The 72089-nt window shown below is 37.7% G+C and overlaps 1 protein-coding gene across 1 annotated transcript; it reads right to left on the reverse strand.

The window, feature by feature from the left end:
* Positions 1-3903: 3903 nt before the first annotated feature.
* Positions 3904-56232, reverse strand: COL3A1 (collagen type III alpha 1 chain). Its single transcript, XM_074829638.1, has 51 exons — positions 55943-56232; positions 38068-38273; positions 36225-36263; positions 35517-35633; positions 33325-33396; positions 29770-29835; positions 29101-29154; positions 28489-28542; positions 27690-27743; positions 27480-27533; positions 26980-27033; positions 26438-26482; positions 26180-26233; positions 25147-25191; positions 24361-24414; positions 23767-23865; positions 23600-23644; positions 23379-23477; positions 22552-22605; positions 22304-22411; positions 21120-21173; positions 20900-20998; positions 19693-19746; positions 19240-19338; positions 19031-19084; positions 18845-18898; positions 18305-18358; positions 17867-17920; positions 17624-17668; positions 17434-17532; positions 17231-17338; positions 16639-16692; positions 15586-15639; positions 15428-15481; positions 14754-14807; positions 14310-14417; positions 14074-14127; positions 13525-13578; positions 11968-12129; positions 11734-11841; positions 10835-10942; positions 10375-10428; positions 10094-10201; positions 9404-9457; positions 9186-9293; positions 7890-7943; positions 7547-7654; positions 6603-6879; positions 5911-6098; positions 5482-5724; positions 3904-4458 (listed from the first exon to the last, which is right to left on the reverse strand). Exons 1-51 carry the CDS (start codon positions 56019-56021, stop codon positions 4312-4314), a joined length of 4377 nt encoding a protein of 1458 aa, XP_074685739.1. The 5' UTR covers positions 56022-56232; the 3' UTR covers positions 3904-4311.
* Positions 56233-72089: the final 15857 nt, after the last annotated feature.

The following is a 72089-nucleotide window of genomic DNA, read 5'->3' on the forward strand; positions in this document are numbered from 1 at the left end:
CTAGAAATTAGATTTCTCTACTAAAGCTATCAAGACAGCCATAGCATGGCAAAGTGTGTCTTGGGAAGATCTTTCCCCTTTATGAATTCAAAATTTTTGTAGACAGCTCTTCTTCCTCTAAGTTACTGCCTGCAAATAGAGGCTTAAGACTGTTTAGCTGGTGTCACAGCAAAGTGAGGGTTACAAATCACACTGCTGATTATTTAAATGTCTGGCTTCTTTTTTTAGCAAGGAAAGTTGTTGCTAATTAGCTAGTTTCCAGTTTAAAAAAAAAAAAAAATCCTAGTAGCTATTCAAATTCAGAAACCATTAGAACCCCATTATAAGTGATTGTTTCTCCTGGCCTGGTTCTAGCTGCAAACTTACCACTGAGGTGAAAAGCTTCAAACTCACTGAATGGCTCTTCTATTGCTAGTAGCTGGCCTTAGGTGGTTACCACCAGCAGGGAAGAATGCTGAAGCCAAACTGCTTCTGCAACAATTTCTCATGCTGCCCCCTCCCATCAAAGATTGTGAAAGGAGACTTGTGGGGTTTTTAAAAGCAGTGCCTAGAGCCATGCAGCTGCTAGATATGATGGTCATGGAGAATTACCTATCACCCAAAGGGAGGTAAGGCTGTGTGAGTGATTCACAGGTGTTGTTTATAAGTTGTTTAAGGCCTAATGAGATAGTAAGGTTTTTCTGTTAGAGAAGGGTTTTCTGTTTTGGGTTTTTAAAACATAGTTTCTATAAAGAATGTAGCAAGGCGGTGTTGCAATATGCCCTATGTCACAGTCAATAGTTAAGGAGTCCATGTCCACCAGAAGAAAAACTCAGGTGTCCTGCAGAAGAGCTACATCTTTAGGTGATAACCTGCAATTGATTGGAAAGGTAAAGTTCTAAGGAAATATTAAAATTTAAATTAGTGATATCTTAAAGCAGTTGGTACAATCTGGGAAATTCTTTGAGGCAAGTTTTTTTGTGTTTGGGGTTTATTTTTTTGTTTCTTTACCTGTTTTCCGTAAAGAGCTGTAGTAATGTGGTGCTATGAAGTGTATGATTATGAACTGATGTAACATATGACTGAATATGAAGTTGTGGATCAGAATGAGAAATTTCTTATATCAGTCTTATTACAGTGTGGGCAACATCTTGCCTTGTTTTTTTAATGCCTCTCATTCAACTTTATGCCTCTCAACTATGCAGACTACAGTATTATTATTTTTCTTTTCGCCAATACAACTTAAATTTATATGCTAAAGGAAGATGGACTTGAATATGTGCTTTAAAATCAACATGTTTTAGCGCTTGAAAGCAGGTGCTGTTGTTTCCATACAGCCTCGAAAGTCTTCTATTAGTTACCTGCGTGAAAGTGGGTTATTCCCAGAAGTGCTGTAATCTAGGCACTTGATATGCTACTCTGTAACAGTGAGTAATGGTGCTGCTAGCCTGAAAGTGTCAGGTGAATTTTTTTTTTTTTTAATTACATTTCCTGTGTAAAAGAAAAGCTAGAGCCTTTTGCAGGCTAACCCAGTAAATCAGAGTGAAAAAAAAAAAAAAAAGGATTAGATCTAAATATTCCAGAGGCTAGCCTTTTTTTCCTAAGCTAATTCTTGTTTATTAACCTGATCTATTTAATATTTCTATTATCTCAAAGACCTTTTTATAAAAGTGCAGGACTATCAGAATCATGGAGGCTTAATAAAAGTGACCCTCTGAAAAAAATTAAGGTATTTGGATCAAGTAAATTATTTTATGGTGGTCTCAGCTATGTCTTTGTGTTTTCTACAAATGTTCCAGTAATCACCTTTCATTAGTAGAAATTATTAATCAAAGACTTGCTAACTATAAGTTTTCTTTAGGAAAAAACCCCCAGACGTTGAGTTTTAAGGTTGAGTTATTGTTACCAGCCATTCACTCAGCCACAGTAGTACTGGAGATTAGAGAGGCTATTTTTTTCAGCTGTTACAGGGGATTAAGAGCAGGTTTTTCCAATGCATTTTTTTCCCACCAGCCAGCATTTTTACCAGCTGCTTTCATAAAATTTCAACTCCAATCAAAAGATTTCCTGCTATGTAATTTATGTCAGATTAATATTATTACATACATGGAATTATAATCTTCCATAAATGGTAGATGTTTTCACAAAATATGTTTCATAAAGTAAGGTTTCCTGCAAGACCCAATATTTTTTATTAGTTGTTGGCACTATTCATTTATGTGGCATTAAGTAGAGTTGTGCCTGTGTTGATACTGCATTTGTGCTGCTAAGGTCTCCCCCTGCTCCTTGCTATTTTGGTTCTGCACAGGCATGTTGAAATTCCATGATGCCAGAGCAGTGCGGTGTCTTAGCACAAACCCAAATCTGGTGAGGTTTCTTAAAAACCAACTTTTCTCTGTCCATTTTTCCTGCTTGGTCCAATCCAGAAAGTATTCTAGAGGATGCATGATCCATAAGCATCAATAAGAACCTTTAAGAATCTGATTGGGGTTTTTTTCTGCCCAATTTTTGTTGTCTGACCTTGTTCTAGAGGCTCCTTACTGAACCTGAGCTGTGGAGCAATGCGTGGTACTGTGGTAATGATGTGACAGCAGGCTCTGTATCTTCCTTCACAGGAAAGATTGAGTAGCATCTATCAGCCTCTACATCTGGGAGAGGTTTCACTTCCCAGGTTCTGGTGTATGGCTAATGCCATCTTCTGGCTCAGGCACCACTGAACTACTGTGGTAATTGCATCTCCTTGAATTTTTGCTAAAATCTGGGGATGACTTAGTTGTACAGCTCCAATGTCCATAAAAAATATAGTTGTACAGCTCCAGCATCCATAAAAAATATCAAGATGCTTAGATTGTCAGCTTCATCAAACTGCTAGTGCCTCTAGCCTGCACTGTAGGAGACCCTTAGGCCATTTACTCAAGCTGCCATCTGAAAGGATAGTAGCCTATCACTGCCTATTTAGACTCAGGCAGTTTTTTGGGGGTAAAAGGGAGGATTAAGCTCTTCTGTTTTCTCCAAACTGATCTGCCTAGGTGCATGGGTGCTGGTTCGGAGCTTGCTGTCAGAGCTGACTCCATGCTGATAGTCAGAGAACTCACCAAGCTCGCAAAAATGAGCCACTGGATGGAGAGGAGTGGAAAAAGTAAGAAAGAAAATTTCATAGTATGATGCCATAAACTGCATCCCTTAGGATTACCAAGTTTTCCTTCAAATTGTCTTAGAAAAATCAGTTAAAGTGGTACTAGAGTTGTATCCTGCCTTATGAATTTGTTTGAAGAGATACAAATAGTAAAATAAAAAAAAGGGTCAGTTTTATGAAACAACAAGGAGTTTTATTAAGATATTTTATTATGTGTCTCTGTAAGGAATAGACCAACAACCATATAAAAGCTTACAAAGATGGTTAACCTTCAACACTATAAATGTGTTAACATGACAGAAGTTCACAATTTTGCATCTTTATTGACTTTTACAGAGTGAAGGGAGAAAGTTCTTGTCTATGACATGCCAATGACAATCTTTGACAGGAGACATTTACAATTGCTTTAAATCCTTTACTTTTTTTTTTTTTTTAAGCAAGTCAATAACCCTGACTTGCAGAGTTAGGAGTGAAAAATACATTAGCACCATCATATTAGTCTTTTACACTTCCCTAATTTTAGTGGTCTTGACCAGCAATGACAGGAAAGTAGAGAAGCACCTTTGATAACAGAATACAATCCAACAATAAAATTATGGTGACTACTGACATTAAGGTATTCAACTCTTAAAATACACTGTACTTTTTCACAGCTAATCAGTACAGAAATAGACAATTTTGTACCAAATGTTTCCACTGAATTGACCAATAGGTCCAATGTGTTTTGATTGATTTGTTTGATTTTTGGTTTGACTCATCAGACACATCCCAGTTTCTGTCCATGTTGAGGTAGTTGAAACAGGGAGGTCTTTCTAGCTTTATGGACTGCGTCTTAGAAAGAAGGGTAAACTTTGGTACTGGGAGCAATCAGTGCTTTGTAAATTGGCTAACATTCAACTAATAGAACACAGTGTTGTTTTAGTAAGTGTTGAAGTTGTATTATAGCACCACGGAGACATGTTTTGAAGATGGAATTTGGTAAAAAAAATAGAGCAAAAAAGCATTTTTACTGTACTTTGTGTAATAGCAAAAAACATAACCCTTAATATCAAATTGATTTTTTCCCCCAGAAATTTTGTTAATAAATAACTGGGATACAGATGGTCACCTGTACTAGTTGACAAGGCTAAAACAAAGGAGCACAGTTGGAGTGTGAATCTGTTTGCTGGGGTTTCAGAAAGAGCAGGATTTTTGATTTATAAGAAGCAAACCGGGCCAATGTCCACGCCAAATTCCTGATCAGGACCACCAATATCTATGGGTGCAATATCAACCACAGGCAATCTCATTGTCTTCCGCGTTCTGTATTCAAAGACTGTTTTAGCCCATTCACCAGTGTGTTTCTGTGAAGTTAAAAAGAAAAGAAAAAAACCAACAATCAGGTTAAAGAAATCAGTGTTGGGCTATGTGAAAATTACGCCCCCCCCCAGTTTACTGGATTTCATACTTTCCGTATTAATGTGTCCCTCTCAACACCATGAAAACTGGTTGTAGTCTGTGTAGAAATGAACAATTACATAGACATTCTTCATTTTTGGACCTTTGGTAAGAGGTCTTGTGGGGTTGTAGACCTTGCATCTCAGAAGGGATGGAATCCCTGATAGACAGAGTACTCTGGAGCAGTGCCAGTGCCCTGACTTAGGACTGAAATGCGCTCTGCATGCTGGGAGATGGTACAAATGGCTACTCTGTTTGTAAAAGTGGTTTTGGCCTTAGGGAAAAGTGACAGCAGTAATGAGGTAGCTCTTCGTGTTCATGTTAAAGAAATGGCCACGGAGTGGCTGCAGCATAGATGTGTTCATGCATCCTTAAACAGCAGGTTTGCCACATGTGTCAGTGTTTGTTGTGCTTTTGGGACCTTAACCAGCAGGAGGGAGAAACTGTGGATGGTGTTATGCTGTTTGTACTTGTTACTGGAAAGGCTGCAGGAGCTCATAGACCAGCACTCTCCAGTACTTTCTGGGGCAGTGAGCAAGGCGCAGTGTTGCACCTGCAAAATGACTAGGTTTGCCCCTTCCCATAATCATGGCCCATGGCTTGAATCAGCTAGCCTTGATTTTTTTTTTTTCTATGACTAAGATGTTTCCTACTATTCTTAGAGTTGACATGGGATGGATCAAAACTTGTTCACTGTGACTTCCTTGACTTTGACTCTAAAGCAAGAAGGTACCTGTTAAGCACAGATTTAAATGGGAGTGCACCTCACTTTCTATGGTTGCTGCAGGAGTGACACTTCTGGCATACAATATCTAAATTTCCTCAGTTAGGTGCAGCAGTGTCCTTTCCTTACTCAGGTCATGCAAAGTTCTCTCTTCCCTAGAGGGAATTATTTATTAAACTACCATGCTAAATTCTTGTTGACTTACAGTGCAGCCGTCTTCCAGAACAGCATATGTGAATTTGCTGTTTCCTTCAGCCTTGATCTCACTTTCCACAGAGCTCATCAGTTTCAGAGCTTTTTTAACATTTCCACTGGCTTGATCCATGTAGGCAATGCTGTTCTTGCAGTGGTAGGTGATGTTCTGGGAGGCACGGCTGGAGAGGATGCGAAGGAAGGCCAGCTGAACTTCTGAGACATCCTCTGGAAGCTCAGGATCTCCATAGCTGAACTGCAGAGTACAAGACATGAGCAATGTTTTTTGTTTAAACATGTCTAGGGACAGTCCATACAGTTATTATTTCACCCACCAAATGTTCAGCTGAGTTTAATTTCAGGATTATTTTTTAGTATGTTGTGATGTATGCGAGTACAACGTGTACTACCTTTTGGGCTGTTAACTGTGGTAATTTCTTACCTGGAAGCCTCCATTCATAGATTCTCCAAACCAAACATGTTTCCTTCCACTGCTTTCGCTGGTCCACCAGTTTTTCCTTGGCACAGTGCTAGGGTTAGCATTGAGGCATGTCTCACCAGTTTCCATATTACAGTATACTTTAATAGCATCCATCTTGCAGCCTTGGTTAGGATCAATCCAGTATTCTCCTAGAGGTAAAAAACCAAAAAAGTGTTAAGGGGCTTATTATATTTGGAGAAGAATTTGACTGCATGATGGTGAAGTTTATTTCTATGTCAGATTCCTGAGCCAAATTAGGAAACATATTAATTTTGACAGATGAGATGCCACAGAAAATACGATGATATAAAATATGCTGAGTTCATGTGAATACTCTAATATGACTGACATTTGAAATAAATGTAGAACTTTGACTTGTCGTGGTTTTTTTCCATAGAATTATTTAAACAAATGTTCACTTATAAGCATGTAAGGAGTGGATTTGAAGTCAGTGTGTATACTGTGTAAATGCATAGTAAATTACAGTTTAAAATTATTATTACACTGAACATCTTTATCATTACATTTGTTTTAAAAAATCAATTTTTATAGCAGATCTCTGCACTTAAACACTCAAAGACAATAGCATTCATGAAAAAAAAAAAAAAAAATCAAGACCTGCTACCATTGGTGAAAAGAAAAACCTAACATACCACTCTTGAGCTCAGGATGGCAGAATTTCAGATCTCTGCAGTTACGAGCTGGATTCTTACGGGACCCATCAGGACTAATGATGTTTTCAATCTGATTGTTAATTGATTTCATTGAAGCTACGATGTCATCCAGATTGATATCATTTGCTTTTGGCTCATCTCGATATTCATACCCATAGACCAGTGGACCTTTTTCACCACCACCACCACCACCACCACCACAACATGGACCAGGAAGACCAGCAGGACCAGGAAGACCAGGCTGGCCTGGCGGACCCTAAAAAAAAAAAAAAAAGAAAATAGCAAACATAGCACTGAGTAGAGATCACAGGTTAAAACTACAAGTCTGTGTGAGCCTTAATCTTAAAAAAAATGAGAATTTTTGCATAAATATTTAATTTACTTATTAAATAATAATGGCACTTGCTACTTATAAACATCTGTTATACTTTCCAGGCCTTTATTTTCCTGAAATTGGAGTTTTCTTTTCCTAATTTTGTCAAGCTGTGGCTGTCCTTCTTCTGTCTGACCTTTGAGAAGGAACCAAAATTCAGAGAATAACAATTTCTTAGCTTTAGAAGTGACTAAGCTAGTGACCTTTGCAGCACTGGCCTTTCTAGAGGAGTCTAGGAAACCCATTTCATAGCTTCCAAGACACAAAGGGAGTCTGTATTCTAAAGAGGAGATCCTGCCTTCCCATTGTATCCAGAAAAGTCAATGATTATCCGAGACTAACAATGCACAGTACATCAATACTTACACTGAACTACAAATGATCTGTATCTTTTTTTTTGATTTAGCCTTGATAGCTAGATACCTCCTACCACAAGCTCAGGCCATGAAATACAGGATTTTCTAAGGGAGATACTTAAATGGGAGAGAGCTCTATGTTTCATGAATAATCCATAAAGATTTGGTTTTTTGAGTGTGCACAATTTACTTACTGCAGGGCCACTTTCACCTTTGCTACCACGGGGGCCAGGAGGACCAATTGGACCTGGATAGCCACTTGTACCATCTTTCCCAGGTGGCCCAGTTGGTCCTGGAAGACCCTAGAACAATGTTGAACACAAATAATATGGTCAAGATAGTTTACCAGACACTCTCAAATTCAGAAATACTTTGTGAGCTATTTCAAACATTTCTGTATGATTTATCAGGTGTTTTCTCTTTCTTCAGCTGTTGCCTGTTAAGATGGCCAATTTAAAAAAATATTAAAAAAGAAAATTTTTTTTAAAACAGTCTGAATTTTTCTTCCAGTTATGCTAAGTAAGAAGTTTTTCTTACCCTTGCACCTGAAGGTCCTGGACTTCCAAGTGCACCTTGTGGACCCAGGGGACCCTATGAAGAAAAGAAAAGTGAGTCATACACCTCCCAGTAATATTTTGCAATGAGCTGGATGTACCTTAAATAAAGACATTGAAAACATCTTTAAGATTATATGAAACATATCCTTGTAAAAAGACTATGTCAGGTATGAAAGAGAATGGTTGCCATTCTTTAACCAGAAAAAAATATCAAATGTTCTCTATATGAAAAAATATTAATGATGTGATATCCAAAATTCAGGAAAGCCAATGGACATCAATCAACTTTGGATGAAATCTTGTATTCATAAGAATACATAGCTATAGGCTCAAAATGCTGCAGTTTTAATCATACTACTGGTAAAGTTATTTAAATAATATGACAAACACTCATGTTTTCAAATGCATTAAAAAATTTGCTCTATTTATGCACCACAAAGAACTAAGCCATATGTTTAAAAATTATTGATCATCTTGCTATCATAGTGTAAATGAGAATTTATCAGATTTCTTTTTTTACTCATTTCATACATTAGACAACAGGTTATATTGTGTTGTTAAACAGGTTGGCATTGGCTGCATTTATAGTTAACACTTCCATCTTTTTGTCATCATTGATAGATTAATTGAGTGAATTTTTGTTTCTTGATTCTCACTTGTATCATGAGTGCTATTAATAGTTCTTTTCAGCATAAATCTCTTTTTAAATTTTTACTTGTCATAAATACCCAGGGCATGCCTGTCTATTACCCTTCGATTCTTTTAGCTATTAAGAACTGTTCAAAATGGTAATGCACGTTTATAATTCAGTAGTTTACAATTTCATGCCCATTTCATCCTAATATTAATTACTGTAAAAGACGCATGACAGAAGAGAGGTATTTGGACTCCAAGTAGCTTTTTCATGGATTTAGTTGTTGGCCTAGCATAGATTTCTAATAGACATAGATATTTCAACCCCTATTTCTATATTTTATAATTTAATCAGGAATAGCCTATATAAATGAATTCAAAAAGTGTTTGTTGCAGACAAAGGCAGACACATAGCTGAAAGGGATTATAGAAAACCCAGCTTTAGCTTCTATCAGCTTCTTCTAGTTCTTTATTCAGGGAATCTGGGCTTTTGAACACATTTTACAATCAAATTACAAAGATTTTGGGGGTGGGGTGGGTGTTTGTTTCCTCAGTAAATTAGTTAAGGTTAACAAGTTACCTGAGACCTAAACCACAGAAACTAAGAACAGCTATAATTCCCAATGCAATGCGAAATACTCACAGGAGGACCAGGGAGACCGGGGGTACCAGGAAATCCTCTGTGACCCTTTATACCAGTGCTGCCTCGTTCACCAGGTTCACCTTTATCACCACGAGGACCTTGAGGACCCTTTAAGAGTAGATTTGCAATAAAAGGAATATATAAAGAAATAAGAGAAATGCCCAAAAAACAGGAAATAGTGAATGTATGATATAACAAATACTTTAAATATGACTTACAGCAGGACCACGAGCACCAGCAGCACCAGCAGCACCAGGAGGGCCAGCTGGACCCTGTGACACAATAAGATGATATGGATCACTTGGAGTTGACTAGACTGCCTTTATATTTCCAGATAAGCATTTCAAAGCCAGTAGCTGTTTGGAAACAAGGGGAAGCTACACACACACACACACACACACACTATATAATAAGCAAGAATTTTGGCCAGTTCCTTTTTCTACCAACGTTAGTCTTACTCAGCAGCTTGTAGGCACTGATACGTACCACATGCACTAGACCCCTTTTCATTTTGCGAGATGCTCAGTGCTCAAGCTGTGCTGGTGTCAGCACTTCTCAGAAATAACTTGAAGGCTTCCAGAGTTACTCCCTTAGTATAAATAAATAACATTGTTGGTACTGCATGAGCACCAGATGGGATGGAAATTAACATAGGGCTTGGTGGGACGATGTGCTTTTTGGCATCCTAAGGAATATGTGGATTTTGATCTTAATTTATATACAGTTATCAGGAACAAACTGTGATGTTTTTCCCTTTGATATTCTTATAAAAGAGGTCCTCAATGCCAAGAAACTATGACAGTAACAAATGTATGACTCTTCCAAATTTCTACTTTATTACTGCATGAAATGTACTTTGCATAGGATAAGTATGTAAATAAGCAGTAAACTATTTACTTTGGTTTTACCTGAAATCCTCTTTCACCAGCTTTTCCAGGTGCACCATTGCTACCTGCAGGTCCAGGGTGACCAGGAGGTCCCGGAAGGCCAGGAGAGCCACTTTCACCACGGTCACCCTGCAGATAGTAACAGTTGACAGGATAATAAATTTAATGTTTTACAGAACTACAGTGTAATTTCAGTAGAGCATATGAGGTTCAAGGAATCAGTTACATAGCACAGAACTATGTATATTGTCATCTCTACATAACATTTATTTGGCAATCTAAAGATATTGGGGATTCCTTACTTTTCCTCCTGGGGATCCATCACGTCCAGGCAAGCCATCTGAGCCAGGGTTACCCTGGAAAAAAAAAAAAAAAAAAAGTGGTGCAGTTTGTTTATGAACTGGATGACAAATAGACAGCTTGTTTTCCACTAAGCTTAAATAATGCTCAAAGAAAGAGACTTTTCAAGAAGGAAGAGTTCCTGGAGGCGGAGGAAGATCTGTAAGACCTGCATTATTTTTCAGATGTACAGGCAGTGCAGTCTCTTGTTCAGTTCCAAGTGAGACAGAGATGTGGTCCATGGGTAGTAAAAGGTATAGCAGGGACAGCAGGCTACACCACCTTACATGAGAACGTAATCCATCCAGAACCCTGTGCATCAGGCACTTGAGGGAGACTTTGTAAACCTTAAAGCATATTTACTCCCAGAGTCTGCCGTTTGTAACTCACAAGCTAGCAGGAAGGTCTAACACATCCACTCACATCTCTGCCAGGCTCTCCGGGTAAGCCTCTTTGTCCAATAGGGCCTTGTGGACCAGGAGCACCGCGTTCTCCTGGGACGCCATTGGTGCCTGGTTTACCATCTTCACCCTGAACAAAAAAAGGACAGGATTTTGTTGCAGATAATGTATTTAAATACCATTGTATTACACATCTTTAAATATGCAGTGATTATGAAGAAGACCTAATAAAGTGAAGGGTCATTGTGACTCGTGATCGTGAATACTCAAAATAAGAAAGATAAAAACTTGGCCAAACTAGTTTATTTTCATTGCTGGTAATACTCATGCAAGGCCAGTGAACCCAAGGAATGCTCCTTATTGTTTTGTCAACTGAGAAATAATAAATGGGTAAGTCTCTTCTTATGTGTCCAAAAGGAATGGGCAAAGCAGTTAACAAGAAAATGTGATATACTAGTGATAAATTACAAACCAAACCTCACACCACCTTTGCTGGAGGGAGGTGAAGATATTTTTCTGTTTGGGTCATAATATTTAAGCAAGAAACATATTAAGAATTAAGCAAAGATAAACAACTTGCAGCAGGTGAAACTGACTCAAATCTTGTGCCAAGGAGAGTTTCTAGCCCATGACTCTCCTTAAGTGTGTGAAGCTAGTTATATACTTCTAGATAATCTGATCCAGGACTCTTGGTAATAGAGATTAAAGATAACCTCATATCCCACAGCTGCTGGTTACTGGACTTTTTAAAGCCTGATCTTAAGGATGTAAACACAAATAACTAAATTCTGTAGTCTTTGGGCTAAAACGTGTTTTAAAAAATACAACACGTTCATTACTTTTTATCTCTAAGGTATTTTTAGCAGCTGAATTACAGTTGTGTTAACTTTGAGGCTACTGCTGCATTGAACGCGGTCTCACCTTGGCACCGGCCATACCGGCTGGACCACTTGGGCCACGCGGACCTGGCAAACCTGTGTTACCCCGGGTACCAATAACGCCTTGAGGACCTGGTAAACCTGGTAATCCCTGTTTAAGAAAAGGTCAGATCAATTAATACTGAGCACCTTTAACATTCAATAGACAGCTTCTTATTCTTGACAGGCATAATCCCTGTCTACTGGTGTAACAGTCCCTGGTTGAACATGTACCTACCTTTTCTCCTTGTGAGCCTGGTGACCCTTTTTCACCTGGTGGGCCAGGTTCACCTCTTATTCCAGAAGGTCCTGGACTGCCAGGAGAACCGGCACTGCCAGGGGGTCCAGGAGGCCCATCCTTGCCTGCAGGCCCTGCGTTACCAGGGGGACCTGGACTACCCTAAAAAAAAATTTGAAAAATAAGAATGTGAGCTGTGTTATCTGGAACAGTAGCACACACTTACTGGTATTGATCTTTCCTCATGGAAGCCAACCAGATTTGAGTCATTGCCTAAGGGCGGATTTAGGGTCCAACTTTATGCACCCAAATCTGATCTGGTCTTACAAAGATATCCTTTCACCTACCACTTTCAATACTGATTTTTTTTTCCTCCCTACTATCTGGACATATGGTTTGCATAATGCAATACCTGCACGTTTTGGATGCCCGGTGGTTGTAATGCATCCAACACAGGATACATGTTCCTTACCCACAGCTCTACCACAGAAATTTTAAATACTAGCAGACCCTGCTGATTTCTTGAATCACTTGAGCCAGATACCTTCAAGGTGGTGTCTTGGACACGTGCAGAATGAAATGTCTTTCATTAAAACTCTTAGCTTAGCCAATCATTGGAGAGAATTACATTGACTTTAATGGTACCTTAAATAAAATCCTACTTTTTATTTAGCAGTATTCTAATTTGCATCTGTCTGTAACTATAAGACAGAAAATAAAAATCTGTTTATTCAAATATAAAATTATCCATCTTAATTTATACCATACAACAGACTAACTTATAATTTTGATTTTAAAGTTGGTAAACCATTGTATTCTTAATTAAAGTTTCTTAAGACTCAAAAAATCAGAATCTAATTTTTACTATGTGAGTCAAAAGTAGGTGCATGTTGAACATACAAGGATATTTTGAAACAGCTTTTCTTCACACACAGATATTGTATAAAATACTGGAATTAGCTGATGCATCAACATATATTTTTATATTAGGATGCTGCAGACTGGTAGATTAAACTTCAGATGTAGGCCATACTGTAAGAGAGAAACTTTGCCACAAGAATCTTTCCAAACTCCTCTGTCCCAAGACAATTAAGTCTTATGCCATTCCATTCTACAGGCAATTAAAAAAACTCGACAGTGATGTACAAAAGGTAGTTTTCAAAATGCATACCAATTAAAGATCCAATATTGAATATTTCTTGCATCATAAAAGAGCAATAGAGAGGACAGGATGCCTGCCACCAACAGAAATACTCAAGGACCTGATCCAGGAGAAGGACTCCACTAACTCTGATGGGCTTTGGAAAGCAAACCACAATAGAAGAAGGAGTATCAAGACAGGAAGTGAATGAATTGCTATTCCACAGGAAATAAGAGGAGAGTAAAATCTTTTTGCAGATTTTTTTCCCCTAAATTCATATATCATATTCAGAATGTTTTTGCTTATGCTATATTCATGTCAAGGTACATACAGCTTAATATAGTTTAATATACTAATATATGTCTAAATATATCCACAAGGTAAGAATATAAGAAAAAGGGGGTTAGACAACTTACGTTGCTACCAGGGGGACCAGGTAGACCGCGAGCACCAGGGAAACCAGCAGCACCCTATAAGAGATCAATACTTTTAGTTGTTATTTTCTGAAAATTGGAAAAATGTAAACAAATTGGTTTTTTATACAACTGCTGACTTTGAATTATATTCAGCTGTTTTGCTTAAAACCTGATTAAATGTCCTGGAACTGAACAAGAAGTTCAATCTTTTTTTTGTCTCCAAGGGAAGATCCCATATATTCCTCAAAGGTGAACTAATGGGCTTGAGACACTTGGCAAAGATGGCATGTAAATCTAATAATTGTTGAGATAAGCCAATTTATGGCTTTAGGTCATTGTGCCAAAAGCTATTTTGGCACCTTACTTATGTTAAAAATCAATGTAATCTAGATCACTAAACACCTCAACTTTAATTACTCCTTCTAGAACACTTAAATATCTGTAGTTCCAGAATAATTAAAGTCATTGAAGGTTTTGTTTTTAATTTATATCACATTTCTTGTAACAGAGAGAGTAATTTATCTGTGACTATGTCAAAGAGATACTCACAGGACCTCCAGGAGATCCACGTTCTCCTTTGGTTCCTTGGGGACCAGGTGGACCCTACATGGAAGGAATAAGATAAAAGCAAATGATTTGATAAACAGATTCCTATTAAAAAAATATAGGAAGTGCCATTAAGTTTCAGGCAGCTCAAATGCTTGCACTGGGGCCCAGCCACGTTGAGGCTGAAGGAGAACTGAAGAAACCTCTCTTTGTAGCAATAAGGAATGGCAAAAACTTACTGGTGCACCAGGACCACCTTGTGGACCTGCAGCTCCAGGGGGTCCAGCCTCTCCTCTTATACCAGGTGGACCTCTTTCTCCTTTCCCACCAGGTTCCCCATTTTGGCCCTGTAGAAAAATTTTATTATATTATGACTCAAACAATGCAGATAGATATCACTGTGATGAGAAACGCTATTCAGTTCAGATATTCTTCTGAAGGGAATTTAAATATTAAATTAAATGTGAATGCAGTTGAACTCTATTGGTCTACCAGAACAGGAAGGGAAGGATAAAGAAATGTTGCTCTATGTGTGACTGAGCACAGAAAGAGTAGCAAACAAATCAAATGTATGTAGCAGGTATATTAAAGCGGTGACAGCAAGACTTTCTGAGATGTGGATGAACTTAGAGAAACTAAAGACTGAGAATCACATTCAATTGCTTTTAAGTATTTATACTTACTGGAGCTCCAGGGAAGCCAGCAGGTCCAGGAAGACCTTGTTCTCCTCGTTCACCCTGTAGAAAACAACATGCCAGTAATGGAAGTTGTTGGAAAGATAGGCTTTGCTTTATAAGTTAGAGAACACTCCCATGAATACCGTGAAGTTTCTTTGTCTCATCTGCCTTTGGAGGAAAAAAACCCACCCCAAAATGACAGTTGCTCCTGAGCTCTAAAAACTGAACTGAACTCTAAATTCCTGAACAGTTTATCTGCTAATTATATAAAGTGTGACAAACTGATCTCAGTTACACCTGTATGAACCCTGAGCACAATCCATGGTGTTCCCCAGATCCAACTGAAATCCAAATATGCTGTTTTATCAATCTAAAAAATAAATACAAGAGTATTTTAAAAAGTTTACTTAACTGTAAGACAAGATGGAAACAACTATTGCTCACACTCTTCCCCTGACCTGTCACTGCAGCCCTCCGACCCCTTTACAGTGTTAAAAGCACTGATTTTCTGAAGTCCTTTGCACCTGTAAATCCCAGGAGTCAGCAGGAGACAAATGTGCTTAATTTATTTTAAACTCAAGCCACATGTGTTCCTGATAGGGTAGGTACAACACCGATGTCTATACCAGGCTAGAGGAGCCATGGTAAAGTTCTACTGGAAGAAAAGTGTTATCACTTACAGGACCACCACGGGAGCCCATTGGACCTGGGGCACCTGCTGGACCAGTCTCTCCCTGTAAGGAACAAGAATGATTACTAGGTGTTTTTCTTCTTCCCATGAGACAGCCACTTGTGTGACTCTTTACAGTATCACACATCATTACAGAGGATGCTTTACCTTATCTCCAGGTGGGCCGGCAGGACCCGGAGGACCGATGGGACCTACATTACCCTAAACAATTAGAAAATAGTATGTTTTATATCAAAATATGACAATGTTAATTCCTCTGTTTTGATCAATAACATTTATGTTTCAGTGTAAACAGGTTGCTAAAGATACTTAAATGGAAGTAAGTCTATAATGCAAGTGTATTTTTGCACACTATGTTTTGGATTGACACTTTGAGATCACACTATTTTGTGATGTGAGAGAATTGATTGATCCTCCTTCAGTTTTTCCCCACCATCTAAACCTAATCCAAACCCACCTGAAATTAATAGGTCTTTTTCAATGGTAGACAATAAAAGTTATCCATTGCCCTAACTTTTCACATAGATAATTTGACTACATTTCTTCAGTACATGTTCAACATCTCTTGACTAGCTCCCTGACTTTTTCTTTCTTGAGAATTTAATGCGTACCTATGGAATGAAATAATTCCTTTATGTTTCCTCCAACTCATACAAGCCGCATTTTTATATTTATCATCCCTCATGTATATGTATGTCCCTGATGTATATACTGCTTGCATGTACTCATTAGATATATGCATATATTTCAAGGGTCTTTTATGTGTATATGCTATGTAGATGTAATCATATATAGTAACCTGTAGTAGTATTCTGTATGAGAATACTTACTATCATGATGTCTTTTCGTGCTTCATTATAACCACAATTTTCCTCATCAGTCAGCTAGATTTAAGAAGCTAGTAATATTTTCTCTACTTTTGCATTGTTACTTTCCCTCAAAAACATTGTCCCAATTAGCTGTAATGTTCTGCTTGCAAAAAATTCTATTATAGCTACCCAAGCAGCTGTAAACACAAAAACTAGCATTAAGTCTAATTTAGTTTGTGAAACCATACTTGCACTGCTGGAATGAAATATGGTGGGACCACTACTTTACCTCTCCTAGCCAGTATTTATTCACTGTAAGTTTACTCATGTTCTAAGCGTAGACCATGTAAAGCTAACTGATAAAACTGTTAGATATTTAAGGACTACTCACTCGCTCTCCTCTTGCACCAGGCAGGCCATCAGCACCTTTGCCACCAGGTTCTCCCTGGCAAGCATAAGACGTAAAAAGCATAAGCAAAAAGCAAGCATAAGATGAGCATAAGGGGGAGGGGGGTAGAATGAAAACATTACTGAGGAATGGATCTCATGCTGAGGGTATCTCAATAACCAAATCATAGAAATCTAAAATTGGGGATGACATTCTGGCCAGTATTCAGCATCTGATACTGAATACTTCGATGGAAAAGAAGCCAAATTGATTCAAAATGGAGTCTATGCCAAACTGTTTGCCCATGGTATGAACTATTCTCATTGTTTATTAGCTTCATTAGAACTGTTTTGATGTACTCCTCCCCCAAGAGATCTAGCACAGCAAAATATGTATCACATATTAAACCAGGTGAAGAGTCCTATATTTTTTAACATATAGGACCCATACCACACTGCTAAATCAATAGTACTGCTACACAGTCAGCACCTCTGAAATAAGGCCAGAAGTGAAGACGTGAACAAACCCAGTGCCTTGTGGGAATTCAACACTAAATTAGCATAAAATTGGCAGAGTGTGGGGCTGTGTGTGTTACCTTATCCCCTTTTGGTCCAGGACTTCCAGAAGCTCCTCTTTCTCCTGGCATTCCCTGTAAGCCAGGTGGCCCTGTGCCTCCAGGGGAACCAGCGGGTCCTGGAGGACCCTAAAGAGTAACAAAAAAATAATTAGGAAAAAGAAAAAAAATATTAGCCTGAATGCTAGACATACTAGCAGGAAAGGAAGCAATTCTGTGGGTACCTTTCCACCTTCTGGGCCAGCAGGACCTGGCCCACCTCTTGCTCCAGGAGTTCCTGGAGGACCCTGTGCACCACGTTCACCTGGGATACCGTTTTCACCCTGTGACAAAGAAATGTGTTATTCTTTGTTTTCAAGTGCATAGTTTGTTAATTCATTCATGTCATTATAGAAATGTTGCTGTATGATTTACCTTAGGGCCTGGGAATCCAGGTCCTCCAATATCACCTTTTGGCCCCTGTTAATGAGAAAATAAATGCAAGTTATCCATACACTTAGTAAGTCTGCATTGTGGCTGGCACCCTGTTTCTCTCACCTGTTATCCCTAATATCAGACTTCTCTGCTCTGCAAATAGTTGTCTGAATTTGGAAATGTAATCTAGGAAGAACTTCTCATGTATTTTTTGTTACTTAAATAAAAGTAATTACTACTTACTGGTTCTCCAGGCTTTCCATTCTCTCCAGCTGGTCCTGGTCCACCAGGTAATCCCTATATGAAGGAACAGTATTATCATCCATATTACATAGATAAATTATGCATTTTCCTATCTAGCAACTTTTTTTTGGACACAAATATGTATATCAAACTCATTCCAATCCTTTAGAAAGGAAGAGGTGCTAATTTCATAGCTAGAGGTTTTATGTGACATAATCTACTGAGCTATCCATCTGGTTTGCAATTATGAAATGCTAAGCATTTTGTCAAGTGGCTGATCTGTCTTACATCAAAATATGATGACATGCACCCTAATGAAAATGTTTAGGTGCCTCCTTTTTTCTTTTTTTTCTCTTTTTTTTTTTTTTTTTTTGTGACTCTGTGTGTGTGTGAGTCTATTAAAAAGAATCAGAAACCAATAAACAGTAAACACAGCACCTGGAGGCCAGGTGCACCTGATGGTCCTGGTTCTCCTCTCTCCCCAGAAGCACCCTAGAATCAAACAAAAGAGAAAAAAAAATTGAAATTGTCTGAGAACATTTTAACATATAAACACCTCCACACCACCTCACATCTATGCCTCCTTATTGTGATCTGATTATACCATTGCACAATCCCAAAGAGTAATCTATCTTGGTGTTCTGGTATTTGCTCTTTTCACTCCAACCATTACATGTAATTCAGCAGACACATTTATACCTGATACTAGTCTGAAATAGTGCTAGATCCCCAAGAGCTCTAAATGAACTTTTCATTTCAACTTATACCAGTTATACCCAACTCAGGTTTCTCCTAACAAAGTTTTGAGTATTAATTAATTAAAATAATGGCAAAGAAGAGCTCTTTTATTTGTCTTCATAAAAGGAGATATCTTTATATCATTATTTTTCGTCTCCTAAATTCTCAGTCTCCATCTGTAGATGCCAGACCACCTTGGCAATAATTGATAATTGCCTCTTACAGGACTACCACACTTACAGTAGGTCCAGGAGGACCTGGGAGGCCAACATCACCATTCTTCCCAGCAGGACCCTATACGAAGATAAAATTAGGCTATGGTTATGAGTTGATATAATTTTTATAAGACTTGTCAAATTATTATTAATTAATATTATGTCATTATTAAATTATTATATTATTAAACAAAATGTTTATTAAGCTTACAGGTGTTCCAGGTGGTCCACCAGGGCCTCTTTCTCCGTTCTTGCCTGGTGCACCCTTATGAAAGAGAAAGATCACATTTGAAATACTTGTTCTGGCCGATATACAATAACCTAAAGTTGCAACATGAGATAGCCCCGCTATGGAGCAATTTATTTCAACATTTGACTGATCAAGCATAAGCACAGGTGAAGTGGAGAAATCCCACTCACCTCATTGCCCTTAGGACCAGGGAAACCCATTACACCTGGTTGACCACGTGGGCCTGAAGGGCCTGGTGGACCAGCACGGCCAGTTTCACCCTGATTACCCTGGAATAAAGAAAAAAAGAAATGAAGACATGGCATCTGTTAGGTGAAATAAATGAATATCCATGACTTATTAAATAGTGAGTGAGGGTGCGATCAGGCTAGAGGCATTGTCATTCAAAACTTATTATGTGTTTTGTATTTCAACTAAGCTTCTGCATACCCTGTATTTTAAATAGTATTAAATGACAAGATTTACAGAATGTTACTACAATGAGACAGGATATAAAGTGCTCTGGTAATTAACACACGCACAAAAAGACAATCTGACTGTGATAACAACCTGTCGTAGATACTGTGGGATGAGAATAAGGTCAGTAGGAGGACTAGGATAAAATATTTGCACAATGTACATACTGGAGGGCCAGGTTTCCCATCGCTTCCAGCGCTTCCTGGAAGTCCGGGCATACCCTGCAATTGAAGAAAAAAAGCGTTATTCTTCAGTTTAAAATGTGTAGTATTAAGTTACAATACATAAACATAAATATATAAAAATACATTTTAAACTACTTGCTTGATTTTAAGGTCTCTAATAAGGATTAAAACTCCTCCCCTTTCCTCCCATCCCATTAAGGGGAAAAAGCAGAGAAAGGTAACAAATTCTTTTGTTAGGAGTTTGTCGCTTTCTCTGTGAGTCACTGTATGTAATCAAGTCATTGGACATTAATCAACATGCACAAAATTTGTATTCTTTCATTATTTGGGAAGAAAACTAATTTCAGATGGTAAAAATCAAGGAATGAAACAATTTTGACTATGTACTTCTACTTAAAAGCAACACAATTTATAATATATTTTAACTTGCTTTATATTTTTAAATATTTTTATTCTATTTTAAGTAATTCATTTTCATTTCCAATAAAATCTTGTTTAGCTTCCAGAGCCTGCAGCCAGGCTCACTTTTGAATTTCAATGTATTTGTTGTCAGCAGTTGCCAGTTCTCAGTATAGCTCACGGAATGTTGTTACATTCTATACATATTACAGAATGGGTTATCTCTGAAAATCTTTTTGATATGTACTATGAAAATCTGACCAACAGCTTATTTACTTTAATTGAAAATAAGCAATATATGTAATAAAGTATATCAAAATATATAAATTAATGTATAATTTAATTATTTAAATGTTAAATTTAAGCCTATTTAAATAATAATTTAACTAGAAATATATTTAAATGCAATAACCTCAAATCCTATTAAATATAATAAACATAATGCTTTTTATAGTAAATTATAAAATCTTCTGAAATGTAAATAGATAATACAGAAAATCATCCAATGCTATTTCATACTAATGCTATATCTTGTGATAGTGCATGGCATACTCTGAGAACTGGGGAGCATGCTCAGCTTCATCTAAGCTTCCTCATTCACTTGTGACAGATGTTCTCTGAATGCCAAATGTCTCTGCATGGTTATGTGTTGCACTATGAAAATATGACTCTGCTTAAAGGAATTAGTAGAAAATTTTTCTAAATTGTATCAGCACAGATGAGGCATCTGATATATCAGATATATATGAGATAGAGTTTATCTAATCTTCTTGGAGACATCCTGTCTTACTCTCAATCCAGGAAGACCCGGGCCTCCATCTTGTCCACGCTCTCCTGCAGGTCCACTGGGGCCAGGAGGACCTGGGCTACCACGTTCACCTGCAGGACCCTGAAAAAGAGGTGTTAAAATTCACATCAAGGAAATCAGCATCCTATTGAATCTGAAGTTGTCCATTCAAATGCACATGGATTCTCCAGAAGTTTGTTGGTTTTTTTAGAGGAAGACATACCTTTTCACCTGGAAGTCCATTGCTACCAGGTAAGCCACGGAAACCAGGGGAGCCCTGACAAATAAAAGAATAAAAGATATGGATCATAGGCAATATGACTTGGGCAATGGCAACTATTTTTTTTTCTAAATTGTTTATCATTAGACATATTATTATGAAAATTAATAAAAGAAATAGATAGAAATGACATTTCCCTGTAGCAAGAAAGTCTACAGAATTATTGTCTCTTTGGATATAACTCTCCTGTTGAAATCATAGCCTGTCCTCCATTAGTTTTAACCAGCCCTATATTAGTTACTTTATTTATGAGTTTTCTGAATTCATATGAAGAATAAACCAACACATTCAGTCTTGAACAATTATTTTCTTCTACTTCAATACTCAAAAGAGCTCTATTGTATTAATATTTATATTTACTATCTTCATTGCTTACAAGAAATTTGAATTATAAAGTTTAATTTGCAACCCCATTTATATATTTAATATGATTAGTTTGTTCAGTTTAGTTTGTTAGTTTGTATATCTTTGGTTTCCTAATAGCTTCAGCAAATACTGCAATAAATCATTAAATTAGGATTTATAAATAGATCAGCACAATTTTCTTTGGTTCAGATGGGAACAGAAATCTAAAGGTTGTAAGGAAGTTGCTATTTATTTTGTTGTAACAATTAATTCAGAAATTCCTTTGTGAGAATGCTCTTTGGAAAGCTATCAAATCTACTAGCCAAAAAACCTGTTGGCAGTAAAGATATTATATGATAGAAGACATCCTGTCAATATCGGTTTTATTGGCATTATTGACATTTAAGATCTATTGACAATAAAGATGTTGAGATAGAGACATATGATGAAGGTAGAAGAATTAGTATTAGTTTCACTTTCCAGAGCTGAAATTTTGTGATTGTTCATTTTTGTTAACTTCCAGGTACATAAGATCACTGCTTTTTCAATATAAAAAAAATATTAATATTTATTTCAGACCAAGATAGATCCAAGTGCTGCAATTCAGATGAGGAACTAGATAAGAATTCTTCCCAGTTTCATAAGCCACATTCACATCTGGAATTTTTTGAGAACAGATATGGAGCCGAATTTCTCCTCAAAGTTTTTTGAACACCAGATTTTGCTGTCTCTGTATTAACTTAAAATGTACCTCATGTGCATGGTCATCTACAGCAGCTTACCCTTTCTCCAGGTGTACCAGGTACGCCATTCTGGCCAGGTTCACCATTTGCACCTCTTTTCCCTTCCTCACCAGGAGGTCCAGGAGCACCTGGGGTGCCGTTTTCACCCTGGCAAAACCAAACCAAAACAAAAGCCCACGAGTAAAATTAGAAGCCTCCAAAAAGAAACCCCATCTTTAGTATGGGAAATGATTGAGGGTTCCAACTTCCTCAGAAGAAGTCTCTGAACACATTTTAAAATCACTTACACGTTCGCCTTTTGGGCCTGGATCTCCTTTTGCACCGTTCTTACCAGGTTCTCCCTAAACAGGAGAAAATCCCAATAAAATTACGGGTTGCAACAGGGTATTATTCTAGAGCTACTAGATGTACTAAAATACTAAGAATTAGACATGATATCTTTCAAATTATTGACTCATTTTTATTATTTTATATTCTGCAAAGGAATTAGCATGCACTGGTTGAACCTGGATGTGGAATGCATGGGACTCCTTAAAAATTCAGTAAAGGAAAGAAGTGATACAACCTTAAACACCACTGAGTAAAATCTTATGTCTGTTTCTGAGCTATTTCAGACATCATTGAGACTGTCGATTGAAGTCCGTGTGTATTTTCTCTGACAAAGAACTATGTGGCATGTAAGACTGTCAGGAAAGAGCTTGCTGGGGTAAATGACAGTGTAAGAGTAGGTACAACTCACTAGGTATAGTGGACTGTGGACTCAGACCGTGGGAATTTAAACAGGTGAAATTGGGATTTTAAAGCAATAGATTTTATCTAATGTAACCATTTTAGACAAGCTATTTTTTGTTGTGTGTTTCTGAATTGATAGATAATTTAGGAAAGCAAATAAACATTATTATCATATTTATGTATAGTTTCTTTATATAGCATTATATATGTGTGAAAGATAAATATTTATTTATTAAAAAATTGTTTATTGTTATGATAAGATAATTTATTAGACCATCTCAAGCGAATAGGACAAATTCAACTGTGTTTTTTTTTAATGGTACCAGAACTACTTCCACCATATTTGTTCATACAACCAGTGTAACAATTATCAGTAACTCACCGGAGTGCCTTTTGCTCCAGGGTTTCCACTTGTACCTGGAGGACCAGGAAGCCCACGGCCTCCTGGCAGACCAGGAGCACCAGGAATACCAGAAGGTCCCTGTAGAGAGTGAACAGCAGTCAGGAATGAAGACAGCATGGCATTGTTGGACTCTGTCAAGTCCAAACAGTGACCCTCACCAACACAGTGCAGCAAAAGACATTGGTATGAAAAGTACCCACCATTTCACCCTTGTTGCCAGGACTTCCAGCTCTTCCAGGAGGGCCCTGAAAAAATAAATGTATAAATAACCAATGCTGCTAACCTAGGACTAAACCAAAGGACATGTAGGGCTTTGTGGAGAGCAGGTGGCACAACACTTCTCAGTTCCCATGTGGTATATATGTACCTGAGGCCCAGGTGGCCCAGCATGACCCTGAGGACCAGGTTCTCCTCTCTCTCCAGGACTACCACTAGAACCAGCAGGACCAGGAGGACCAGCTTCGCCCTATGGAAAAATAATAAAAGGAGAAAATGAATGCATTTTAGTCTTATTTCCAGGGCAATCAGTATTAGCTTCACAGTTTCTTCCTCTGCTGTGGCATCTTTGCATGATTTGTGAAGAAGGTTACCACCATCATCACCTGAATGCAAGAGCCAAATTAGCATGGTGACCCCGGTGCTGAGGTACAAGGTACCCATGCACTCCAGCTGGCACATGTTGTACAGCTTCTCTTGTGGAAGTTCACTTGAGTCCCTCCCACAATGCAACATAAAGCATTGGGTCTACCACTTAATGGTGTTTTGGGGTGGCTATTTGTGAAGGTGATGAGGATAGGGTTTGTCTCATGCTGCATATAAAACACATCAGTTCTAGGCTTGCAAACAGTGTAATAGCAGCCAGAAAAAGGAAGACTCATAAAATAAAGATGTATAGTGACATAAGATGGCTAACTAGAGAAAGGACCAAATACTGTATTAGTATGCATCTTCAGCTGAATACCTTAAAACCTGGAGAGCCTGGAAATCCTGCAGTTCCAGGGGGACCTGGGGGACCCTTGAAAGTGAAAAAAATACTATTAATGCAAAGGTAAAAGTAATATGGAATTAATCTTAAATTTTAAAAATGTCTGATTAGGGGATTTTTCTCTGAGTAAGGAAACACCTGGCAAAATAACAAATATACATCATGCTGCAGAAGATGAAGTTTGGCTAGTCCTAAAAAATCACACCTACATCTTAGTTACCCTGATTTTTACAGTTTCAGCTAAATTTCTGTGTTGTAAATTTAAAAAACATGAAAGCTATCATTAGAGAGATTAAGTTATAAAAAATGTTTAAAATTTTTCTAATTATTAAAAAGGTGTAGGAGAAAAAAAAAAGCCAATATAACTTTGTTAGATATACAAGTGAACATGCACAGGTTTCTAGGCAGATGGGAAAGAAAAATTTTTGCCCACCTCAGACAGCTAAATAATGTATTTGATAAGACCATTCAAAATTTGATCTGCATAGAGAACAGCAATTCTATCCATCTATATGTTCTCTGAGAATAATCTGGTTTTGGATTTATGCATTTTCTGATTTACAGTGTTAAAGCTTTCGTATTGCACTGTATGCTTCAAGTATCTTAACCAACATAGTTATGAAATATAATTAAATAAAATGCTCATTCTTAAACCAGTGCATCTCCAGTCTTGGGCTAGCTGGCACTGGACAACATCAGGTAGAAGTAACTAGACTTGAGCAACTCAAATACTTGAAGTCAAACATCTGTAAGTTGTCTTACAGGTGGGCCTGCTGCTCCTGGAGATCCGTCTTTTCCATGGGCACCCTACAGAAAGAAGAGAGGCGTTGGATACAGAGCACTACCCCGGACACAGAACCCACATGCTTTAATGCCCATCACTCACAGACCATCTTTTTGTGTCTGTACATTCCCACTTAGTTGACCAAGACCCAAGGATTTCTCAACTATGAAATTTTAAAATAATAATTAACTAAATATTTTGTGAAGGAATATCCAACTCTTTACGTGACTTGTACTGTAATGAAGAGACAGCAAGATGCAAAAATGTATTCTTACTACATTTCTTAAGGAAATAACAGTTACAAAGCACCATTTGTGTGGACAGTTCTTAAGGTTAAATAAATAAGATTGCACTAGATGTATATTTCAAAGTAACAGTTACTTCTAATTCACATAAAAGACTAAAATTTCACTCCAAAAACCTAACAAACAGTGGTATGGTTTAAATCCTGCTGCCTGTCTTGTAGACATTTCAGACCAGGTCTGCTGCTCAGGTTATGTAGTGTTTGTATGAACAAGTTGCTGGTTATTATATTTCAGCTGTGCATTGTTGATTGTGCTGGACGCTATGAACTATGACTTCCTTCAGAGCAAATAATGTATCCCCAATCTCAGTCACAGACTAATATTATCTTTTTCCTGCAAGTTACTTCTGAGATTACATTGTTTTAATTCTCTGCCTTCTGCTGCTGCCCTTTGTTTCTACTCCTACCTAATCCTCTTGGCTGAACCCGAGTTTATGCTGAAACACTGAACTCTCCCTCAGTGTGTAATCTATTCATTTAAAAAAGGAAATAGAAAATAAGATGGTGAACACTTTGTGAGTTAGAAGTGTAATGTCTTTAATTGGGGACTGAAAAGTTATCATGTATGATTTTACAGATGCTATATAGTTTTCTAATCCTTTGCACTACAACTGTTTTAAGGTAAATCTATGAAGTAGGGAATTCTCAACATATTGAAACAAAATATGTGCTGCTTCTGGATAAGAACAACAGCTCCAGTTACTTACAGGGCCACCAGGATTCCCAGGTCTTCCTCTTTCACCAGATGGACCTCTTGGTCCCTAGAAAATGTGAGAATATTAGTCTGTTAAATGGCTTCCAAAATAATATGGCCAAGCAAAGAGACATTGTTCTTATTTGCATATCTCAGCACTGTTCGATGCATGTGGTGGGGTAATTAAAGTTAAAAGAAAGATGAGTAACTCAGTTAACCAGGAAGTGCCAGCGGCACTTCCATTTAAATACTACAGGATACACATATTTACCGGTTGGCCAGGTGATCCATTTGCTCCAGGAAGACCAGGTTCACCCTGTTATGGAAAGAAAACACCAATGACAGCATGAACTTTGGTGAGAACACTTTTTTGTTTATTCAAGGGGAAGAGACATAGAAACTAGACAACCCAACCCATTGCCCCTTTCTGCATGGTGCTGGGTGTCCTCAGCATGAACTGAGGTCTGTGAGGTCTGAGAAGTCTGAACAAGTGCCAGAACAAAATATTTAAACAGAAAAGAAAAAATCAGGAAGACTCAGTCCTTTAATATTATGCAATAAAGTCAGCTGATCCAGGCATGTCCCTTCATTTTGGAGCCTCAGCTTTATTATGGCAGGTAAATCAGGACATGATATAGTTCAGAAAGTCTAACTCCTTTGGAATGATTCCCATTCTTTTCATGGAGATATTCAATGAGTTTATTTAATGTTTAATGGATTTTTATAATTGTGCAATATGCAAAGCATAGCTATATAACAAATGATGGAGGGTATTACTCTACCTATTACAAAGATGACACTATAGTTTTTTACCTTCGGACCAGGAGCACCGCTATCACCTCTGGCACCATCTTTTCCATCAAAACCCTGTGGGGAAGGAAAACCATAACTGTGAATAGCATTCCCCTTGTGTTCTGGAAAACTGGATTCCTCTGTGTAAAATATTACGTTTCAGGACAAACTCATATAAAGGGGCATATTTTTAATAATGAGTGCTATCAGCTATTGGAACACTTTTTGAAAGAAAACTCTGAATTGTCCATCTCTCCATGGCCATTAGTTAAGAGTGGATACTTTTCTGCAAAGCATGCTTCAGTCCAGCATTCGAGATGGAGCTCTCCAGTTGAGGTAACTAGATAAAATTGAACAGTCTTTATTACAGAAGGTTAGATAAGATTGTCCAGAAATTGGTCTTTAATTCTATGATTCAGTCTCTTTAGCTGGGAGTTGATGACTGAAAGAGGACAATAGTGCAACACCATAATTCAAGTAGAGTAACAGACTCAGCTATATTCAATATATTCAATACTTACTCGTTGACCTTTCATCCCAGGCACTCCAGGCATTCCAGGGTGTCCTTTGTGGCCCTAAACACACAAATATATAAGGATTAATAAATCACATACTTACTGTATGAAGGGCACAAGCCAATGTTCATTGTGTGTCATGTTCACTTGACTAACTTAAAATGGGAAAACAAAATCTTTGATTAGAAGACCATTGCTACTGGGGGTTTTCCATACCGGTATTCCAGGGATTCCACGGTCTCCATTTCTGCCTGGTCTTCCTGGTTCTCCCTATTGAAAGAAAGCAAATTTTTATGACTGTTTTACTATTGCTTCAGTTACTGGCAAAGAACAAGTCCTAGTAGGTCAAGACAAGTCAGAATAAGCAGGTGAAATTTCCACCCAAGGCAGTGGGTAAAATTATAGCAGGGTGACAGTTCACTATATGACTGCCTTCTGAAAAACAGCTGCCAGAATTTATAAACTCGATTTTTAACGAGATTTTGTTTACATCTAGTTTATTTCAAGCCAGCTTTTAGGAAGAGATGATCACAGAAAACTTATTTTTCATGGTGAAACACTCAAAATGAACAAAAACTTTAGCTGCTTGTCTCACCTTGTACTGTACCTATTCAGGACTCCCAGGTGTGACACAAAAGATTGTTGTAATGGCCTTAACTCTCAAAGCAAGATTTGAAGGGATCAGACAACTACCACTACTGTCTGCTTTTCTTCTAATTTATTTTGCACCACATCAAAATAGCATATTGCATGCTTAGGTTTTCTCCCTTTTTTTTTTTTTTTCTTTTTTAAAATTGTGTCAATCAGATTGCCTGCAAAAATTCAAAATTGGAGTGCACAATTATACCTAATGTAAGCCAAATCTATTTTTTTACAGTCATTTTGTCAAATTGAGAAATAGGGAGATGTTAAAAATTCTTAAATGCAATTGTATCAATGTGCTCTGCTGTCTTACCATTTAATGAACTTCGTTCTTCCCATTTATTAATCACTGGATGAATAATAATGAACTTACATCTTTTCCTGGTGGACCAACTGGGCCTATTGTTCCAACAGGGCCTGGAGGTCCCTGTAGAAAAGCAATTAATATTAACTATAATAATAACAAATATTGTCTCTTTCAAATTAAAAATTCATTATGTGCCATAAAATACTTGTATATTTGACATACATCATGGTAAACAGTCAGGGTGAACTGTAAAATTTCAATTCACTCCAGTCATGATACACATTCCTGCTTGCAAGATCATGCCTTTAACATATACAGGCCTTAATATAACAGGCCTACAGGAAAGATGGGGAGGGACTTTTTATCAGGGACCATAGGGATAGGATGAGGGGTGATGGTTTTAAACTGACAGAGGGTTGATTTAGATTATATATAAGGAAGAAATTCTTCCCTGTGAGGGTGGTGAGGCACTGGAACAGGTTGCCCAGAGAAGCTGTGGCTGCCCCCTCCCTGGCAGTGTTCAAGGCCAGGTTGGACGGGGCTTTGAGCAACCTGGTCTAGTGGAAGGTGTCCCTGCCCATGGCAGGGGGGGTGGGAACTAGATGGTCTTTAAGGTCCCTTCCAACCCAAACCATTCTATGATTCTATGATATATAGTGATAGGTAATGTATACGTACAGGAGGGCCAGGTTGTCCTGGTTCACCGGGGGAACCTTGGTATCCAGCAGAGCCCTATAATGCAGCAAAAAAAAGAGTTAAGATGTGAACAATTAAATGCAGCATTGCATAGTGCTACTATATTTTATATTAATCTCATAACTGTAAGGAAAACGGTAATCTGAACTGTCAACAAATGACCAAAGGTCAAATTAACAGAACCAAGCTGAATATGCCTCCATGAAAAAACAATTAAAACTACTCCTCTAAAAGAAGACGTATATCAAAAAATTCAGACCCTTTGTGTGTTCGCTGAATGTGTATTAGGATTCCCACTTTCCTTTATTCCTGTTAAATTTTTGTATGAATAAACATTTAGAAACGTTAACAGAGGATGACAGGCAGTGGCATGTCTTAAGACAACCTTAACTGACACCCCACAGAATTGCAGAAAGCTCAGGGAAACACATGGACTTAAGCAAGCACAGTATATATCCCTCAAAACCTTTGAATCTTGTTGGTGCATAGATGGTACAGGCCAATTAATAGAAGATAACATTTATCCATAAAATTCTTCAACATAGTATCTGGATTTATCAGTCAAAAATATATCTAATATTTATGACAAAGAAAAGTGGAAGCTCATATAAAAGAACATGAGATGATAATGAAAAGATTAATTTTACTTACAGGGGGACCTGCATGACCAGGTGGGCCAGGGGGGCCACTGGGGCCAGGGGGTCCTGGATAGCCAGTCTATAGTGTAGATTAAAAAATAGTTGTAATATTAATGTAATATAGCTATAAAGCTTAATGTAGTTGCAATAGTCACCAATAACTGAAAGAAATTTTTGCATATTAGTACAGATAAAAATCCACAGTGACAGGCACTTGATGAAGAAGCAGTATATATACAGATTGCTAAATACATTGTCTAGTACTTACAGTCACTTCAGAAAAGGGATCACTAGGTTTCTTTTTAACCTTAGCTAACATACTCCACAAGATATTTTCAAAGCTGTAATTTTTTCTTTTGAGTCACTATTCCCCTTCTCTAGACTCCCAGAAGGATGCTCGCATCTCAGCTTTTCAGCTGCCTGAACTGGAAGAATAGATAACTGTAACTCTTGACTTGTTGAACAGAGTAAATGAGCTTCAGCTTCTCTGCCATGTGACTGAGCTTTATTAGCCTTACACTACATCTTCAGTGGTGAAGCCAAAGGGTATTAATAAACTTGCTTGCTAGTCTACTGATGCTAGATTTTGCTTTCTAAAACTAATTTTAAAATGTCTCACCTGCATTCAGGAGCTATATTACATATACATATACAACCCATTAGAAGAACTTGTATGATAAGCTCTGTTTATGATGACCCTTGACTTCTTAGGACTTACAGATATGCTGAATTAGGGTCATATTTTTGTTATTGTCAGTAAGGCAAGCATTTTCACCAATGAAATATTTTCTGAAATTTTAACAGTACTAAGCCATAAGAAATAAATGATGTCTGGACTAACCAAAGGACTCAAAAGACGAAATCTCAATATACGTATGGTTTAACTCAAATCAGTAATACTGTTCCTTATTTTAACTGGTAAAAAGGAAGTAAAATATTTCTAAGGAAATTCTCAATTTGAGAAGAGTGCTAATATTTCTACTTCCTGTATCAACAGCCACAAAAGCATTTGATATCACAAAACAGAAAACATTTGAAAATTAGCACTGTGGTTTACTGCAGCTATATATGGTTCTTTAATAAAAGCTTTTGTTAAATTAAACTCTTCGTGGGTTTGATACAGTCAAAACAGTTGAATTACATGAGAATCACTGTGTGCTGCAGTACCGGCAGTATATTCCATACCTTAATATTGCACATAATGTGTTTCATGGGATATTGTCATGTATTACAGATGTTATAAGAATCTGATTTTCATAATACAAGATTAATAGTATTGTTATACCATACTAGTATACATAGTATAATATACTACACTACTATACTCCAAATATACTATTTTAATATTAGTCCACAGATTGTCTTTTGTTTAAAAAAGAGAATCATTGTAATATTTGCTATTTTCTAGGACAAGAAGTACACCAAGTGGCAGAGCAGTTAGTGTCTGGGTAAACTGGGTTGTCTTCAATGTGTGAATACAGCGAGCAGTCCCTTGCTGTTAATTGTTAGAACTCATTTGGTATAAAATAACTCTGGATTCAACATGAACTGGATTCATCAACTCATCATTTGCAAGCAATTGATTAGACATACAGATATAAACACACAAGACATTTTTTTCAAGGTGCACACTGAGGAGATAAACTGATAGTTAGGTATGACATTTGCTTGCTGCCAGCATCTCCAGACTGTGAACAAATGAACATATTTTAGTTAGAATATGTGCACTGGTGGAAAGAGACAGAGACAATATGTGGAGGTTATACAAACAAGTAAAGAGAAACTGTGATGTAAAGTACAAAATCAGTCTACAAGCAGTGGAAAGCCACCAGGAAGACAGTAATGGAGAGATGTGTGACTGAGGAAATACCAGGCATGGTTACCACCCATGGAGAAATATTGATGCTATAGCTGACATCTTTTATTATTCTTCCAAATTATTTCAGTTTGGATATTTATTTAAACTGAGTGTTGAAGTTGAAAACTGATAAATTAAATTTATAAATTAATAAATTATAAATAAATAAATTAATCTATGTAATGTTAATTATAAACATGATTTAGTTCCAGTGATTTTAGTCACATCTGCTCTGTTACTTTGCAGTCATGTATTGCATATTGCAATATAAAAGACCATATGACCTGAAAGTATACAGACAATCCTGGCTGAAGACATTCTAGGGTGCCCAATTAAGTTTGACTGTTTTTTTTTAATTCAAGTGCAGAGGTCAGAGGACAAGAAATCACTAAGGACCTCAAGATAAAATGCCAAAATAGAGAGAACTAACCATAGTTGTTAACTGAAAGGTTTCTCATTTATCTGCCTGTTTCAGCACATCCCATATTAAGACAACAAGCAGCAAAATGTAGACGATATGATAAGCTGTGGGCAAAAACTGTAAGGAGCTCAATATGAATAAATGAATAAACAAATACAAAAACAGATGGTTGAAGAAGACCAATGCATGGATGATAGTATTAGCAAATGAACGAGGTAAAATAAAGGTGAGAAAACAATGAAGTATATTTCAGGAAGAACAGCTGTCATGATTAGTAAAACGTATTTGACAAGATGATCTGATGGAAGCCTGAGAAATAACACATTTGCTTGGAACTGCCTTGATATGTTACAGCGTGTGATACCCAAACCTTGTTATGCAGCATTGGACTGAAAATAATGATTATGCTTAATGAAGCAGCAGCCAATTTCAAATAATACCAATTCACTGCATCCTCTATATAGCCGATTGCCTGAATCAAGAATATTCCATGTCATCGGTGGTGAATATCTCTAAATCCCAGTGCCTAAAAGGAAAATCATGAGGTGCAACATTTAAAGTTATTTTATACAGGAAGCATAGCTCATGCGTAACTCTTTCAGGCAATCCATGCTTCATCTCACTAAAAAAACTGTGAGAAGCTTGGGCCAGGCCTAACAGGCAGATACAGCATCCTTAGTACACAGTCTGAACAGCTGTGGGTGAAAAAATGGTAATTGTAAAAAGAAAAAGTGAAAAGCTTTTGACTGCTTCTGGGATGAAAAAAAGATCATAAGAGGGGTTTACTCAGTTGTTATCAGGCAAATCTGAGTTGTGGAAAAGTAAAGCAAGGATGAAATATCATACTGAGTAAAGACAGAATGCTGCTGAATGGGTAAATGAAGATTAGGGACAGTGGAAGAGGTAAAAAAGTGGTGGAAGGGAGGGAAGCAATTAGTAGAAGAATACCAAAGCAGATAAATGAGGAAGGTATGCAAGGGAGAAAAGGATAAATGTTTAGGTAGTGTAAGAATGTGGATCAGAGAGAGATTAGGAAAAAGAAGGGAAGAAAGGGAAGCAAAAGAGAGAGAAAAGGCAAAAACCCCAGATAATCTATAGTTACTTTCTAGAATAATATTGTCAGGCAAACTGCTGCCTTACATCACATTCCACTTGCAGGCAACAATTAAATTAAAACTTATCTTGTTAAATTAAAATCAGGATACATACACATCCAAGGTGTAATCTACAAGCAGAAAATTTGTTCTTTAAAAAAAAGGAAGGACAGAAAAAAGTCTATATCATCTTACAATGGGCTGTGGGAAACCAACACCAATTGAACCGGCCTTCACATCATAGGAGTCATACTGTGGAGAAAAACTCTGTAAAAGAAATAGAGAAAAACAGAAAGAAAAAAAAAGACAAAAAAAGTGAATGCTACAAATCAGATAAGTCTCTTCTTACACTGGTATGGCAAATATATGGAAATAACTCATTTGTACCTATTGAGTAGTACTTGTCTGACATATAGCTGCCATATATTTAAATCATCCATAAGAGAGGCCTGGTCAATATCTTTCTTTTGAGATCACAGTAAGGTTAGCTCCTTACGCTGTGTGCATTCAGTTTTCGTCTTGATAGCTGGGTCTCAGCTGAACCAAAACATTACCATTCTCTCTCCTCTTATTCTTGTTTGACTCCTTTTAAGTTTTTTCCACCATTTTCTTTATCAGTCTCTTTTCTGTTGGACTTAGTTGTCACTCAAGGGAGTTGATGAGATATTTTCTATTGCACTAAGGGATGCAACAGTTTATTACTATTTTCCTAGTTTCTTTTACCTGTGACTAATTAACGTCTTATTTCAGAGTATTTTGTAGAAAAAAAATCTCTTACCTATGCATACGTCTCTCCTTCCCTGAATTACAAATAATTTTTTTTTTTTACCTCATACGTGGGAACTTACATGTCGCAGAAAACTGGGTCGTACACTTTTTTCCTAATGCCATTTTCCATCTTTCCCTTTCTCCCTTCCTGTTTGCTATGTCACTCCAAATAATTCAAATACAATCATCACTTTTGAGCCCAAGAAGCCAAGCCTCAATGCTTCTGAGAATTTATCTTGCAATAAAAGGAAGCTCAGTCCAAGGCATGGAGTGAAAACACGTCCTGTGTGCCTTTCTGAGAGCAGATAGCATCTTTGACAGACACATTTACATAAAATACTGCTTTAAAAAACTATAAATTCTACAGTCAGTTTCTCAAGGAATTTCCATGTAAGCCTCTTATTTGGCATCTGTGGATTTTATTATGCAAATATTAGCAAGCTTAGTTGAATAATATGACATTAGTGCAATTTATACATTAAGGGCACATAGGTGGTTGATCAGGAAAAGTCGAATACATACAGTGTTCTGCCTGATAAGCCGCACCCCTATGGACCCAGCTCCTTTGCTGACCAGGTACAAGAAGACTCCTGTGCTACTGATATCAACCCTCTTGTTAGGATTCAACAGCACATCTTTAATATAGAATTGGAGTGGGTGACTAATTCAGCCTATCATCCTCTCCTGTGTCTGCATCTGCCAGCCCCAAACCAGTAGCTCTCTTGGTATATTATTGTGATGTCCATTGAGACTGGTTAACTGATCCATGGGTAGCTCTCCCAGAAACTCAGTCCTTCAGATGCAATCCCTTTCAGAATTAAATGAAACCAAGACATCTTTCCTCAGTTTTTGGCTTACCTGGGAGTGGGAAGTGTACATGGAAGCTATAAATAGTGGCCTATGTTCAAAAGCAGCAATTGTTTTAACATATGATTTTTAACAGTTTTGTGCTAAAGAAATCTCAACTTGTAAAGCTAGGCTTGATTGATTGCATGGGGACAATGTTGTCTTGTAAAAAAGTGCTAGCTATGGCTTAGCTCCCTTAACAAAATTCAACTGCACAGAAACTTTAGTTAAAATTAGCTCTCTTGCTGAGTCTGCCCAACTCTTCAGAAGAGAATTCAAGATTCAGTAGGCCAGAAATAAAGAGAGAGCATGACAAATAGTACTTACATGGTACTTCCCTGCAAGCAGAGGACCTGTGTTTCAGTCTAGTCTTCTGGGAATGTTTCTTTATTAAACATGCATTGGATAAAATATAGGAAAGTAAGAGAGTTCCCTAACCATTAAGTTTGAAGGGACATACTTCCTCCTGCACACTTTCTTTCTGGTCAGATTGTTTCTGAGTTATGTAAGTCCTTCATTGGATCAGGATCGAAAAGTTTTAAAAAATTAGATAAGGCAGAGATTTAATTGCATTCCAGCCAAATTTTGTGGACAAACCCCCAAAACAACAACAAAAAAACCACCTACCACTCAGCTGTGTTTTTCAAAGGCACAAATGAGAGACAGATGCCATTGAAAACAAAGTACGTGTGAAGGTGCAGTGGAGGTGCCTGCAGTATTGCTTTGCATGCTTATGAGCAACGAGGTAAAAGCTGAACATAATGATGACTTACGCCTCCGTTTATACTGGGACACGACTGGCAGATTCCGGGGGGTCCAGGAGCTCCAGGACTCCCTGGCTGTCCTGGAGGACCAGGGGGACCATTTCTGCCTGGAATCCCAGGAGAACCCTGCAAAGACACAAACAGAACAGATACAGACATCAGCACTTGGCTCCAACTGCAAGCGCATTGTGGGAAAAATTCTTCTATTTGTAACAAAGTCTGTGTGTTTGTGGTGCGAAACTTTCTCTATTAAACACATCTAAGGCCACAACTGAACATTCAGGAAAGACATAGACAGTAGACAAAATTCATACACGGAAATATTTCTTAGTTGTTGGGGCCTCATCACAACTGATATTTGATCAGACACAAGTATTAAACAGGTCAATTCCTGAATCTAAAATTAATACTGCTAGAGGATTCCACAGGTTGGCTTTTTTTTTTTCCTAGTGGAAAGAAATATACCAAAACATAACAAATGTAATGCAGTTTGGACTAAACTCTCTCCCGCTCTCTGTTTTTCCAGTTTAAATTTTTGAGAGTTTTGCTGAAGCTAAAGGGCTACTTCAAAATAGCTATATGGCACAGTCCTGCAGACAGTGTAGCCATCAATGAAAGATGGATATCTCAGCAGCTTGAATGGAATATATAGCACTATAGGAATTGGCTCTTGATTTTGTTCATTTCCTTGGGGGAAAAAAAAAAAGCTCCACTTACAGGATCTCCTTTGGGGCCTCGGCTGATTACTCCGGGAGTCTAGAAAAAAAGGAATAGTAATTAAATTAAGAAAGAAAATAAAAATAAAACCAAAACCTGAAAACAGATACGTGTATATATATATAAACAAAAGGAAAACACATTTAAACATTTGAGTATAGTTTTATCAAATTAATTCCATTTATTCTTATTCAGTATATTTAAAAGCTGCGGGGGTTTGGGTCAGTCTATCTGCATTTTCATGATTCATCCATAAAGCTACACCTCTCCTGTAGGCAAAACCATGGCACTAATGAAGTCAGTAGAGCCTTGCCATTGAGTACAATGGGGACAGAAGACCATTGTGGAAAGCTGTTAAGGGACAGTTTTCCTGTATCCTTCTCAGTCCAGTATGTTAAGTGTGATAATGTAGCTAATTTTAATTTCTTAGGTCTACTCCTCCAATTGATTTATTTTTCCATTAATAATTCAGTTACACATTACTCTCTGGATTCTCAATTAATAGCTCAGAACAGCTTTTATGTATTCAGCTGCTAGAGGTAGCAAGGGATATTCAGCTGAACTATCTTGGATCTTCCAAGGTGGCATTTCTCTATAAACCATCCAAGGTCAGCAGGACAGCTTCCAGTGGTCTGATCAAACTCTTACATATTGAAGACAGAGGCTGGAGGTAGTCCACATGTCCTTTATTACCAGGAACCACAGAACTGATAATCTCTAGACTCAACAGAGAGGGAGCTGTATTTAAATCTCCAGCATGCTTGTATGTACCTCTCTTTTACACTCTAAAACTGTTCAGTGGAGTAGCTCTGGTAGTACTGGAAGCAGTGCAGTTGCGTTAGCATGGTGCAGCTAACACTAGATGTTGTATTTGTATATGACATTTTATGCTTAAGCAGATAAATTATAGAGCTGCAGAAATATATCTCCCTTTCTCTTCTGTACACACATCTCTTTCACTCTCTTATCTTCTGGATAAGAAACTTCAATGTGCCTGCGGAAATCTATGTACTTTAACAGAATCTCATGGATCTTAAACAAGGATGAAACATTCAGATAACTTCAGAGCTCAGTATAGCTGGCTCACTCACTGAAGCAGTTTAGTCAGGCGACTTGGCATGCACTAACATTTTTTATTTTCCTGAGGTTAAGTTGCTGCAACTGGTTTAGATAATGTTGGTGTATATAAACAAGATGATGATAAATTAGGGATGTAGGGCTTGAATTACCTTTCCTTTACAGGGCAATAAGTCAGCAATAACTCTGCAAAAGGAAATTTACTCCCTGATGATGTAGGATTGAGTTGATAAGAAATGCAGACTTACTGTATGCTGTGAAAATTGTTTAACTCTCTTTAACTCTGTGTTGGCATTAGTTTCATGGATATAGATTGAGCTTGCAGTCACAAATAAGCTGTTTGAGTTATTCCTATGCTTCTCTGTAAAATGAAAAAATGTGATGGCTAATTGTTGCCCTCTGTCTCTTTCCACTATTTATCTGTTCCTGTTTTCCATGTAAATCTGGGTTGAAGGACTTCATGCTTTCAGCTGCATAGCTCAAAGGACTAACAAGTATTTTATCAGCTCTGGTATCAATTCTCTGACAGAATTCAGAAGTATTATTGAATTTAACAAAAAAAAGATAAAAATCTGAAAGTTCAAGCTGCTTTTTTAATTTACTTTGGCAAAATTTGCCCATCTTAACTATTTGCGTGGAGTCAGAAAGTGACAAGCTTAACATTTGAAGGAAAGAGGTTTAAGAGCATCTAAAAGAAAATGAATTGAGGTTGACGTGGATCACAAAGGCGGCAACACTAAAGTAACAATATTGAGGACAAACTTACTCTTGTAGGTTGTGGTGTTGTTTGCGGACAAACAGGGCAGCACTCTCCAAAGGGAATCTCTGGGTTGGGACAGTCCAGCTCCTGATCGTCACAGATGATGTCATCGCAGAGAACAGATCCCGAGTCGCACACACAGATTTGGCATGGCTCTGGTTTCCAAACATCCCTGTCAGCATAAACTTGCCCAAGATGGGTACATCCTGCAACTGGAAAAAAAGACAAAATAGTATTCAACATTATTCCAAATGCGTTTTCCAAATCAAAGATGGATAACATGAAAGCGCCTGGACAGTCTGTTTTGTTTTCTACTGTAATATAGTTTATGTGTGTGAAGTAAAACACTAAATACTTCTCTTCAGACACTGGGAGGGTCTGCTACATTAATTGCAGTCTGCTCTGAATCTATAAATAGCCATCAATGGAAACCTCCTGGAGCTGATCCAAAGCCCAATTAAATCTGTGATAATCTTCCGTGTCAAGTAATTTTAGTGTCAGACTGAGTTATTGTGTAATTAGCAATTGAAATCTCTGTGGCAGCTAAAAAGGAAACGTGCCAAATCTCTCAAACAAGTGTATCATTTGCTCCCATGTGCCAACATGAGCACTTACACATGGATGCGGAATAAGCCGTCTGTCCAGCATGAACTCTTGTTGCTAGCATCTTGCATTAATAACTAACACCAAGTGTTTTCAAAGTGGTTTTTGAAAGCCAATGTATGCAGTAGATCTAAAAGAATGTTCACATTAATTGCCCAAATGGTTTGCAATTAATGTGTCATCTGGCCCACTCAAATGTTACAAGTGTCTGTATTTTCAGAAAAAACATTGTTCATCTATAATATTCATGGCTTTGTGAATTCCTTCCAACTGCTACTCTACTGATCAAATTAGTTGTAGATAATTAATTTGAAGATACTGATGAAATCCAGCTTCAAACATTAAATTCTGGGTTTATATTTTCCAAGAGAAACAAAATCCAGAAAGCCCAGTCATTTAAGAAACCAATATGAAAATAACACCACAGTTAGACAAGTTCCTTGTAAGTTTTGTAGAAGTTATTGGAAGTCTCAGATTGCAAATATAAGTATCAGTGAATATCTTGAATAATGGAATAAGATTTTTTCCATGAACAATTCAAAAGAATACAGTTTACAAACATGAAATTTTGGAGAAAGAGCTATTTGTGTACCTACACCATCCTTAAAACTTTACTATCAGAATAAGTTACCTACCACACATCACCCTTCCAAAAGAAAAAAAAAAAGCCAAAAGACGTAATTCAAAGCTCTGATATTAAAATTACCACTGGCTCCAGACAGAAAATTCTTAATGCGATCAAATTGTTCTAACAGTCATAAATATGTAGTACGATACTGAGTCCAAATTTATAGCGCAGTCCATTCCTTTGGGTTATGAAGTCCCTTTTTCTCTTCTCACAGGCAGCTCCTTTCATCTACTTTTTCACTACCACGTTAGCACACTAGTCTCTTTTTTCTCCTTACATTCTTTGGTTTTCTTTCTCTATTTGTGGGTATCTGTTTCCATACCCATATCCACGCTCTTTGGCATGGTGCACACTTGGACACGTTTCCTTTCCTCTCATGCTTTTGCTTCAGCCCCCTTTCTCTCTATTCGGTTTCATCTTTCCCATAACACGTAACTTCCCTTTCCATCTTCCCTGAATCCTTTTGTCTTTTGTACCAAACAGTTCGCTTTCTTTATTACCATATACTCAACTGAGCTTAGTTTTTCAGACTCTGCTCCCTTCCCAGTGTCTCACTCAGTTGCTTTTCCTTGTTCATATTAACGTAACTTTTTCCTCTATGTCACCCATGAAATTCATCACCTCCTTGTATGAGCTCTGTAAGGGCGATGGGGAATACAACCAAGACCCACTGGCTCACTGAGTGGAGAACCAGAGCGGGGATCTCGGAGCAGGGCACTGCATGGGACAGGAGGTTTCTTTTCCCAATTTCAACCCCACTATAGTCTTTATGCATACAACAATTTATGTTATTTCTGCAATTATAAAAGAAGCAAACAGGAAAATACTGCCTTGTCAAGGCTGACACTACTTATGGTTAAGTGTTGATTTTGATCACCAGCCGGATTAGAACAACAAGAAGATGCAAAAAGCTTCAAAAAAACTTTCAGACATTTTCAGGCCACTAGTTTTTTTCTTTGCCTGATATTGGGCTGGGAGCCAGTATTTTACTTTTCTTTGGCAACAAAAAAATCTTAAAATCAAAAGCATTCCAATGGCTTATGAAAACTAATCCCCCTCAGATATTTTCTATCACTTAGAAATTCACTTTTTCCTCTTCCCTTGTCTTCTCCACCTTTTGGGCCTCACCAGAAACTTCAGATCCTGCACAAGAGAGGTGGAGAACAACTGCTTACTTCCAGAAAAACATCTTCCTCACACTGACCATGACACAGGGTCACAGCATCAGAGGAAGCTGTTTCAAAGAACACTGCTTAACAACCACTACCTCTGGAAAGGATCCAGACACCCTTCCTTAGTCTGCCAAGATAGATGTAGTTTCCAAAAATGTCGCTTGGTTTCCCAGCTCTCACACCGCAGAATCATGTCAGTGGATCCCAGGTAAATAAGCTGATTCTCTGCTTAATTAATTGATGGCTGTTTCTGTGAGAAACATTTTCATCCTTCAACAAACTGTGATTTCACTATGTGGCACTTAGGGAAAAAACAAACCACCCAGCCTTGACAAGAGTAATGACAATGTTTCCTGAAAAAAAAGGAGCCTGAAATCTATTTTAAAAATGAGAAGTGCAACGCTATAAATGAAATCTTCTTTATGGTCTCCTTAATGACTCATGAAAAAACCTGAATTATAAAGCAGCAAAAGCTGAGTAGCTCAGCATATGAGAGGTTTGCTGTATACAAGAAGACCTCGAAAGCAGTGTACTGTGGGAGGCAGAATACCATCAAAGCTACTGGGGAGGTTAGAACTTGTTATCTGCCTAAAAGGAGCTGGTTGGATACACCCTAGAGAGCATGTGTGAGCATAGATCCACTCCACCCAAGAGTGATGTACTCAGCTGTCACTTCACTTAAGCACTTCCCAGCTCCACAGGTTAAAACATCCTTCTTGTTTACAAACATAATAGGTAAGGAAAGAGATGATTTTTCTTTAGTTTAGGGCAAAACATAGTTTATACATAATTGTTAAAAATATGATACAGATCTAAAAGAACTTGATACTGTTACTGTGTGCACATGTAATGTACACTTAAATGAATTGCATACACATATAAAAAATGCATAGTGTAGGCACACTTCTGTACCCATGTGTTTTATTATTTTTAATATTGAGATTTTTTTTAAACTATGTGTTTAAGACAACAAGGATCTTATTCACTAGGAAACTCATATCCAAGAATTTGCATTTTCATATGTCAATTTTTTCTTTATCCTTACTTCATTCAGATGGATTTGTTTTGTTGTTTTGTTATTTCCAGAGATGTGATCCTGCTGCCTTACAGGGAAGAGGACAGCTCGATGGGGAGCAGAAAAGGGCCATCTTTCCCATATTTTGCACTGCTGGTTAGAAAAGATTCTGTTTTCAAGACATCTGCTCTTTTCTGAAGCAGAGATTTTTCTCAGTGACCAATATTTCACACTGAGAATAATCACCTTTCCATATTTTAATCAACAATACTGATGAAAATGGAAATTTAAAATATGTCACAAAACAACGGACATAATTTTACAGTAATAAGGAAATAAAGCAGATTTCTCTGCATTTTTACGAGGTTGTCATTCGGTTATTCGACAGTAGATGGCATCATTTAACAGAAAGAAAAGACAAAAAAATTGAAGACATATGGATATAATGACATTCATATTTGCGTCTAACTTTCTGGACATTGTTAAACGAATTAAGAAATAAGCTAGGAGAGTTGCAATGAAAATTATTGCGGCCTTTGGCAGAATGAAAGTATTAAATAGGTTTCCAAAGGAAACTTACATCTGGGAAGACTTAGTCTGTTCAAGACACCCCCTCTGTGCTCAGATGTAGATCTGTGTGTCAGCATGTTATGACATAATGCATTTTGCATTGCTCGTAAAGATTAACCATTAGTTCCAAAATCCTTTGGAAAGCTGATTTGTGCTAAAGCACTGGCAAGGAATAATAAGGTTAAAAAAAACCTGACTTGCCTACTTCTAGACTTGTGGTAAAACAGTCACATACTTGCCTCAGCCAGCTTTTCTTATTGATTCCTAAACATATGTATTAGCCTAAGATTTAAAAAAAATATTAGAACTCAACAGTATTCGCCTATGGCAATGCAAAATATTATTCTGCTTCCCAAAGCCCTAAATATGGTGGTTATACAGCACTTCTATGGCAGTTATTGCAATGGTTTGTTGGGAGCTGTGTCAATCTCTGATACATTGTACAAAACATTAATATTTCAAAGCATGAATAATTTTGCATTTATGTTGTTCACTGAGCATTCATATTTTTGAAGATTTTTCTGAGTAGTACTTCCCTGGGCCAGCCTAGAAAGTGAAGAAAAGGAAAAAAGGCAACACAATCTTCATCATATGCTGGTTTTGAATTATTTTCCATTTTCTAAGCAGACTAGAAGCTGGATGTAAGCAGACCAATAGGGAAAGCTGACAGGAAAATCAGCATTGAGTTTTAAAGGACCTATAACTGTGGTACATAAAAGAGCCCAAATGTGTACAGGGGAAAACAAACATGGTCAATGTAGGCCTGAAGGATGACGGATGTCACATGGGACATTCCCATATGAGGTGATTCCAGTGAAGTGAATTTGTTATCAAGTGCTATGACCTGAGAAGCTAACCTGTTTTGTAGTTGCTTTTGGCTTTGCATGCGTGCAAGCACCATGATCATGACTTAACCACATTTATATGGCAAAAGGAAAAAATCTCCTAATAGTAGCCTCAAAAACCACAGGCTTTTCCCCTTTTGCTATTGCATTAGTAGCAGACTCCCATATCCCATTTGCAGAGATGTGACTAAATGGTTAGAAATTGAAGAATGTCTTGAACTTGTCTGGTTCTGCCTCAGAAAGGGCAATAGTCCACACGGAGGTGACTCACGATCCTCCAGCAGCTGCTCAATGATGGCTTGGGAAGCAAAACCGAGGAGCTTTGATCTGCGAGAATCTGATCACAAACACAATGAGTCAAGCAAACAATTTTTGCTGTTTTTTAATGTGAATCTGGCTAAAGGCACTGAGATAAAAGAAGCATTGCCTCTGACTTTGATGGATCCAAAGTCTGCTGAAGCTACAAGTGTCTTTCTGTCACTTTTTACAGACTTTTGACTGTACAAAGCCCGTGCTTCCTTACTTTGACCTGGTTTTGATCATTTGCTTTAAAGGATGGCTACTTCAAAAAGTGTTTTTACATTTCTTCTATAGTAAATACATCTATTTATTGTGTATTCCAGCACTGTTTTGTACATTGTTTAACCAAAGGACAAAGTAGAAAGGAGATATATTGTTCACGTTCAATGGAAATGCTATAATTCTCCCCTACACTGGAGTAGATGGAGGAATCCATCCCAGTGTCTGCAGCATCACTGCTTTCCATTTACTGAGCAGAAAAGAATGCCACGGTGTCTATCTCAAAGCAAATGGTTTCTGCTCCCTGTCTGGTATTATGATGATGTTTATAAGAAAATCAAACATACTCATTCCATTCCATGATCAGTAATGGAAACAAACGGACTCTCAAAATGAACTAATTGGCTTGCTGAGCCAGAATGGCTTGGTTTGTCCACATGTTCTCCTGTCAGGTAAGTGCAGAGTACTTGAAAAGTCAGAAATAGTGTCTGTTTCATAGAAGTCAGGAAAAGAACTGGAAATATAAGAAAATAAATAGTTTAACAAGATTTTTTTTTTTTTTTTAACTGCAAGGCCTACAGACATTCTCTTGTCTGGAATTGTCTTAAAACAACCAGATAATTAATTAAATCCATTTCACATGGTTCACAAGGACATAAGGGCCAATTTGGGCCTACCTACCTGTTAGGACATTTTCAGATTTAATGTATTGATATAATATTTTGTAAGCCTTGTCCACCATGTGATTGGAGGTATCAGGAATGAAACATCAATGGAAAAAACACTTAAATGCAGGCTGTGAGAAATCAGAGCAGGTCCATCTTAAAAATCCTTTCCTGTTCCATGTCCTGTAGGAGGAAGAACTGTCATCGGGTAGAATGGAAAAGGCGTATGAATGAATGGTTCACAGATTTCCCAAGTTTCACACCAAAAAAGACAGCTACATCCTGTGCTTTCAGACTGAAACCGAAGCTTTCTTACTCCTAGGGATGCCCGTCTGCCAAATAAGCTGGCGTTTGAACAGTTCTGCCACTGCGCCAGTCCCAGACGCTTTCCTCTTTACTCAGATGCAGAGCAAGAAAGAGAGTGCAGCATAAAAGAATTCTTGGTTAACCATAATACTGTACTTGTCTGTCAGAGGTAGTCCAGAAAGGAGACATGCACTGTTTCACTGGCAACGTATAGAAGAGGCTGGATTCTCAGGCAAAGGATCATTATCTCACATACCCAACCTCTCCTTGCTCTGAGACCCACCCAATCTGTCCTCCAGATTACCAAATGGGAAAAAAACCCCAGGCTTGCACTGGTACAAACAAGTATTTGCATTTTAAACAACTCATTGCTTGTTCCCTTCATTTGTCTTTATAAGTTCCAAATGCTGCAGAATTTCTGCAGCTTTTAGAAATTTTAGGAATATCAGGATTAAAAAATATCCTCATGGCATATTTGCTACCAAGTAAAACACAAAATGTCTATTTTACTTGCAGATTATTGACTTTTTCCTAATCTTTCAAAGTGTGATTTATGTTAAGAACTGTAATTTTTCTCCTTTATCTTCAGAGGGTTATTGTTCTTCTCAAAGGTAACGTGGTCTAAAGTGGCAGAATCTGTCACATTGTTCTGTCTCAATATTTATGTTTCACAAATTGTTCTATTCAGGCACACATGTTGACATCCTTGAATGATGTTCTTCATGCAACTTCTAAAGGTCACCCTGCCACATAAGTGTTGCTTTGAAATAGGGATCAGTGATATCCCATTGTTACACAACAGCTCCAGTGGCTTCAAGCTGGTGTCCGTCATGAAAAACAATGGCAGAAGAGTTTTCTTGTTTCAAAACTGCTAACAGGAAAACAAAGTGCAAGAAGGATTTTTTTTGTTTGTTTAGTTGGTGGGGATTGTTTTTAGCAGAACTGTCATTTCAAACTGAGTCATATGAAGGGCAGGACAGAGCAGACTGCTGTATATCTATCACCTTGCTTCTTTTTTGGGGTTGTCCAGAGAATTGTTATACTTGTTTCTGAACTTATAAAAGTCATTTTGAGAACAACCTCTGATGGATGCAAGAGATGATTATACTCCTTTTCTTCTTAGCTATTCCTTGACAACATTGTGGCCTAAGTTGTTTTTGTAAGGGAGGAAGATATTCCTGAATGGCCATTTGTACTGAAATCTTATTCTGGGGTTTCCTCTCCAAAGTCCTCTCTCAACAGGCTGACTAACTCAGACAGCTATATTTATACTTCTGTCTTTTTAGTAGAGATAGACCTCTTTTGCTATAATCTGCAGAATGTGTATCATTTATTCCTGATTAAGGGTAAACACTACCAGACCAGAACCTCCCTTAATTTTATTGGGCTTTGGATCAGACCTGAATATCAACTTCTAATTATTCTGGTGGGAACTGAAGGTCTTCAGTGCCTGACAGATCAAACCTTTTAATAAGGGTAACCACTTGCATTAGAGCAGGACACACAGTAAGTAAGAACTTCATCTTAATTCAGTGCATTCAATGCCTTTTAGAGGGACCATTGCATAATTTTTCAGTACTCTTCCAATTATTGGTAAAATGCCTATGAGATTTTTCCATCCCCTCTGTTCTTACGTTACAATATTTTTTGGCATATCACCTTTTGTGCCATTTGGTGTGTCACTAAAAATAAGCAGCAGGCTGCAATCACTTTATTTGTGGCTATTTAGTTGTAATGCTGGCATAAATTCTCACTACTCTGCAGTAATCTGATTTTAATGTGCTTCTTGTCTTTAGAGTGAATGACGCCAAATAGCACAAAGACTCGTGTCTTAAACCAAGCAGAAACTGACATAAATTCAGGGTCTGATGTGATCACTGATGATTTTATGGATGTATTAGCTTCTTTAAACATATATCTTGCCCACTCCTTGTGCAGTCAATGAAGACTTCTACAGTCAGAGTCCAAGTGTCAAGGTAACCTTAATTTTGAACACATGAACAATTCCAATTTTATTCCATAAGAAGCTGGCCTAACATACATCTAAAGCAACAGCTTCATCCTCAACATTATTAGGATCAAGTAAGTGGAAAAATTTACCAAAATCCAGTACAACATTTTGTCAGAACTTTCAAAAAAAAGATAACGCCCAAGGTATATCTCAAAGACATACTCCTGCATTTGTGATTTTAGCTAGGTTTGGGAATAGTTTATAACATTGGAGTGCTCTTTGCAACATTTCTTGCAGTGGGTCTCTCCTGGCAAGAACAGAGAAAAACTGGAAAAGTCATTGTGTACAAGCAGGTTTCCCAGCCTGTACAACCAGTTTGACAGGTCCAAAGCATCGTGAAAGTGACATTCAGCTTCCAAGCTGCTAATTGAAAGGGAACTGTTGGAAACTGATAATTGTTACAGCTTGCTCTACATAGCACCTCATGTAAAACACTGAACTATAACTACTTAATTCAGAATACTTTAAGATTCTTTCAAAATAAAACCCAAAGGCTGTGTGGGAAAAAAAATGTATGATTTTTGTTTTTCATTGCCTAACTTTGTAATTAAGACAATTTTTTATCAGGTGGTTAAAGTTTCACGTGGGACATAATCTTCTCTTTCCCCTTAGCTCAGTGAGAGGGCTAACTATTTTATGCAGTGCTGTTTCTGTGGTCTGCCTTGGAAGAAATCATCTTGATTCAATGCTTCTCTCCTGAGACTGAAACAGATGGGAAATGTTACAATGCAGTATAGTACATATGGTAATATCATTTATATTTTCAGATACATTGGACAAAGTCAGTCCCAATATAACTCCACGGCTATAGTGAGTTTACATCAGATATGAGTAAAGCAGCAGGGGGTCAAATTCTACACTAACATAACTCCCTGCACAATTTTATCGTTTTCCCTGTAATTTCGGAATTTGGAAGTAAACGAAGGGTTTTGTTCCTGTACTTCATATTCCAGTGATGGATTAAAGAACTCTGGCATAGTGTCTAAAGAAAAGAATCATATCTTTGGATGCCAATAAATTAAAGGTATTTGTAATTCAGAAGGTCAGGAGGGGGATTCTGAATGCATAGAGCATCATCTGCAAAACAGTTTGTATTCATTCATTCATTCCTTATTCCAGTTTGTACTAATTCACCCACATCTATTTTGGACAGTTTGTTGGATACAGATGGCAGTATTTGAAATTCTTCTTAATCTGCCTCATAGAGGATATTAAATGGCTATTTGTACACTGTATACAACGTTCTTATTGTCAACTTCCTAAGGCTACTAAAGTGAGTATTGTGAGGGTTTTCTCAAGGGTACCAAAGATAGCTTTCTTAATTTTGGAGCCACTTCTAAGTATCAAGTTCTATGCCTATTTTTCAGGCATGAAGACCTAAGGATCTTCCTAACTAATTCCCTCATCAGATGAAAATCCACACTTCTGGTGCAGTGAAGCGCCTGCAAGCAAAGAGCTGACTTTTTATTAATATCAGAGGTCAGAAGCATTGCTACTGAAGTGGCTGCCTGAAGCCTGGCACACATGTAGCTCTCCTTGCTCTGTGTAGCAACAATGCCTGCTGGCACAGGGTGAGAATAAATATGCCATGTAGCAGAGGAGGGCTAGAACATCTTCAGCAGACACAGCCAGATGCACCAGAGTTTATCTGCTGGAGTCCTTAAAAGGTATGAGCAAAAGACACTGGGCGGGAGAACACCTGATAAATTAAGAGGCTCTGGACTTTTTTTTGATTCTTCACTGAAAGAAGTTTACAATGTTTTGTCTCAGTTCAGCTGCTCTGACAGGAAAATAATCAGTTGGACTTGAATGCCTCTCTTCTTTCCTTGTTGTTTTTCCCCTCCATATTTATGCTGTTCTGTTCATACAAAAAAGAGGAATCTACAAAGAGGACCACCCTGCCAATGACTAAGCCACCAACAGGCTTAGAATATTGTGCAAAGAATCTTCGAAATGTCTGAGCAGATTTCAATTACTCTTTTCAAAGATTTGCAATTCCCACTACACAGCCTATTGTTTGCTTTCACTAGGACATTCTTCTCTTAAACAGCTGGCACAGAATGACTACTGCTCTGTAGGGAAACAAGCAAACACTATACAATAGATTTAAAGCCAAACACAGAAAGAATATATATATTTTTTTTAAAAGAGCCTCTCATGAACATAGGAGTGATTTCCAAGATAATATTAATTCTATTTTCACTGCTTATAGCTGAAGGAAAGTATGGGGATGTAGTTCATTCTCCTTTGATTCTCAGTGTGGCTATTACACTGAACATCAAAGGAACAATGAGTGATACTTCCCATATTTTTCATTAGTTGTGTTCAGGTGAGCAATTGTTTCTCTTGTGTCTGAAAAAGGAGCTACAGTTTTGCCCTTGCCTCTTTTCCTAAAAGAAAATGGAAAGGAGGAAAAAAGAGAAGAAGCAGCACAAAGGGAAAGAATAGAGGTAAAGAGATGTTTGCAGCAGACAGCCTGCTAATGAACCCGCTGGTCACTGGGTGTGAATTGCGGGGAATTTCAGTGGGAACTAATTATGTCCAGAAGTTTTCCAAGAACCGCCAGTGTTGAATTGCTGTGGGAAGTAGTTTCCAGACACAGATCATCCTTTCATATCTACTGCTGCAAATGTGCACAGGGTATTCCTGCAGTTCTGCTGCCCTTCGTAGTGCTGGGGCTGCGAATAAATCAGAGCCTGATCCCACCATGGCAGCCCACAGAAGATTTGCACATGGAAGGAAATCTTTTACTGCCTGGCAGAAGAGCAGAGATGCCTGTGCCACCCTCCAAGATGGGATGCACAGTGACTGAAAGAGAAAAACAGCAGCAGAAAGGGATGGGTCTCCTGTGGCTGTGGATAGCTTTGTGTTATGCTGAAGACCATTCTAGTACAAACCCTGCTAAAGTTTTAAATTTACAAGTCACATCCTGCATTTCTTGAGAGTCATTTGGGTGCCTATTTAGCTGTAAGAGAAGGCCTAGTCTTTCAAAATAAAAAAAACCACATTCAGCCTTAAAATCTGTATCTTTCCATTATCATCACATTCCTCCTGTTCAATGTCCTGTGCATGCTTTCTCCTCCTTGGCAGACATCTCTTCATGGAGTACTTGTGTGAATCAAAGCAAGAGAAAAATGTACAGACATTGTTAAAGGAGGTACCATTTTCATTCTCATTCTGATAGTTCATGTTTAAATGAAGGATTTGACGTAAATGAGGGAAAATGGAAGTAGTCTCTTAGCTAATCTGAAAGGAATCTTCTGCTAAACTAAACAAAGCCAGAAGTCCCAGAGTTGAAGTTTATCCAAACTAAAGCCAACAAACGGTTGTTGTTGGAGGGGGTTATATCATGTTTTCCATTGTCATTTTGACATGAAACAGGCAGAAGCTTCCACTTTGCAAACTCAGAGGCAAGAAGAAAGGCTCTGAAGTGAAAATAAATAAAGAAGTGTTTGGAAGTAGGTTAGGTTTTCTCAAAGCAAAATTTCCTATGACATACAAGATGAGAAAAAATAATGACTGTTTGAAAATATAAATTAAAAATATAGTTTACTGTGCCTCTCCATGAAAGATGTATTGTTCTACAGTCAGTGATAGAACTCACTCCTCCTCAGACCCTTCTGGCATTCAAGGCAGGATAAGCACACCTCTCTCTCCCTTTTATACTTACAGAAGATACTTTCTGACTCCTGTAATATGTAATTTTTTACCATCTCTGGAGATTATCTGTTCATTAGCCACAGCCAGGAGCAATATAAGGGTTAATGCTTCAAATACAGTCTCAAAGCAATGTGAGAGATATTAATGGCATGGTTCCTACACATAAATATGGGAATCTTATCTCCTTGAAACAAAAAATATCTGACTGTGCTTAGGGAACCCATAGAGAGGACAGAAAGTAAAGCTTCATAAAGGCTGTGCTTTGAAAGATTCAATGGAAGAAAGAAACTCCATAGAAGAGTGTCTGTCCTGCAGCAGTAACTAAGGCAGAGCACTGGCTCCCCTATCTAGTAGCAGCCTGGCCATGGGAAGCCAACTGCAGTGAGTCACTGTAGAGCATCTCTGTAACAGAGGGAACATCACCATGAGCAGCACAGTCCCAAACAGCCTTTTCTCCAGGAGGAATCCACTGGGTCCCCTGTGCTGGAGATGGGCAGCATGCTGAGGGCCAGAGGCTGCAGCATTCTTCTGCACCCATCCACGCTTCCCTCAACAGCCTGACCTGAAGGTACAGAAGCAAAATAACACTTCTTGCATCACTCCTAGAGAAGGAATCACATCTGTGCCCAGTGCTCCTTCTCTACACGGTATATTATCACAGAGGTTTTGAAGGAGGGGTAGGCTGGTAAAGTATTGCAGCAGGTAAAATGATGACAGTTTTGTTGCATTTTGGGTTGAAGGTTATTTACATCTGCCAAACCCCAAAATCAGAATGTCTCAAAACTATAGACATACAGGTGGTAGGTACTGAACTCTAAACCATGTTAGTTGTGCAATCTACAATTTACCAAGGGACCACAAGGAGAATGAGCTAACAGTTGTCATGTTGAATCAGAAAAGATTTTATCATACGCTTTTCAAGTTTGAGGGGGTTTTTTGGGTGTTACCAATAATAAATTGAATTTTCTTCCATCACATCGAATTTCTGCAATGATGTGGGAATCTAATCCAGTTACTTCAAGACCAAAAAAACCCATTTTGTTAACAATGTATCTTTACCATTGCCTTTTCCTAGCTGAGATCTTTTCCCTAGTTTCTTAAACAACATGACTAAAGGACAGCATAATCTGGAGTATTAATGGACATGACCATTGCACTAATTTCCACTGCTGTGGGTTTTGATATAAAACCAACAAATTAAAACTTGCAACTGTTACAGCAGCTGTGGCTTGTGCTCTTCACCAGACTGCTAACCTACCATAAAAACATGAAGAGCAATATAGTTTTCCTGGTGCCTGCTAGCCTGGGAAAGGATGCTTTGTTATTGTTTCCCCCTACTGGTAGGCTGAACCTTTCAATTCTGAAGAGATTGCTTTTAATCCAAAATGCTAAATGACAGTCTGCATCATTTCTATTACTGATCTACAGCATACTTTCCCAATTATGAAGGCAGGTATGTTCCATTTTCTGCACATTTCTGATTAAAAGAAGGCTTGAACAGCATTAGCACATAACTGGGACAATGACTGATAGGTCCACGTTGGTCTGGTTTATCAGCCAGTCCGTGAAAGAAAAAAGTGATAGTAATTCACTCCTTTCTTTCTCTTGAATAGCATTAATTAAAACTAACACCCAGCTGTTGTGTAAGGTTGGCATCAGCCAAGATTTTGCAAGTAACACCTGTCTGAGTATTTCAAACCTCAGAACTTTGGCAGAAGCTGGAAGAGGAAATAGGATCTGCTTGTAATCTGCAACACTAAGAATGGAGCAAAGGTAATGACTCCAAATGAGGCATCAACAGTAATATTCATGACAGAGACAACACCCTTCTACCTCTGCTTCTTCCCCCTGTAATAAGGCAGTGGATGTTTCCAGCTCCACCTCCTCTTTTAAAAAAATCAGTCTACATTGATTTGGTCTGAAATCAAAAACAAATCTGGAAAATAATGAAAGGGATATATAATGGTCTCATTTTCCTAAGGCTAATGTCTTCCAGGAATGTGTGATCTAAAATGTGTTTATGAAATTTGTCATATTTCCAAGAACATATATATAATGTTTAGAGGGGGTGGATTCCCCAGGCTTTCATTTAGCATGATTTTTCCAGACCAGAAAGGAATGTTTCAATTTTCCTAAGCATAACCTTGCCTGCCGTATTCTTGGTGAAAAACAGTTAGGAAAAATGGAAGAAGAGCAGTAGACCCAGATCTTTCATACCTTCACACAATCCAAGTTACTTATGATGGTGTAATTATCTGTTGGCACACAGACATGCATCATCTGGTTTTATCTTCAAAACTCTGGAGGGGGACTTTTCCACATTACCAAAACCTTTGAGGAAAGATAGTTCTGACTGTCATCAGCATTACCCTTAAACTAGCTAATTTATCAACAAAGAATGCATATGTGCAATGCTGCATATAGGTAAGTGCTAAAAATGTCAGTCTGGCAGTCTCGCAAATATACTGCATCTGTGCAATAACCATGTAATCCTTTCCAAATAATAAAAGAAGAAAGCAAAATGGCTAAATCAAGCTATTTATAAGTTTTTCTAAAATACCATCCTTCTTTTCTGGGGGATCAGAAGTGGGTGCTCAGCATAAAAATTGTCTGCATGCTGCCTCCTGAAACCTGCATGTAATGGTTATATTTAATCTTAAAACTGTAATTTGTGACTGAAAGTAATATGAAAGGTCAATAAGTCTTCTCAGAGATATTTTAGGATTCAGTCATTACCTCAGAAATGAGCTTCCTGACCAAACATCCAAGATAATACTTACATTACAAGAAAAACACTAAATTACATTAGAGCAAAAAATTATTTGGAATAATAAAAAAGGGTTTCTGGCTCTGGTCTCACACTGCTTTTAGAGCAATAGAGTCTTCCTGATGATCTCAGTGAAGTTCGTCAAGGACTATGGGGTGTATGTATGAGAAATGTCACACTCCAGGTGACTGAGATGTCCTTTAAACCATCCCAGATGCATCTGAGACAGGCCCAAATCCATCTGACTTTCCTTTTGGCACCGATTTGAGTGGGGCTGGGCACGTGCTTCCCTTGTAGTCAGTGGAAACTGCCAAATACCTCCAGTCTGTCTAGCTAAAATTTATGCTGTCTTCTGGAAGTAGCTGTCTTGATTGACTCTACAAACTCAAGATAAATGGGATGAATGTAGGCTGTAAGGCTAACAAATGCTTGCACAAATCATGCTGGCTGGGTAGAAGATGGATGTCTTTCCTAAAGTTCTTACACTTTTTGGTAGTTTAATATACAGAATGTAAAGGTGCCTTCAACTGGTGGAACTGAATATACACTGTTGGAATCTGAATCATCTGTCATATCTGAAGCACCAGCTTCATGTCATGTCAGCCACCAGGAGGCATTTTATCTTGAACATGGGGTTTGCAAACGCCTTACACCAACTCAACACCCATCAGAAAACCTGAATTGTGTCAAGGTGATTTCATCTGCAGGCTAAAAGCATCCTGGTGGGTTACCAGTTTCTGTTCATGAAGTCACAGAAAATTCTTTGTTCTGCAATATCCAGATCCCAAGCTTTTGAAGAGGTTCAACCTGAGGCTGTACTCAAATCTCCATTCCTAGCCATTACAGCAAGACAAAGAAACATATAGCCCAGAGGTACATCTGACTATCCTAAACTTAGTGTATACTGAGCAGTTTCCTTAATATCTTGCCAAGTCTTGTCTCCTGGCAGGCTTTCCCAAGGAAAATTTTATATTGACTTACATTTGATACTAACCATATAAACATTTTTCTTGACAAGACAGAGCATTTTAGCATGTCTGGAAATTCTCTTTTGAATCATGGAAAATTTGGTTTCCCAGTCCATCACTGCCCTGGACACGAATTAGTGATGCTAATAACTTCTTCAATTACTATTTTCTGTGAGAAAAACATATTCAAATGTGTGGAAAGGAACATTCTGAAGAGAGAACAGAAGTCAATACTTTAAGGGATAACTAGTGTTCTATCAGTCTCTCTGTGTAACCTCATCCCTGTAAGTAGTATGGAAGTTAGCCCAGTAAGGAAATGTTACTACACCATGAAACAGGAATGTGGCAGAGAAATGAGAATACTCCCTCACACTTCGTTTGTGTATTGTTCTTCTACCCAAAATTTACCATTTCTTGAGTCAAATATATGTTGCACCTCAGAAATGTCCAGGGATATGACCAGAGTGAGGGAAAGAGACCTGGCACTCAGGGGGGATTTGTTTATTGGGAAAAATAAAACTGATGTTCCTTCTTTTTATATTGTATGGTCCCTTAGTCCTTATCCCTCTGAAAATAAATATGTATATATAAAATATATATAATGCATATTAAATATATACAATATGTATATTATTTGCTGCTCTCAGCAGAGAAAACTCACAGCATATGTTTGCTCAAATTTTATAATACCTTCTTCACTGAGGATTACTGAAGAGACAGATTATATACTGGAAAAGCAGAAACAGAAAAGCATCAGTTCATAATATATTATGTTTATTCTCTACAGAACATCTTTATATGCATTGGGTTTTTTTAAGATACTTTACAAGGCTTAGCCTGTGCCTGTGCTTGGTGAGGGAGGCTGTTATTTGGGCATGCTGCTGTTGCAGATGATACCTAATTTGCTCATGCACAGAGACCCCTGAGCTCAAACTGCTCCACTGCCAACAGCCTGCTGATGGACTCACAGTCACCACCTCAGCAGCAGAGGTTCCTTTCCAGGTATGCCAAGGCAGACAGGTTTGCCATGAAATGCTAAAGTAATCTTATTCATGACTTGTATCATATAGAGTAGGGTTGGGTGTGGTATTGAAGGTATTTGGCTTTCCTTTATGGCACTACAGTTTATTTGGCTGCTGCTTATCAAATTATTTGTAAAGTTATTCATTGCCTCAATGCAGGAATAAATACATTGCAGATCTTTTATATTTACAACAAAGAAAAATGTTTTATCTTAAGGAAGGTCTGGCTCACAGTGCCTGGCAAGCAGGAACAGAGCACATCCAAAAAAGGTCAGCTGTACTTGTGGAATGTCATTTGTTTAACTTAAATACTCATACCACACTTATCTTCACTCTAAGTTGAATTATTGTATACAAAGTAATTTTTTTCCCCCTCTAAATTCCAATGTCATTTGATTTTTGGTGTTCTTGTGCTCTGTAAACATGCACACACATACTCACACAGACTCCCAGATACCATCAGCTGCAAATCAGTCTCGTGAGGGACCAAAGCAGCCTGCAGATGCACAATTCAAACTATTTCAGCTGAGGGAATTAATTTACCCTCCATCTTCATGCCAAAGTAAAAATCCCATAAGCTGCAATATTTTCATATATTGCTCTTAAAAACTGTTTCATCAAAACTGGTTAGAATTTTAAGGCTGTTTTCCACACGCAAATTGTTTAAACAAACCCCCACACTGCCAGTGGAAAACACACAAGTACAAAAGAGAACTCAAAATAAAAAAGCTGGAAGCAAAGACTTATTGCTTGTGACAAATAACTTCCAGGCAGCACAGAGCTAACAGTTAAAATGTTATTCCAAGAGTTAAAAAAAAATAGTTTAAAAACTCTCCGGTGTCTGTAATAGGAAAACAAGTAAGAACAAGAAGAAATGCAGCTAAGGCAGAAAACACTGTACAGCACTTTTAACCACAGAAGAAAGCAAAGCAAAGAGAAACCTTTGGGATGGTAATGCAAACTCCTGCAGCTTTCAGCTTCAGCATTAAATATCTGACTGTGCTGAATTAGTGAAGGAATAGTGTTCTGGTGAGATTCATGAATACGCATTTCTTACAAGCTATTAAAATCAGTGGTGAAAATAAAAATAAAATAAAAACATTAAATCATAAGAAGCTTGAATTACTCACCGTCTTGTTGTGCCAAAATAACTGAGGGTTGAAACACGGCAAGAATGAGCAAAGTTACTTTTTGCACAAAGCTCATCATGTCTAAATATTAGACATGAGACTCTCTGTGCAAAAATAAAAATGGGGGGGGGAAGAAAAATCTATTCAAAATAGCAACATCGGTTGTTCCCTGCCCTTCCAGCACCGGGCCATGTACAGAACTCAGCCACAGGCATTCCCCAGCTTTGGCCTTAAATAGGAAAAAAATTGGCTTACTTTACTTTTCCAACCCCTTTACTGAAACATGAGAAGAAGACCCATCCCCTAACAGTAAATGAATGATTAATATTTCTCTTGGCTTTACAGAAGAATAAAGTCAACTAAACAAGATACACAGCACATCTGGAACTTTTGTGTGCATATGGAATGCACACTGAGACTGTATGTGAATAGTTAGTGTGTGCTGTATGTGAGATATATGCATGCGAAAAAAGAAGTCCTGTGGTAAAGCCTCTGTGGTAAAGCATTTATTCATGTTAATTAGGAGTCAATGGGTACAGCCCAAAGATGATTTTTAATCCTTAGTGCTCCCTAACAAAGATAAAAGGTAAGTTACCTGATGCAGCTGCACAAACTGAAAGAATCCCAGAAGTGGAGGAGCAAACCTGGGTATTTCTGCTGATGAGCAGAGTTAATGAAAGGGAGGACTGAAAATTGCAACACTTCAGTTCCAGTGCTTTTCTCACCATCTCTGCCTCACACCATGATTTTGCATGACCTGGGGTGAAAGTAAACATTAAAAACAAGTTATGAACAAAACAAGATCCCAAATCAGAAGCACCAATCTCCCAGAATAAAACTGTTCCAACAATTCAGTTTAATGCTGTTACAACATTTGAAAAGAATGCAGAACAAGTACCACCTTTTTCTTTACTGTTTCTCCTCAAACAAGAAGGTATAGCGGACAAGAAAAAAGAAATCTTGAGACTACTAAATCCCTTTTAATGCTAGTTCTTTATTCCATGCAAAACTTCACTGAGAATAGGATCAGAACTAACAAACTTATTTTCCAAATAAGCTGACTTAAGCAGGTTTTGTTATGAATACAGTTTTGCTGGACATGTAGCTTTAAGTACAAGTTTGGGAGACTCCAAAGTGAATGCAGAAACCTGTCACAGGTGTGCATCTCTGTAAAACAAAGACTGAATTAATTGCTACTCTCAGTCGATTAATTTGATCCAGGTCATTAACTGCAGGAGTGCTCATTCATTTGTTCTTAAGTGTTGCTGAGACTGTAGTGACCCAGGGAACCATCCCTCCTATCAATAATTCATTAATGTCATGAACTGTTATCTCAAAAAAGGGACCCATATCTCTGTATGCATAACAAAATAAGAGTAGCTTGAGGTTACCTTTTAATCCGATAGGTATTGGGTCTCATTTCAAAACCTATTTATCTGAAATACATTTGCACTTAAACTGCTGAGGTCACCTGAGGTGGAAGACATTGAAGCAAGTATGAAGAGATCTTAAATAATTGGATGCCACTTTCAACATACCCCGAGGGTCTCTTCTGTGTCTCATACACTCAAAAGGTATGAATGGCTTGATATATTTCAAAGGAATTACACACCACTTTTTTTGCATGAATTAAATACCTCCCAATTTTCCACATTGTCTGTGTTTTGGTTTTTCATATCCAGTATCCTATTACTTAACAGGTTAGGTTATTTGGTTTATAAACTTAAGGTAGCTACAATCAACAAACAGATAATCACCTCCTGTTGAGCTATCCTAGAATGTAAGACAAAATCCTTGAGCCTGTAAGGTTTTCTTCTCTTTTGGAGTTATGCTCAGGATGTAAATTAGAACCGCAATATCTAATAATACCTGGATTGATTTGTTTGGCGCTCTGACGGAAACGTACAAACAGACCAGACACTGGATTTGAACCATTCTCTCTATGGAATGAGAATGAAACTAAATTAACTGTTTATCAGAATTGCATACAGACCAGTTCTTTATTACCTCTCTGTTTTAAGGCCTATATGTTTGTCACAGTAATTGTTTAATTTACATGAAACTTAATGTTACATGGTAAGTAATTCTATTTAAATAGCCAAGAGAGAAATTTGATCACAGTCTTTGACTTGAAACCACTTTCATATTGAATTCTACGATTTTTCAGCCCATTTGACCACAATAAACATTTCTTAAGTTTATCCTTTCAAAAAAAGAGAACACCCTTGGTGACTCCCTTATTTTCACTAATGCTTCCCTTCAGTTTTTACAGAACAACACTCAATTGTTTGAGCAAAATTTAAATTCTAAGAACAGTTCCAGACTGGTCACCCTGGATATTAAACCAGCCTCTAACTAGATTATGAACGCAGATTTATCCACAACACCTACTGTTTCCCCTAGGCATTGGAGTATCAATCTGTGTGCCTGTATTTGTACAGTAATGAATCCTGAGGTTTCTGTATAGAAGCATAACCAATATAATTTACTGATTATATCCCATAAAAAGCAAAATAACCTCTGAACCTTATCTTCTTTGGATTGTGCAGTAAATTTGTTGTGGCTCAGCAAATAATGAATGGCAATGCTCAGCTACACTGGAATTTGTCATTAGTGCTCCCTTCACATAACAGTGGTTGTAGAATTGATTTTATAATTCTAGTGTAAAACCACAAAGCAATTGCCATTTACCATGATGAGTCAATTCCTTTTGACCGGGCATTCACCTTTTTTTTAATTACCTGACCTGAACAGGCTGTGGCACAACAACTTTCCTTGAACATCCATGGACACTTTATGGCTTCCTTCTCACATCCTCTGCACAGAAGCAAGTCCCCTAGAAACCCAGCTGTCTTGATTCTTGAGTCTTGCAGGCAGTTTCAGAGTAGTTAGTAAGTAGCTCTTGGTTAACGGTCACTTTCCCAGGGAGGTAATATTTTGGCATCTGCACTAAACTGGAAAAAGGTACTCATATCAGAATCGGAGCATCTTTGCATTGGGGGACCTGGAAAAAGTACTTGTAAAAGTTATTGAATGTATTTGCACTTTACTGCAGATACCATGAAGGATGTGTAGACCAAAACTATTGACAAACCTGTACATCAGATGACTGGAGTATTCATGCTGCTCCTGCAATTTGGGATTTCTTGTGTATGTTTGAGTCTTGTGGTTAGTGACATTCTGCCTCAGAAAGACAAGTGAGAGACAAGCTCTTGCATATTTAACAGGTGACCTCAGGTCCACCTCCCCAAAAGGTCAGTCCATAAGTAAATAATCTAAGTATTACTTTAAAAGTTCCCAAAGTTCAGACCTGTAGAACAGGCTGGCAGCTATCCCGTGTTTCCAAGAGCACTTAATCTGTACTGAGAATCTTCGGTTTTTGTCATTGTAATTACCCTTATGTCAGGAACAAGATATTTATTTTGTTCTGTGTGGATTTTAATGATAGTAAAGAATCTTCGAATTTAAAAGGAATGTATAGTTTCACAGAAATAAAACAGTCCAAATAGTGACCAAAAGCACAGGGGAGGAAGGAAAAACAAAAAAGGCTGCAATTTAGGTAAGTGTAAAGAAACCTTTTTTTTTTCGAAATTGTGCATAGTGAAACAACACATGCTGCTAAGATGCATCTATGACATTACTTTCTCTTAAAGCTCACTTTTTAAGAACATTAAGAACATTACAATAAAAGCTGAATCTAGAGCCACTAAACAAAAAAAATCCCCATGCACTTATTTAAACGTTCCCGCTTATGAGCTAGAAGTAATGCAAATTATGACTGATGTCTTAACAGACAATTACAGACTTAAGGTGGCCAAGTCAATGAAATTGTTTCATTCTTCTCCCATCTTTCCATTTTCACTGAAATTATTTCCTAAGGTAATGGGAAATCAGCTTTTGAGATGCAGCCTCTTGTTCACATGCACTCTGGTTTGAGCTTTGCACAGCTTCAATGGTTTGCACAAATGAAAATTCTCTTTTTTGCAAAAGTTCTGTGCAGATTAAATAAAATACTTCATCTGAGTCATGCTGGGAACTAAGTGTGTTACAGCACAGCTGTGAAGGCTCTTAAGGCAGAGCCAACATTATGACTGCATACGGGTGAAGCAGACAGCACCCACAGCATTTTCTCTTCACAGCAGGAGGGACACCAGCCAAACTAGTTTAATGACCTTTGGGTGTACCGAATGCTGGGAAATTCAAAATCTATGGCCAGGGCGTGGTTTTTCTGTACTGAACATGCACCTACTCTTGTCGCCAGTGATGGAATCTGTTAATTTAGAACATTGGCCCAATGTCTTTGCGAGGATGCTCCTCCTTTTAACCGAGGTGTCAGAATTATTTTGCAAGGAACCCTTTCTTCTTGTCTCTAATTCAGATTTCCACTGTACAACTGAAAAAAACCAGACCTTTACTTCTTAAAGAAATACCACAGACCTATCCACCTAAGGAAGTACTTAATGAAATGGCTACAAGACTTTGTGGCAGGAAAGTGACTTGTAAATGCCTTACAACTTTACAAGTTCTCTACAACTTGTGGTTGTTGGACGTCAAAATAATATAAAATGGCAGAAAATATTTATAATTTTAGGAACAAACTTGGCTGTGAAGTTGTGTCTATGTTTAGTTTTACATAATAAAAAAAAAAAATCGTGTTTTGCTATATCTCTAAGTAACAAAAACCTGTTAAATCTATCAGAAGAGCAGCCCAAGAACAATTTATTGTAATAAGTAGGTTATCCTTTCTACCACAGGGTTTGTGTAGAAAGTGGGGGTGCATCACGCAAATCAAACAGTCACTTGGTTGGCCGGCTGCTGTCTCTGCTCAAATCACCGTTGCTCCAGACAGCACATGTAGTTCCCAGAAGGGCTCAAGTGTACTGTACTTCAGCTATTGGTTCATATGGGACCTCAGCATAGAAAGATTCCAGGTTTTAGACTTCAGCACTAGCAATCCAACACATCTTAGGAACACTTTTTTTGGTGCCTTTTTTAAATAAAAAAAGAACAATAACTGTAAGATACAGCCAAGATTTTTTTGTTTGCTGATTTATTGTTTTTCTAATGAGGGAATAAATATTCTTGTTTGAATTTACTAAAGAATAACAAAAGGCCATCCGTACTCATATGACTCATCCTTTAGAAAAAACAGAAAACAGAAGAACACAGGATTCAATGTTTTAACTCCTGATCTGTTCAGTATTAAGACAATTGGAAGCAAAAGAAATTACCAAGGCAAAACAACTGAATATTTAAAAAAACCCTAATCTAAATGAAGGCCACTGGAAGTGTGCAAGTAGGTCAGAGAACATGACAATACGAGAATCTTCCACTAAAAATGAAATCCCAGTCTGAAAAAAAATGAAATAGCAGTCTTGAGGAGTCGTGTCAGACCAGTTTTCACTGGCTGATGGTATGAAGCAGGTATGACGTTCTCTTCTGGACTGTAAGTGCTCCACGTGTCCCAAGGAGCACACTGATTTCCTAGAATGGAGAAACAGCATCCAGCTGTTTTTCTGAAAGGAGGGGAAGTGTACCACACTGGGACCAGCCCTGCTGCTGCTCATGCCGGTGGGTGGGTGGCTTAGGAGGCTGATGGCAAGGATTCTCTCAACATCTATTTTATGGGATTTCTTCTGATCTGTGTGACCTCTTGTCCCATTCTTTTCTCTGCTGTTAACTCCAGTATATTGTCATAGAGCCCATCATACATCTGCTATAGGAAAGTGGCAGCACTTATAAATTAATCAATCTAATGTCATGCATAGAAGAACAGCTCGGGGCTTTAGATACATGGGTTGGTATGTTCTGCTTTTCAAAGGCAGTTTTAAAAGTACCTTTCCTTTCAAGATGAATTCTGTCCTAAGAACATTAAATGGCCACCTTGTATTTGAGAGACTCAAAGTCTGGACTAACATCATGAGGTATAATGGCAGATAAAGAAGAGAGTAAAAAAAAGACATTATAAATAGGTACACAGTTATAAAACAGATCTGAACTCATTTTATGGCTAAGCTCTATATGGGCTTGCAGTTTTTGTTTTAATATTACAGAACAGAAAACCCTAGATCAAACATATTAACTGTATGTTGGTAAAAACTGTTTGGGCTATGATAGGCAAGTCTGGGAAAGTTTTGTTAGACGCTCTGAGTAAAAAGATACCACAAAACCACCCCAAAGTAGTAAAAACAAAGTTGTGGTGGACTCTGGTGACCAAGTTAAATAGTTAGGAAGAATCATCTGGAAAACAGAATGAAAATGCCACACATTCATTCTTTTTCATCCCTGCAAACTCTCTGGCATGAAGACTAGTAATAATATAATTATTTTTATATTTTTACTTGAAACACTTATGGTAATGAATTGGATTTAAACTACTCTGTGAAACAAAAAATGGTTGTGCCTCATTTGAGATCCATTTACTCTGAAAAGTGGAAATAAATATAATAGAATAAATATTTTTTTTATTGGAACAGTATAATAACTTTTTTTTTTTAATAAACATCTTGAGGTGTGAAATCATCTTACTCTGTAATATAAGAATGTATTCGGCTCAACAGATCATTTTCTGCAGACATGGAAAATTCAGAAAAATGTCTACTCCAATTAATTAAATCCCTGTTTGAAGGTATCAAACATTCTTTTTTCAGATGGCAGAACAGTGAATAGCCTGATATGAATATACTGAAAAACAAGACTACAAAGCAAGTACTGTGATTACAGAAGAGTATCGAAGTCATGATTCTGAGAGCAAAGAATTAAGAGCATGACTTTAAACGAAAATACATGTAACCCCACCTTCCCAGCCCCAGCTGAACTCCCTGTCCTTAAAGGGATATTCCACCAAACTCTTGCTAGAGATCAGTCAAGCTCCAGGACTCACACTATTGAAGAAATCCTGCATGCAGAAAATTAAATGAAGCAGCAGTGGAAAGAATCTCTTAGTGAATGCCACTATATCTGATTAGTATTTATTTTAAGATTAGAGATCTGCTCTGGGTCATTCTTTCCTGATGGCAGCAGTATGTTGTTTACTGCAGTGGCAGTGTTCAGTCAATTCAGTAGCCATTGCAGGAGAGAAGGAGGGTCTCACCTGCAAACAGATCCTCCAGTGGGAACCGAGGAGTATTCAGATCTTCTGGGCAACTCTGTCTCTCATTGGCATGGAAAGAGTGCCAATCCCCAGCCACCCACCCTGCATCTCCCCCACTGGCCCCTGCTCATTCCCAAGGCCAGCAGAACACACAGCTGTTGGGAATTTATGAAATGAGTGGACACATACACAGGACTGAAAATCCGACCTGCTGTTACGGAAATCTTGGGTTCTTTGCACAACAGAGAATTAAGCCTGTTTCCATTCCCAGAGCTTCTGGTGCTGTTTTTGATTTAGAAATTGCACTTCCTAATTTATAAAGGTCAGGAGGTCAGTGTTGTTATTGTACTATCTTTCCCATAGGCTGCCTTACAGTGTCTCTTCATGTTTTGCCATTGTGAACAAAACCACTGTATACTGTTATTTTTCCAGCTCCCAAGATATCATCTGTGACCATTTTAACTGCTCAGAAAGTGGAGGAAAGGTTTTCCTTTGGAAGAGTAATGAAATTTCAAAATGACGAATTGCTTTACATATACCATCTCTAGATCTCCGAGAACTTTATCAAGTGTCATCTTTGTGTTAAGCAAATGGGAAACTACAACAAAAAGAAAGTATTTTCTAAAAATACAAAATAAAGATATGAGCAGAATCCTGGTCCTGATCCAGTGCCATATTTAATGAACTACAGTTTATAGAGGTTGTCACATACCTCAAATTTGGGCCTCACCAGCCAAATGACACTCACCATTGTTCCTCCGAAACATAACTGGCATTCCTGTCAAATTCTCGGTACCTTTGGAACCAGAGTTGTGCACCAGTGAGTGAAACAGTAAATCCTTTTGAAGCTTTATGCTGCAGATTAGTTAGTCCTCTACCAATGTCTAGATAGTGCAGATCACCAGATTCAGACCTTTTGGCTGCACTTCTGAAGAGAAAAAAAAAGACATTTCTTAAATACAGGCACAGTGTAGAACAAATTTCTGAGGATGCATTTGATTAACATTTTCATAATGGTTAAAATCTCTAAAAATTTGCATTAGTACAGAGAGCTGTACTGCTTGTTGATGTTTATGTTCAGAGCTAAATCAGGCATTGCAATGCAAAAGCTATCAACAAACTAACAGATTTCACTGACTGATACAGAACATTTCAATACAAATGCTAATTGATTTTTTGCGCCACGCCTGTTCTTCTCAGTAAGCAAAGTTCCTTCCATTTTCATGATTCAAGGTCGCTGCCTTAGGGTAACAACAAAACCAGAAGGATCTTGCCTGATGCTTTCTATCAGTGTCTGCTCTATTGCTTTTTAGCCTGGGGGGACCTCAAGATGAAGTTTTATAGTAGTCTTCTGTAGGTGCATGCATGCACATTTGCCTGGGTGCGACATAGATTTCAGAGAACAGCATGATACAAAACAAGCACTGTGTAGGGTTATTAATTATGAAAAAAAAAAAACCCTGACAAGCATATTTACTTGTTCCACCTCACAAAACAGAATAAAAGACCGTTCCCTCTTAAACAGCCTCGCAGCTTTCTCTTACACACCCTTCACACACACAGCCAAGTGGCAAGGTGCCCAGCTCTGGGACCTGGGGGCTGGAAAGCAAAAGACCCACTGTGGGCTGCTGCGTGGCTGTAGGAATGCACAACGGCACCTTGAAACCTTAGTGGAAAAAGAAGCAGAAAATTTGCCGCATGTTGCAACAGGTTGTCACACGATACAGCATTGTTGCGAGACTTTTGTGCTATTTTACAGTCATCTTCTGTTTAAAATTATGAGAAGTGTGTGTGTATTATGCTACTACTGCATGTCACTGTTAAAAATTAATGACAAAGAAAGATCACGGAAAGGTTTATGAACTTCTACCGGGATACATCCCAACTATCCTCAAAGTTAGAGCTGCCCCTGCTTCCCGTGTCAGCAGCTGCCTCCAAAGCAGATACCCATCCCAGCCACACCAGGCTCCTGGCTGCCGCAGGGGTCACGCGCTTCGGCAGAGACAACTGCAAGGGCACAAATCCTCAAGAAATGTCAAGAAAATAGAAGTTGCATGATATATATTTGGTAAGAATTTATAACAGCTACACTGTATAGTCTGAAAATGGACACCTGGGGATCTTACCATAAAAAACTTTTGAATGTCAGTACCTCCCATTTAAAATAAAATCTCACAAATTATGTCCTAATAAAACCTGAGTGTTTCTACCCCTCAGTGCAGATGGTCTCATGGTACAAATAAAACACTAGTTACAGCGTTATTTTTGTTTGTGCTGAGGTAGCTACCAAGACCCCAGAGAACTTGCCATCTGGTAAGATGGCAAACTATATAAAGTGACATATGATCTGAACATGACTCTGCAAATAGAGTTGGAGCATACAGGCATTAGTCAACATACTCATGATAAAGAAAAGTATGCACAATCTTACTTAGCTATGCCCTGTAGTACAAGGGGTGTGCATATTAAGTGCAAATTTATGGCATGACCATTTTAGTGATCAGAGGATTTTTAAATTCTAGCTTAAAGCAGCTTTCTAATGATGATGAACAGATAGCATTAAAAAATTTGACAAGGGATTTTGGTCATATCCTTTTTTTTTTTTAACCTGTGAATAAAATGTCATGTAGGTGAAAAAGCAAAATATATTTAAATCAAATATCTCATATATTGAGAAGAGGGGAATGGGGTCTTTTCTATTTTTTTTTTTTAAACCTTTTCAAAGTTAGAATGAGATGTCTTTTCATAGCTTTTCTTTAAAACCTTATTGAAACACTGTTTCCAAATAAATGATAGCTGGGAAAATTTACCTGATCAGTATCCCTCGAAAGCTGCAATGCTGTCAGCAGCAATACTTTAACATTCATGAGATGTTTCTAATGTGGTACTTGTAAAAGTACACAAGTAGTGTGGATTGCAATTTCTGCTAGGCAAAGGGTAAAAAACAATTCAAACTGTAAGAATTCAAAAAATTTGACCTTAAATAACTTCTAATCTTAGCAATCTAACAATGTGCACTAGTTTTCCTCTGGACCTAGTGCGCTGGCTATTTTGGAATACAGTGAGCAAGCCAGTTGTAATCTATTCATGCAGAGCTAATAATCCCTCCAAAGGGAAAAATAACAATTAGTCCTTCCCAGAAACACTGCACCTGGTTCTTTCTGGAACTGATATTGAGATCTGATATTCTGATAGGTTTCAAGCTGAAAGGAAATTTTGATGATTCTTTTTAGAATAAATCAGAAGTCCAAAACACATAGATGCTCATTATGCAAGTGTTAAAGTAGATATGAGTTACATTTATAGACACATCAAGGTCCTTTTAATGAACTGCAGAGTGGATAGAAAGCATAAGCAAGCAAGAATCTTGCTCTATTTTCTGTTTCTGTGCCAGAGTCAGGCAAAAATAACACATGAAAGAAATAACATTCTCTTACTGTAGAGTTACTTCTACCAGTTCAGGAATGGTTGTGGGAAAAGATGTTGGATGTAGAAGAAAATGAGAAGATATGGTGTTCTGCAATTTTTAAATGCAGCGTATTCTTTTCATTGAGCTGAATAACACATAAGCCAGACCCGTGAATACGTCAAACACAGTATAAACATCATAGCCCTATCATGTCAATACAGAGACACTTACCACATTCCTTACCGTTGAAGCACTTTTGACTTCCCAAAAGTTACACTTACCGCATCTAGGCTGGCTTGGTCTCCTTGGGAATCCAGACTCAAACCCATCCAAACCGTGCCTTGCCAGTCACAAAAAAAGATTTTTTTTTTTAAAATCAGTATCAATTTGTCTCAAGAGAGCATCTACTAGGAGGTAGAAATAGGACTCCTATATATTGCCTTATTTCCAACAGCAGGAATCTGTGGCCACCTCTAAAAGACAAGGCTCCCAACAGCATTTCAGCGGTGTATGTAACCTGCCATTTTCACTTACTGCATTTTCTTTTTTGGAGCTTCTTATCTGGTTCTCATTCTAATTATACATCATTTGATTAACAAAGAGCACCACTAGTATCTGGAGTCAAGTTGGACCCAAGGAAAAACCCCAACAATGAGGTTTAAGATGAGCTACTCAGACCTGTGGTAGCTGAAGAGCCTGCTCTCCAAACCCCTCAGCGCCTGTCCCAGGAGAGCTATAAACTCAGCCAGCAAGGCACAATCTAGACACTTTGCATCAATAAGTCACTACTTGGCTGACCCTGCAGTCTCTCAGCTATCTTAAGGGAATCAAGAGCTAGAAGCTGCTCCTTCTTTCAACATTTCAGAGTTTCACAGTCATCACACTAATGATTTTATTTTTTTTAACTGCTTAACACAATAAAAATTTAAGAACATCTAAAACTGGCTCTTCCTTGTGTGCTGCTATTTCACCGCAAGTACATTTATAGCATGAAAAGTTTGCCCCAAAGAGTTTATAGCATTTCTTCTCTGTCTTTTGCTTTGACAGTTAGGTCAAATTCAAATTAACTACTCAAGTTTCATGTTTGTAGCGTTAATTTCAGGTATAAGAAATGTCTGTGTTTTTAAGGACACCTTGTAATTTTTAAGCCATAAACGTTGTAAAATGGTCTTCACACGTGTGAGATTGTAAAATAAGTATTGTAAAATGCTCCTCTCACATGTGATATATTCACACACTAATACAAATATTCTGAATATTTTTACTAGTGATCTTTACCTCTATTTCCATGAAAGCGTGTTTGTCTCTGTTGATTTAAATGGGCTATTCTGCCTTTTTGTTCTCCCTTCAAACACAACTAATGATAACCATCAGAACAGGACTGTCAAAACGGATAACTTTAAAAACATACAGAGAGTGTCAGCTATTCAAGGAGCAAACTGTCAAGGTGTGTAGGATGGGAACTGCTGGAGTGACCAGGAAAAGGGATGCAGGCACTCTTACGTTTTGGTAGGAACCAGGCCAGGCAGGTATGCGGGCAGAGGTTGACATTTGACCCATGCACTCTGTGAATGAAAGAAAACTACAACCTCAGATCACACTAGGACAGAGCAGAAATGCAGAAGGGTTGACAGCTCACCCTGCCACCGCCTTCCTGCTCTCCAAGAGGAGAGGCATGGTGGGAGCGTGCAGGAGGGCTGGAGCAGCTCTGCTGCTGTCTCCTGTCTCTGAACTCATGGGGCACAGCTAGCCACAACAGAGCAGCAGATTTTCTTTAGCACATGACAATCTTCACCACTGAAATGAGCTGCAGTCAGACATTTTGACAAGTTAATAAATAAAAAGTATGACGTCTGAAATAAATTAATGTAAGAACTGACCCATTCACGCTCCAGAACACACTCTGTAATGAGATAACCCTACAACAAAAACGCTTCATGGACCTTTAGCCTCTGCAATTTAGTGCATCCAGAAGTTTAAGGATGTGCAAGTTTTGATCTTTGAAAAGTTTTCTTAATAAAAAGAAATCAAGTGTGTTTTTTAATTCTATTGATTTTTATAACAATAAAATTATATATCTGAATATCAGACAAGGAACTTCTTTTCTTAATGAACAGAACAATAACGGTTATATTTCTCTGCAATCTTGCAAGCCTATTTGTATCATATTATGTTTTTAGCATATTCTCTTGGACTAGATGTTTTTTCTTCATTGTCTTTGATTCATCTACCTGAACCTAAAATTCTTTATCTGAAAAACATTAAGTCCCACCCGGTTTATCCTAATGACACAAACCAACTTTTAAAAAAATTCAGCTTCTTTAATGTGTACCTGTCCTTTCTGTTTTTTAAAAATCTTTTTATACATAATGTATTTTAAAACAATATAGTCATATAATATATTTTATTATAAACTGGCCTTACTTTTCAAAGGTTTGGTCTGTTTCATGAGATGGCTGCCTCAGAAAGCATATTTAGCTGTCCAAGTTACTTTCACAGTTGTTAGTTATCCATTCCCCAATCTCTGTGTACTTTGGGAAGTACAGGGCCTGGACAGAGTCGCAGCTATTCAGCTGAGATTTTGAAAAGCAAAAGAACCACCCACAAAATGACCAGCCAGTTACTTCAGACATTGCTGCAGCAGAAGCAGAGAGATATTGATCTGTCTGCCAACCTTTCACTGTTCCACTCATATAAGCAAATTTCTGGCAAGTCTAGGAACAAAATAACTTTACAATGAATCTGTATGCTTTTCTGCATATGATCTTCCTGAAGGACACCTTTTTATTTAAAAGCTGCTTTGATAATTTTGGAAAATTTATGGCCAATGTCTTGACTGAAAAATTGCCTGGAGATTTCTTTTATAGGGCATGTATTTTTTGCAACATTTCTTCATAAATTTAACCAGAGCAGAAATAAAGTGTATAAACTCAGGGATTATTCTAACTCACCTGGATAAACTGGTATTTTTTGAGCTGCAGACATATGCATATGCAGTAATGTGTAGGAACTTCTCTCTTGTGCAATAGGTGGACGTTAGTTCATCTGAAAACAAATTAATACATTGGCTGATTAGTTACTGAGTGCCTAACTAAAATCAGGGTGAAAGCAGGTTAGGAATTTGAATCGGGTTGACTATCTTTGAATTCTCAACTTTGAAAATCCCTCTGATAAGAGCACACAAAGCTGAACACTAATTATGTAGGGGAGTGTTTGCAAAAGCGGTTGCGCATTTCTCTGGAATGTTTGGATTGCAGTTCCTTTATCCCAGCCACATCTGCCTTTTCCATTCTGGGCTGAGCTTTACACCTCTGCCCTGTTCACTGTCCTGCACTGTTTTATTTCTGTCTTCAATGTTTCTATTTTATATTTTCTATGCGGATAACCCAAACAAAAATGTAACTGATATTTTTCAAGAAAATACGACTAATGCACCATTTCCTGCAACCTTTTCAATAAAAATATCCCTGGTATTTTGTAATCAGAAAATTTCAGACTATGGTTGACTGAGTTTTCTGAGCCAGTTAAAAAATCCAGGTAACTAGATATCTACATTGCATCTGCAAAATAAGCTTCTGACTATGCTGGCATATATAAAATTATGATTTTGTTTACTATGCTTAAAAATTCTTTTTTCCTAAAAACACTCATAGTAGTATCTGGACATAAAGTTAGTCATAACTCCTCAGTTTCTGCTTTCATACTTCATCACTTTGGTCTTCCCTAATACCATAATCTTCAACTGGCCAAGCATCTTTTTTCTTACAAAACATTTCACTGTCTTCCTCTACAGTGTTAATTATCAAATGCCCTTTTAGTACTCTTACCTAGCTTATTAAAAACTACTTTCCAGGCTTTTTTCCTAGCTTCTGTGAAATTAGGCAAAAGAACAAGGTTTAGACACGACTCTTTCTGCATGTCTACAAAGTTCCCACTAACGTTCATCTCTTTTCTGGAAGTCTTAATTTCAGAGAAGCATGAAAGTTTTACAAAAATCATACAGAAGCTCTCCCAAAAATTAAGACATTTCTTTTAAAACATGTTTTTTTCTTTTGCTGGAAGAAGTGAAAAATATTTTCTTCTTGACGTCTGTATTAAATAATACGCATGTTGTTATTGTACACAGCACCTCCTTTACTTTCTGAGTTCACATCTACTGAAATTATCATCAAAGCCCCTGCATAGTCAGCAAAACCGTAGACTTCATCAAAGAAAACAATGCAGTTTATAAAGTCCCATGAAAATTGATACATACGGAAAGTGTGCTGCAAATTAAGTTGGGAAGACTTGTGCAGAAAAAAGTTTGAACCTTCAGTGTTCTGTTTATCTGATACTGAGGCCTCAGTGTTTATATCAGTCTGTGTTTACAATGGATTTGTGGACATTAGATTAGATAGCAATAAGATCTGTAAAAGCCTGGGAAAAAAATGAACAGTTGGTTTCTTATTTCTAGAAAACATTTAAATTGTCAGTAACTTCCAATATTGTGATGACTACTGAATGTCTGTTATAAATAAGGTGAGGCAAACAAGTTGCAGCTGCCAAACAAAATAGATCAGTTCAGAATGAATCACTTTGGTTTTTGTGTGGGTTTTTTTTTCAGCTATAGGGTATTCTTTTTAAGGCACTCGCATCCAGAAGAGCTCTCTCCCCTTTCCCCAGAGCCTGAAAAAATTGGACTAGAAATTGCAATTTGATTCCTAGATTTATGTCCTATCTCAAATATAAAAATGAGAAATTTTTATTATTATAACTAATATATTAGAAGATCAGAGTTCAAAATTACTTTCTTGATTCAGTACAATGATTTGAACTTAGTCTCCCATTTTCTGGGTAAACATCTTTCAAGGTATTTTGAAGGAAGTACCTCTTGGTTCCTGTTGTATCTGTTTCACTTGCTCTCATGGAGACCAAGCAGTCAAGGCAACCTAGCAATTAGTGTTAGGTGAGGTTGCGGGCAACTGAATTATAAATGTAACTGTTTGTGGAAATACTGTGTTTATATATGACGCAAACAATTATTTCTGTGTATAAAGTATATTTTAGCATAAACATCTTTTGACATTTAACATGTTTTGTAACTGTGTGTAGAAACTGTGTTCAATTCTGTAACTGTGCTTTACATCATTACGCATTTATGATGGGGCTTTTTCTTTTTTTTCCTCTAGGGCTTTTACAATAGTTAAACAGAACTGAAATGGAAGATACAAGGTGTTAATAGTACACAATATGTATCTGTGTTAGGCTACTGATTTGGAGGATAAACAGCAAAACTTAGAGGAGAACAATTTCTGAGATTTTATATCCTTACTGAGTCTGGAAACAAGAAAAAGTTGCTCAGAATCCCCAAAGACACTGAACAGTTAGAGAACTAATTTAATGTTTTCTATATTTTAGAACATATCAGTTGCAGTTTGTTTGCAAATGCCTTAAAAGATGCAGGAAAGATGAAAGAGCAGACCCTGGATATCTATGCAGATATTAATATACCAAAGCATTTGTTTCCTCTACAACTTTGTGAGCATAGCAGCAGAAACTTTGGGCCTACCATGTATTTCCAGCTAGGAAAAGACATTAATCTTTGATTATCTAGAAGCCTTATGCCCAAAAGGATTTTAAGTAGCAAATTACCATTTTTTATGATA

This window comes from Strix aluco, chromosome 6 (assembly GCF_031877795.1).
Source record: "Strix aluco isolate bStrAlu1 chromosome 6, bStrAlu1.hap1, whole genome shotgun sequence".
Taxonomy (NCBI): domain Eukaryota; kingdom Metazoa; phylum Chordata; class Aves; order Strigiformes; family Strigidae; genus Strix; species Strix aluco.

Coding starts and splice junctions, on each gene's coding strand:
- COL3A1 (XM_074829638.1), bottom strand. CDS start 56,021: ATGATGAGCTTTGTGCAAAAAGTAACTTTGCTCATTCTTGCCGTGTTT. Junction 20,999..21,119: donor ATGGACTTCCAGGTGAAAAG/GTATGTCTTCCT, acceptor CCTCTTTTTCAG/GGTCCTGCAGGTGAACGTGG. Junction 10,429..10,834: donor CCGGAGAGCCTGGCAGAGAT/GTGAGTGGATGT, acceptor TTTTTTTTCCAG/GGTAACCCTGGCTCAGATGG.